The sequence below is a fragment of the Suncus etruscus genome, chromosome 13, assembly GCF_024139225.1.
Source record: "Suncus etruscus isolate mSunEtr1 chromosome 13, mSunEtr1.pri.cur, whole genome shotgun sequence".
Taxonomy (NCBI): Eukaryota; Metazoa; Chordata; class Mammalia; order Eulipotyphla; family Soricidae; genus Suncus; species Suncus etruscus.
This window is the reverse complement of record NC_064860.1, coordinates 32,518,077-32,586,923: the sequence shown is the minus strand read 5'-3', so window position 1 is coordinate 32,586,923 and position 68,847 is coordinate 32,518,077. Positions and strand designations below refer to the sequence as shown.

Genomic DNA, 68,847 nt, shown 5'->3' with positions numbered 1-68,847 from the left:
GAAAAAAAAGAAGGGGAAATAGCTCTTCCAGATGTAGAAGATGACATGGTTTCACTCAAGATCAATGTAAAAACAGCAAGGTGGGAGAAAGGTGAGATAAAAGGACACAGGGCTTCCCAAGCCCCATGAATCCCAAATCTAAGTTGTAGTGATAGGAAGAAAATAAATACGTCTTTCTAAATGAACTGAGAAATTTGTTAATGAGAATGTACAATGATGATCTTTGAAATTTGGTTAAGATGTGGTTAAAAGATGCCACCTAGCCAGAGGGAAAGAAGAGATTAGCAGAAACCAGAAACCAGAAAGCAGCTGTTGGAAAAATAAAGTAAGCACACATGTACATTGAAGAAATTTGTCATCTAGTCAATGGCAAAAAAATTAATATTTAAGCTGTCTCTTGTTTCTTATTCATGAGTTTTGTGTTTGCATGATATATTTTGAAAATATTGTATTTTCTCCTTTCATCGTCCTAATAATAGAACATAAAATGCTTAAGATATGAATTTAAATGTTCTGATTTGCTTCTGTGCTTCTCAAACATTTCTATAGTAGCAGATTTTAAGTACTTCCCTGTGTCTTTTTAAAACTGTGAAATAGATCCTTTGTAAATAAATTAACTATAAAATATAATAGATTCATGCTACACCATCCAAATAGAGCCCTGCTAATATTTTGTTTACATTCTCCCTAACTTTAATTCATATATACACATTCTATTTCATTAACTTTTAATTTCTTTTTTTTTTTTTTGGTTTTTGGGTCACACCTGGCAGTGCTCAGGGATTACTCCTGGCTGTCTGCTCAGAAATAGCTCCTGGCAGGCACGGGGAACCATATGGGACACCGGGATTTGAACCAACCACCTTTGGTCCTGGATCGGCTGCTTGAAAGGCAAATACTGCTGTGCTATCTCTCCGGGCCCCAACTTTTAATTTCTAAGTATCAAGTGGTACAAACTGTTTTGTGATCTGCTTTTTTCATATATCTTTTATTGAAACCATTGTGTTACAAGTTTTTCATAGTTGTATTTCAGCCCTATAGTAACGGTAAAAAGGGTCAGTCCCACCACCAGTGTTGACCTCCCTCCATCAAAGTTCCCAGTGTGCATCCTATACCTCCACCTTTAGCTCCCTGGCCTCCCAGTTTAACAGGAACATTTTAAGTTTAAATTGTTATAGTTTAGGTCTCTTGATTCTATTGTTCATTTTGGCTTAGGTATTCAATACTGTGTGACTATATACAACACAGACAAGGATTATATACAATACAGATTAGAGATAGAAATTTTCAGCACACACACACACACACACACACACACACACACACACACACACACACACACAGACATTGAAGATCTATCCATAGGTTGCAGTTGAAGAACTAACCCATGTGGACTAGGGCAGAGCGCTTAAAATTATGAGGCCAGCAAATCAGGAAGACAGATTTTCCCCTTCCTAGGTAAATTATCACCAGTGATGGTAAACTTTGCTGAAGAAAGGTTTTCAGGATTTGATTGGACATGGAGCCTTCTTAAAACAGTCATAATTTTCGAATCTAGATGTGAAGCAATATGGTAGTGAGCACTGTAAGAGGAGTCTACCCCATGACATATTGTCTACTGGATCTTGAGCATCCAGGTTCCTTTCCTGAAAACAAACTGTAATGGGAGTTGGAGTTTTGTGCCCCAGTTGATGAAAAAAACCCTTTTCAGATTTTTTAACCCTGAGAAGTATGCCAGGTACTTTATAAAATACAATAAATGGGCAGAGGCATGTTCTATCTGAATGTGCAAAGTCCTGGGTTTGGTCCCTCACAACACTGGTGGCTCTGGTGACCTCCAAACACTACCAGGAGATTCCCCACGATAAAAACATGTTAGTAAATGTTTGTTGAGTAAATATAGTTCCATAATATTAAATATTCCTCTGTGGCATCATTTTTTCACAATAACAAAAATTTCTGTACATTGCCAGGTAATATAGAATCAGGCTCTGGAGAATTAAGAACAAAGCATGTGATGGACACAGAGATGCCCTATGCAGGAACCTCTCAGTGAGAAACTATTGAAGCTGTCAACTCTGCCTGCCTCACTGGGATTAACTCAGATAATAGAAAGCTGCCTTCCCAGTGTGATACATTTAAGGGCAAATCAGTAGAGAGAACAAAACAGAACAGCTAAGACAGGCCATTTTGCCCAGAGTTTCTCAGTGACATTGTCCCACCAATGCATCAGCTTGACTTCTCTTTACCCATCTCTGCTCTGCCCCTCTCGCTTTCTCAGGTGCTCTCCTCAAGGTTGCTGAGACTCCAACTAAACCCCATCTGAGTTGGCTTCCTAAAGAACATAACAGTTTCAATGGTGGCCTTAAGCCACGAGAAACTTGGTCTATGGATCAAAACATTTAGCAAATTCTAACATCATGGCCTTAATCCATTTCAGCACCAGACATGTTAATGTTGGTGCTATGCATGACATAAGCTGTCTCAAAAAGAGAAAGGAAAAGGAGGAAAGGAAGGGAAAGTACAGGACACTAACAGATGATTAAGTCCTCTGAGTAAATTTGAATATTTGTTTCAGTTTCTGGACCACTTCAGTGCGAAATCTGAATGGAACGATCAATATCCCTATAAATATCGTATGTGCAAGTTATAGAAACAGAAACTAGTTATGACCCTAGGCAGGTAAACAAGTACCAGCATGACTATGAGCAGCCAATATTAAGTCTTAATAACATCCGAAAGAATCATGCATCAAATATCATTTTAAAAAAGGAACAATCAACAACCAAAAAAAATGTATTAGAGTAAAACCCAGACCTCAAAGGATGTGAGTTAAGTACTGCGGAGGTTCTTACTTCTGTCTCCTAGCAGAGAGCTTCCTCCTACTTCTGGCCTCAGGGAGGCTGGCTCAAGCAGCAAAAGACTCTGCCCATGTGAGATGCCTCCTCCCAATCACAGACCCTTGCCCTCTCTCAAGGCTGGAAGAATGCTGCACAGTAGAAAAGAACCTCAGCCAAAACTGTTTGCCTAGAGAAGTGGCACTTGGCAAGCAGAAAACCGAAGAAGAAGGCATTGTGAGTAGATGGGATCTATCTCAGCAGGCTAGTTACGAACCCAGGGGTTGGTTGGGTTGCTTTCCTGGGAGGAGAGCTCTGGGTCTGAAATGGGAATAAGTAATTTCCTCTATTTTAGGGTAGTATTAGTTTTGTTCTCTACTGTATAAATGACTTTCTCAAACAGTGCATGTGTGTGTGTGTGTGTGTGTGTGTGTGTGTGTGTGTTGAGTGGTAGGTAAAAATGAAAACAAAAAAAATAAACAGGGTAAGTTTTTTATTGAATACATTTCAGGACCTGAAACCTTGAAATTCTGCCTAATTAAAGTTTTCAACCCATACTGAGTTATAGTTCAAATTTCCTCACTGAAAGACTCATAACATTTTAGAAAAAAAAAAAAAGAAAAAGACAAAGAAAGCCCTTTATTTGGAAAAGTATCTATAGCTCAAAATTAAATCTCAGACACCCACCTTTTGTAGTCTTGCCTGTGGAGTCAGAAAAGCAAAAGAAATTAAGAAAATGGGGCATGTTCTTTCTTAACCTGTGTCTTATATAGCAGAGAGAAAGTTCCTGGTCTTGTCAGAAATTCTTTAGTTCTGACAATTCCTAACGGAATTTGAAAGATTCCTACTGACTCTACAAATATTTCTGCTAGTAAATGTGTTCATTAAAGTTAGTTAACAATTAACTCCATCAACATAAAATAACTTTATGTAAAAATAACATTGTGTAGATAGAAGTTAATTCTGTTGACTAAATTCACCAATGAATTACTTTTACTCTTCAATGAGTTGACCCATTAGGGTCACAGCTTTTAAATATTTTTCTACTCTAACATTCCTATGTGAATATAAAGCTTCAAATAATATAAATGTTATTTTATGTTCATGTCTATAGGCTTAATCCAAAAAAACTAGCTTTAATTTTTGTTTTGTTTTGTTCGGGGGCCACACCCGGTGGCGCTCAGGGGTTACTCTGGCTCTCTGCTCAGAAATCACTCCTGGCAGGCACAAGGGACCATATGGGATGCCAGGTTGGAACTACCGTTGGCCTTGGGTCAGCACTTGCAAGGCAAACGCCCTAACACTATGTTATCTCTCTGGCTCCAGCTTTAATAATTTTTAAGGTATCTTGTATTTTAAAATAAATCCTACGTGATTTTTAAAATGAAAGTAGGAGCCAGAATGATAGTACAGCAGGGAGGGCATTTGCCTTGCAAGTAGGCCACCTGGATTCTATCCTCAGCATCCCATATGGTCCCCCAAGCAACACTAGGAGTGATTACTGAGCACAGAGCCAGGAGTAATATTGTCAGACTGAATACTGTCAGGTATGGCCCAACCTCCTCCCCTCCCCCAAAAAAGAAAGGCAATGTTTATTGAACATTCTGGCTTGAATAGAGTTGCTAAACACAAAAAGAACTTTTGTTACTTTGCATGTGGCTGACCTCAGTTCAATGCATATGGTCCCTTGAGCAACAATAGAAGTGATCCCTGAGCACAAAGTCAGGAATCAACCCCAAAAACCAGCTAGATATGGCCTTATATCCTACCCCAAAATAAACTCAATTATATGGAATATATACATATATGCATATTTTGCTCTCTCTATATATATAACTTGAGTTATACACATAACTATGATACAGTTTTCAAATCTATTGAATAAATGTTTTTGTTAATCCTTCTCAATGAAGAGAAAATATGATTTTGCTTTCTAGAACAGTGGCTTAAAAATCAACTTGCAGAAGGGCTGAGAAACCCTATCTCTTAGGCCGAGGAAATTCTCTTTCTAATTTCCCACAATACTAACTGGCCTATGCAAAATAAGTAAGTAAATAAATAAATAAATAAATAAATAAATAAATAAATAAATAAAAGGGAAGAAAATAAAAAGCACAAAATCTTGCCACACCAGCCCTCCTTCCTCTTATTTTTTTGTTGTTGTTGCTGTTGTGCTTTTTGTAGTTGCTGGTTTTACTTTTTTTGTTTGTCTTTTGTTTTTGTTGTTTTTGTTTTTTTTTTGGTTAGGTTTTTTCTTTTTTTCTCTTACTTCTTTTGAATTGATATTTACAATATCTAGACAGATTCCTCCCAGGTCTTTTTCTCTTTTTTCTTTTCTCTTTTTTCCTAAACAGAACCACATAAATTGAATGATCTTGTTCTGCCTCATAAATTGAGGGGGAAATAAATGGATGGTACCAGGACCAAACATTATTATGATTATTAAGTAGAAATAAAGGGGCCAGAGAGATAGCATGGAGGTAAGGCATTTGCCTTGCATGCAGAAGGACGGTGGTTCAAATCCCGGCGTCCCATATGGTCCCCTAAGCCTGCCAGGAGCAATTTCTGAGCATAGAGCCAGGAGTAACCCCTGAGCACTGCCGGGTATGACCCCCCCCCAAAAAAAGTAGAAATAAAAAATGATCAGACTTAAACATCAAAACCAAAGTCAATGACAACAGAATTAACACCCAATCTACAACAAGCTATACACAGAGGGAACCAGTTACACTAGCAGCCCAGGGGGCAAAGGAGGGAGCTATAGGATGCATGCTGGGAACAGGGTTGGAGGGAGGACAATACTGGTGATGGGAATGCCCCTGATTCATTGTCACCATGTACCTTAAATATTACTGTGAAAGACTCCTAATTCACGTTGTTCACAATAAAAATTTTAAAAAATCAACTTGCAGAGATGGGGAGATAATACAATGGATAGGGGGCTTGCATGTGGCCAACTCAGGTTTAATCCTCAGCATGTATCCCATATCTCCCCCCACCCCCCTTTGCCCCATAGACTGTTGGTGTAACAGGTCTCCTTTGTGTATAGCTTGTTGTAGATTGGGTATTGATTCTAGTGTAGTTGAGTTTGGGTTTGGTGCTTAAGTCTGATCACTTTTTTATTTCCACTCAATGATCATACAACTGGTTGCTCTTGATACCATCCATTCCCCCCACCCTCAATTTATGAGGAAGATTTTTTTTTACCTTTTTTACTATTTAGCAAAAAAAACCATTTCCAGGCCTGGAATGTACTATACATTGATACTGGAATCTGGGCCTCACAGATAGGCTGTCTATTCTGTAATAACTATTATTCTCTACAGAAAAAAAAAAATGACAAGAGGTACCTCAGTCTCACCTCCCTCAATAATTCTCTTAGTACTTCTTCTCCAGGGTTGGGCATTCTATAAGTATTGTTCACCTTTGAAGTCCTCATTTAGAGGAACAAGCTTGGCCAGTGTTCCATCATCTCTGTGTTTGATTTAATTGGCAAATCATTCAGAATCACAGCATTTTATATTAGGATGGAAGTTTTCTGTCAAATAGCACTAGCCAGAACCTGGGAAATAGCAGAAAGGGTAAAAGCACATACTTTGCATGTGAGAACCCTGGGTTGATTCCCCTGCCACCACCTCAATTGAAACATCTACAAATGTGACCCAAAAAATAATAAATAATAAAAATAAACAAGAGCATTAATTACACTGACGATTGAGCACAACTGAGAAATAAAATTTTAATTTAATATGCATTCATTTTAATGCTTTTATTGAATTGTTTCAAGTTTAAATTGTTACATGTAGTGATCATATTGGTCAAAACAGATTGGAGCTTTATAGCAAAAAAACTACTGGTTTCTCTGAGCTATAAGGGTCATAGCTATTAGAATAAGCTCCTTTTTTTTCCTCCTCTAATTTTTTCTTATTTAGTCACCATGATTTACAAAGTTATTCATAGTTGAGTTTCGGGCATACCATTTTTCAGCACTTACTCCATCACCAGTGTTTGCCCTCCCACCCAACTTGTCTCCTTGACAGGTACATTTTTCATTTTACTATTATAGTTTGTGTGTCTTTTAGTTTCTGTTGATTTTATGATTATTCATGATTAATATACCTATGGCCCTATTATCTTCCATCAGTCTCCAATTTCTTTCTCCCCTTCTGTTTCTTTCCTTCTCTACCTTCAGTTCTATAGGCCAGGTACCAGATCTCCGCCCTTTGATACCTTGCTTTCCCTTGTCCTATTATTCTATACACCACAGATAAGTAAATTCGTCAATATTTGTCTTCTTCTGACTTACTTTGCTCAACATGCTATCTTCCATTTCATTTTGATCCTTCCTTAGGAATTCATTTTACCCTAAACTTTAGCAAACCAGCAATTGTCACAGTCTAAACACCCATCTTTATTCTCAACTCCAAGAAAACCACTTGTCACAGACTTGTCTGGTCTAGTGCTGAGTTTAGAGCTCATGGCTAAGGCAATAGTATATAGTGATTCCTATTTCTTCCTCTCCTGTTTTTCTTCTTTTTCTTCCTCTTTCTTTTGTTAACCCAAATTTCTCTGTGATGAGCTAGAGTTTAAGGTGTGATTGGTGTGGTCTCAGTTGCCATAAACATGGGTAAAGAAAAGAAGGTAACGAACTGAAGAAAATGATGTCATGTGAGGAGGGTGGGTCTCCCTTCTTTTTTTCTCCTTTGAAATTTAGTTTGTTTAGTGAACCATTACTTTCAGATCTATTCACTCCACCTGAAAACGTCAACACCATGGATAGGAACCATTTTTATAAGCAAACAAACTGAATCAAGACACAAAAAATAATTTCCAGTCTTAAAGAAATTGTACTTCTCAAAGCAAAAGAATTTCCAGGATGTTGAGCAATATGAGTAAATCCTCACTGAGCCTGGGCACCAGGCATCTCTCACATAGGGTGGGACTTACAAGGGGATGGATATTCCTTGAAGCTCTTTAAATTTGGCCATGCACATTCCATCAAGGAAAATGTTGCTTCTAAAGTAGACAGAAGCTATTCTGCTTTCTGTTCATCTCTCTTTTTTTCCTTTTTAGAGGGAAAGGAACACCAACCTGTGCTCAATATTTACTTCTCACTCTTTCCTCAGAGGTCACTCCTGGCAGTTCTAAGGCAAACATACATAGTGTCAGGAATTAAACCAAGATCAATTCTGAACAACACAAGTTCCTTAACCCTTGTGCTATCTATCAGAATTTCTCTTTGTAAAATTCATCCCATCACCATGGTGAAGGAATCAGTGTTGAAACACACATATTCCTGAAATCAAATCATAAATAATTTTGTAATTTCACAGTGAATAAATTAAAATAAATCAATAAATAAAATTTACCCCATCTTGTGGGAAGAGGTAGGGAGGAAATGAAAGGAAGACTTGAGTAAGGTAAGGAGATAAGTCAAAGGACCTGGGCCTTTGGTTGTGGTAAGGTGTGATTGCTTTGTACAACAAGACTATAAACATTAACACTGTTGTAGCCATATTACTTAGAATAATTATTATTCTAAGTATAATAAAAATAGTATAATAATATATAATATAATAATATTATAATAAGAATAATTTATTTTAATAAAAAATAAATTACAAAACAGTAAAGCCATCATAGCTTACCCTTGAACAATACATGAATTAAATTCATTTCGTCTTATGTTTCCTTTCTAATCCTACCAGGTTTGAATATAATACTTTTATATATAACATAATACATAATTATATAGAAAGTGCTGCTTTGGAATAATAAGAAAGTTTCAAAAAGCCCTCTTCTTAAAGTGGGCCATGCATGGGATGATTAAAAAGGAAGGGAGGAACATATTCTCAATAGACCAACTCTACTCAAATCCAGTCAGCTCAACATCCTCATTTTATGAATTAGGTTTGTTTTTTTAGCTCTGCATTGTTCTTAGATCTCTTTCCCTCTTGGTGTCTTCCTACTCCCTTTGGAAGTATTAAAGAATTTTATAAATCATTGTCAATAGATCATTGGCTTCAATGACTTAGGAAACTCAGTTGGCCTCTTATAAAAATTAGGATATAAACATCAGAACACAGTAGAGGGTCAGTATGGAAGACTCTATTGAACAGCTTTTAATTTTGGTGACTCTCTTTAGGATATACTTGAAAGGAAAATTGACAGAGGTTAGAATTTTGCTTAATGTTCAGAGGTGTGAGCCTTACAGACACAGAAACCTGAATTTGATTTCTGGCTCCACATGCCCCACTTACCTGCAGCAACACATGTATGACCCTTGTGGCCTCCAGCAGCACCACATCACAGAGCCAAGCACTGAAGCATCTGACTTGGCTGACCAAGTATTGCTGAGTTGGGAGAAGAGAAGAAAAGGGAGGGGGGAGGGAGGGAGGGAGGGATGAAGGGAGGGAGGGAAGGAGGAAGGAAGGAAGGAAGGAAGGAAGGAAGGAAGGAAGGAAGGAAGGAAGGAAGGAAGGAAGGAAGGAAGGAAGGAAGGAAGGAAGGGAGGGAGGGAGGGAGGGAGGGAGGGAGGGAGGGAGGGAGGGAGGGAGGGAGGGAGGGAGGGGGGGAGGGAGGGGGGAGGAAGGATTGTTTAGTGTAAAGGGAGAAAGGAAGGAGTGTGAAGAGACGGAAGAAAGAAGGAAAAAAGAAGGAAAGAAGGGAAAGAGGGAGAGAAGGAAGGAAGGAGGGGGAGGGAGGCAACATCATATAGACCTACAAAAAAGCAAATGATGAATAAGCAGGCCATTTTGAACTGGTTGGTTATTTTCTTAAATAAAAGCTAGAGAGTTTGTCTTTAGCCATTGATGTGGAACTGTGTATGCATTTAAATGTAAATCAGTTCTTTAGTCTTCCTTTATGTACAGGCATTTAATAACCTTCAAAGAACTCTGCAATTAGGTATTATCTGTCAGGCTGTTTGGCTCTAGAAAGAATAAACAGGCCTAGTGTTTTCATCTTTGTAGACTCAAGCAATAAAGTGCAGTAATCCTTCTGTAGGTTATTACGAGGAAGAAAAAGTCTTGAGGGGTGAGTGCAGGAGAAGTTCTCTTAGACTCATTTCTATTTTGGGAAGAAAGCAGTCCCAGTATAGAAGAGAACCACAGGGTCCTCTCTGCTTCAGCTAACTGTCAGGAAGGAACAGAGGCCGCAGAGTTGGCAAAACTAGAAGGATAAGACTGTGATGTGGATTAACTATACAAAAATGTTGATGGAATGCATGGTCAGCCTCTCCCACAAAGACATGCTGTGCTGCTTGGTACCTGACTCTGACCACACCCTAAACACAACTGAGAAACTTTCTTTTCCATCTTTCAAAGAGATTACTTCCCCCTGACAATCCTTCTAAGGAAAAAAATTGAAAACACGTATGGGCATGGACTCTGGCCCCTCCAGCAGAGTTGCCCCTGGACAAGGAGAAGAAAGATAGAAATGACTGCTTCATTTAAATTTTCGAACCTTTGGCCATGGACCAGTCACAGTAAAACCTTTTCTTTCTGAATTGAGAGGTGGTGGGTCACAAGGTCCAGTGAGCATACTATATATATATATGTATATATAAAGGCCTATTTGAATATTCTCATTAAATCAAACAAGGTTTATTAGTTTTTTTTAGGATTAGTTTATAAAAATATAATCCTAAATTATAAGAAAGAAAAAATTCTGCTCCTCAATCATTTATTTCTGTTTCTTTTTCAATGGGTCACAATCTCGGGATCATATTAACTGATAGGTAGACTGTAGTAACATAATTTTGGAAGGCAGCTATACTCACCACTATACCACCAACATGACCCTGTTTTGAAGGAGTGTGACATTATATCTCTAAAATAATATTCAATTCAATTCACGTACTCCTATCACATTCCAAGGGACATAGGTAAAATCATATAAATGGGGGGAGTCACAGCACAAGACTAGTGCTTAAGATTTCAAAGACCAATTTAAGGGGAGATCTCAAGAAGGAAACCAGGGGGAATGAGGCCATATGAAAAAAGGGTGAGAAACACTGCCCTAAAATACTCATAGTCTCGTAAGTCAACATTTTTATGAATGCTGAAAAATAAAACCTCCACCCTAGATTCTTAGAGTTACTAATAACAATCTAGCCTTTAATATTCTCTTGATTATTCTTCTTAATTCACATGTTAGCAATCTCAGTATTTGCCAACTACTTCTATTTGTCTTATCAAGGTTAGCACAACAACCCTATCATGCAAGTTGAATTTTTTCTATTTTACAATGAGTAAGAAAACACTGAGCAAGTGGCCCAAGGTCATAGCCTAAGCCCCTGGACTATCCTACAAACCACAGAAGCTGAGAGTTGGGCCCTAACTCCCAATACTCCTGACATGTGGCTGTTAAGGCCCATGATTTAGGTTTTCTAGATTCCAAGCTAATCTAACTACAAATAATCAAGAAGAGACTAGGAAATGTTGACTTCATCATCATATTTCCCTCACTACTCCCAAGAATTCCAATCTCCTGGGTTGAAAGAGATTGTTACAGATTATTACACAGCTAAACTTGTGTCTTCTGGGAAAATGTGTGGACACTGCATTGAGCTGGAGAAAATATGCCAATATCAGTGTGGTAATAAGGAGCTGATGACACAAAATCCCAAAGAAGTGAGCAAAGGATTTGAACTTTACAAAGGAAATAACTGACCCCTGCTCCCCAAAAGTCCACAAAGAGGTGAACCAGGTATTCTTTTATCCTACTTAAAAGTTCTACTGAGATAGCAGAACTTTATAAACTGCAACATGGTAAAATAATAACAATAATAATAATAATAATCTGAAGGCTGACAGACCTTGAAAGTTTGAGTCTTAGCTTGGTGTACTTTTTAGTAGTGTGGCCTTTAGTTGCTCCCTTTCAAAAGGGTACCTAATTGAAACTACTTGATAATGGCATTAAATGGTATTGAACTTGGTCTCTCTAGATATTTGCTCATGCCTCTCTGTAGGTGTGTTATCTGAACTTCCACCTTTCTCTGACTACTTCTTTGTGTTTCTAGTTTTGATGGTAATCCGATGGGTCAGGACTATGCATGCAAGTCTATACACACAAATGATGAACTTTACAATGTGATTCATCAGGCCCCATGAGTAAGGATCTCCTTGGGAAAGATTGTATATTATCACCTTTGAGGGTCGAGGGCTCTACTCAAGTCTAATGTGCAACGATCACTGGAAATTAATGGCATTTTGAAGTGTGAAATGACTCCTTCAATCAGAAAGGAATGAAAGGCATCTCTAGGTAGAGAAGAAAATTGGGATCTTACCACAACAGCCTTGTTTTTTCTCTTTGGGCAGAAAACATTGAAGTCATTTCCACTAATTTCCAAAAACCTAAATTTTAACTTCTTAAATTTTCAGTCATTTAAATGAATATCTAAAGTAAAATATTTAGTTATCTTTAAAATTGACTGGAAAATTGCTGATACTTAAATTAGAGTATACAATGAAGTTAAAATATAACAAATTCTAGAGCCAGACTTATTAGGGTGCTTGCCTTGTACACAGTCAGTCCAGCATCCCATATGGGCCTCTGAACACCACCAGGAGTAATTTTTAGTACATAACCAGGAGTAAGCCCAGAGCATTTTGTGTGTGACCCCAAAACCTTATACATACATATAGGTATATCTATCTCAAAGTCTAAGTCAGAGAAGTTGACCTTCCACCAATTCTGAGCCACTATGCTTTCCTACATGTGACCCCCCTCGTTTTTCATTTCTATTTATCTGTCCCTGCAATTTAATCTGCCCTACCTTCCTCCCATACCACCCTCTTATTTACTTGTAAACTATCCTTATAAACTAGATGTATTATCACAGTTTGGGAACATACTCAGCTTTCTGCTTAGGGCCTATATTTTTAGAAGGCAACAACCTTTCCTAAATAAGTTAGAACACCTCATGATGCAAGTTGTATACTCTAATGCATTTTTAATATAGAGCACAAATGCATGGGGGCTGGAGAGTGAGTGCTGAAATTAAGGCACATACCTTGCACAAGACTGACACAGCTTCATATGTATCATATGGTTCTCATATGGTCCCCTGACTAACACCAGGAGTGATTCCTGAGTTTAGAGCCAGGAGGAATCCCTGATCACCACCAGATATGGCTCCAAAAGCAAAAAAGGAAAAAAAAAAAAAAAACCACATGAAATGGTTTGTTACTTAATAAAAATTCAGAGATGTAGATCGTCTTTCTCAAGATATTTGAAGAGTCAAATTAATTAAGAATCAAATTAACTGCTCCTCAGGGAAAACCCTTAGGAAGGGAGATACTCATGGCTCTATGCCCTGTTGACAATTTCTAAGAGCAAAGTGAGTTGAGGAAGCTCACAGAGCCAGGTCTCCAACTTTATTCTGTATGTTGTAGAATTGTATCACTGCAGGAAGTAAATTAATCAGTTTAAGCTTGAGTTTTTTTTTGTCTGCCTCTCCACTTTTATTTTTTCTTTGGCTTATTTACTTTTCCTACCCAATTGGCTTATAAGAAGTTGGGGGTGTCTGTGTGTGTGTGTGAGTGTGTGAGAGTGGGGTGTGTGTGTGTATGTGTGTGTGTGTGTGTGAAATATCCACAATGTTGCACAAAAAAAATGTGAAAATGTTAACTCCTTTTTTCTACCCTGTGCTCAGTCTCTTCCTGGCTCTGTACTCAGGCATGAGAGATGCCTGACAGGGCACAAAAGACGATATGCAGTGGCAGGGAAGTGAACCATGACTGCAATGGCAAATATGGCACATGCATTACCTCTTGTACTAACTCTCCAGTTCCTCTGGTTCTTTTTGATTTGCCAGCTATGTTTGTGAAGATAAAGGCTTTGATTAAAATTGCCCGTCATCAAAATGGAAGCCAACTGTCAACTCTGCCCATAGCTTTTTCCTTTGTGTTTCACTTGCAATGACCACAAGTGCAATGACAGCGTTTTGGGGCACCTTGCTCTGCCCACTGGTGAATACCTCTCATGGGCCTGCTTGACTTGCAGGGTCTCAGTACATCATTCTACAGTTTACAAGTCCATATATTATGTAATTTGAGAACTCTTGAAAGTTACTGAAGTTACAAATTCTTACAGGCTTTTAATTTTTCCTTATAAAATTACAGTGATCATTAACTGTAGTAACCAAATTTTCTCCATTATTGAATAATTGAAAACCCTTGTTTAAGACTGTGAAACATAAGAAGGCACAACACAAGTCACAGTAGGGAATTTGGAACAGAACTCATTACCTTTTATTTTTCTTAAATCTCATAGATGAGTGAGACTGTCTGTGTCTCTCTTTCTCTGATTTTATTTTACTCAGCATAATAGTTTCCATATCCATCCATGTATAGGAAAATTTCATGACTTCATCTCTCCTGATGGCTGCATAGTATTCCATATATATCTATATCTATTCCTATATATATATATAGATATAGATATACACACACCACAGCTTCTTTAGCCATTCATCTGTTTAAGGGCATCTGGGTTGTTTCCAGATTCTGTAAATAGCACTGCAATGAATATAGAGGTGCAAAAGGCATATTTATATTGTATTTTTGTGTCCCAATGGTATATCCCTAGGAATGGTATAGTCATCAGGAAAAATGAAGTCATGAAATTTTCCTATACATGGATGGACATGGAAACTGTTATGCTGAATGAGAAATGTCAGAGGGAGAAAGATAGACACAGAATAGTCTCACTCATTTATAGGATTTAAGAAAAATTAAAGACATTGTTCTAATAATAGCCAGAGACAACAGAGATGAGGGCTGGTAGGACTGGCCCACAATATGAAACTCACCACAGATAATGGTGAGTGCAGTTTGAGAAATAACCACACTAACAACTATCATGACAATAGTAGTGAGTGAGAGAAATAGAATGCCTGTGTCGAACACAGACAGAAGTTGGGGAGGAGGAAAGTAGGGAGATAGAGGAGATTGGTGCTGGGAAGGTTGCACTCGTGAAGAGGGGGTATTCTTTTTATGACTGAAACCCAACTACAAACATGTTTGTAATCATGGTGCTTAAATAAAGATATTATTTTAAAAATTCACATAGAACTTTTCTAGTTCTATAAAATACTTTGAAAATTTGTATTGAGTCACAAAACTCCCAGAATAACTGAAATAATCCTAAATAAAAAGAAGATTGATAGCATCACATTCACAGACTTCTTAAAAATGAATCACCATGAGACACTGTTACAGAGTTGTTCATAATTGAGTTTCAGTCATACAACGTTTCAACATTCTTCCCTTGACCAGTGCATGTTCTCCCCTGTTTGCACCCCCACAATACCCATCTATAGCAGACATTTTCTTCTCTTTCTCTCCCCTCTCCTTTCTACCTTTTACGCACTGTAGTTTGTAAAACTATTACAGAAAGGTACCGTGTATATCACTTTAACTCCTTGCATTTCCAGACCTTCATCAATCTGGGTGTTGAATGTCTGCTTAACTGCTTGGGTCAGGAATGGTGGCGGGATTGGTAGGGTGTTTGCCTTGCATGCAGCTAACCTAGAATGGACTGCAGTTCAATCCCCCAGCATCCCATAAGGTCCTCCAAGTCGGGAGCGATTTCTTTTTTTTTAATTTTTTAAATTTTTTTTTTTTTGCCAAGAAATATCTTTTATTTTTTAAATAACTTTTTATTTAAACACCTTGATTACAAACATGATTGTGGTTGGGTTTCTGTCATGTAAAGAACACCTCCCATCACTAGTGCAACATTCCCATCACCAATGTCCCAAGTCTCCCTCCTCCCCACCCCACTCCCTGTCTGTACTCGAAGCAGGCTTTCTATTCCCCTCATACATTCTAATTGATAGGATAGTTCTCAATGTAGTTATTTCTCTAACTAAACTCATCACTCTTTGTGGTGGGAAGTGATTTCTGAGCACATAGCCAGGAGCGTCACTGGGTGTGATCCAAAAAAAGCAAAAATAAATAAATAAATAATATGTCCTTCTAAATGAAAAAAGAATGCTCTGTAACTGTGTATCTCATGGCAATTCAATTAACAAATTTAATACAAAAATACATGTAAATTTTATATAAGTACATATATTATAAATATATATTAAAAAAGAACTCATCACTACTTCTTTTTTTTTTTTTTTTTTTTTTGGTTTTTGGGTCACACCTGGCAGTGCTCAGGGGTTATTCCTGGCTCCAGGCTCAGAAATTGCTCCTGGCAGGCACAGGGGACCATATGGGGCGCCGGGATTCGAACCGATGACCTCCTGCATGAAAGGCAAACGCCTTACCTCCATGCTATCTCTCCGGCCCCTCATCACTACTTCTATTATGGAGCAAAGTTCTCAATTGTGTCTTCAGCTTACAGGACATTCAGAAGATGGCTAAAGACGATGCCACTGTCCATTGCTTCCAGGGCCTGCTGATATTTGGAAATGTGATTATTGGGGTAAGAGTTTTTGTTTCTTTTATGGGGTAGGGGTACACACAGAACCTTACTTGCTGTACTATCACTCCAGCCCAAGGAGTATTTTTTTCAAGAAATTCTGTTCTCACTGTAATCATGATTTTAAAGTAATCAAAAGTGAGAATTAAAGGAAAATGACACATCTCATTTTAAGAAATGTATTTGAGGGGCCAGAGAGATAGCATGGAGGTAAGGCATTTGCCTTTCATGCAGAAAGTCATCGGTTCAAATCCCAGCGTCCCATATGGTCCCCCGTGCCTGCCAGGTGCAATTTCTGAGCATGGAGCCAGGAGTAACCCCTGAGTACTGCTGGGTGTGACTCAAAAACCACCAAAAAAAAAAAAGAAAGAAAAGAAAAGAAAAGAAAAGAAAAGAAAAGAAAAGAAAAGAAAAGAAAGAAATGTATTTAAAAGTATGCTAGTTCTTACCTGACAACAACAACTGTGATGGTGAAGAATTGACCACTGAGAATGACTATGGGATTGGACAATCTAGTATTCCTGGAACCTTGAGTTGGTCTTATGCCAAAATACTTTGGGGATAAGATCTCCCTGTTTTTTAGGACAAAGGTCTTTCTTTCTAGTTCCTTCCATATTTTGCTGTGCCTATGCAAACAACCACACACACACACACACACACACACACACACACATCTTTTTATTTAGTGTATCTCCCATCTCTAAAGGAAAAAAAGGGAGAGTACTAAATCTTTGGCTATTGTATTAACGACTTTATTGGTGATACAATAATTTTCACAAATATAATTGCTAATGAACTATCTTCCTTTTTCTATCTTTTTTAAAATTCTTTATTTTCTTTCTATTTTTAATAACTTCACTTTCTGTCATTCTGAAACAGATGTATTATGATCAGTTATGTAACTATATAATACATTTTTAATAAAATAAAAATATCAAAAAAAGTATGCTAGTTCAAACTTATTTATAATCATGTAATATATCAAATTACCATAGCTTGAAGTATAGATTTTTTTCTACCTCAATTTTAAAGCATAGGTATGTAAAAACAGTTTTCCAAGCATGATCAGTGCCTAAACTTCCACTACACACACACACACACACACACATACACACACACACACACACACACACACACACACACACACACACACTCACACACACACACACTCACACACTGCTTCTTCTTGCCTTCCCTGTTTCACCAGAGTTTGATTTCCATGGGGCTCTGTTGTTCCTATTATTGGGGATAGATGTTAGCTTTGTTCTTATTATGCAATTGCCAACATATGAGTATAACTCAGAAGCCCTACTGTATGACACAACAGGGAAATCTAATGGCCCAAAGGAATATCAAATTCAATAGCTCTTTTCCCAGCTTTGTTTGTTTGTTTGTTTGTTTTTAAGTAAAAATGTATTTTATACGGAGGTACTGAGGAAGGGGAAGGGGAAAAAAGAGAAAAAGTAATGAATAGCATGCTCAAGAGAGAAAAAGGGTTTCGCCAAAAGCAGAGAGAGCCCCACTACACAACCCAGCATGAAAAGAGGAAAGTACAAATTCCAAGAGGGGAGATGTGGGTAACATGTGCTCGGGCACCATATACACAGGCAACCCAGCTCTGTTACTGACTCTAGACAAGTCATTGCCTATCTTAGCCTCTCATCTGTAAAATATGGGCACATGGGAAAGAGAACCCCCAAGTTTCCTACCACTCTAACATTCCCTGGCTCTTTAGTACTGATCAATAGAACCAGGATATGGTCAATGAGGAAGTGTAAGCCCAGAGATAGAGTGTTAAGGGGCAAAGGGGTAATGGTTTTTCTGGATGTTATTTGTGTGAAAGGTTCACACCTCAAGGACTCTAAAGAGGATCTAAACTTTGGGTGTTTTTCCTAAATAAGAGCAAAACAAAGTGACTTGAGGAAGGAAGCATTTTACCAATCAATAAGATGGAGTTTGAGTCAGTTACTCATAATCCATGCCAGTGAAAACTTACTTTCTCTTAGCAACCCCACATCTTGCCCTATTCTTCCTCACTGCATTATCTCCTGGTCACCCTACTGACAGTGTCCCTTTCTGCTCCCAGATGTGTGGCATTGCCCTCACTGCTGAATGCATCTTCTTCGTATCAGACCAACATAGCCTCTATCCACTGTTGGAAGCCACTGACAATGATGACATCTATGGAGCAGCTTGGATTGGCATGTTTGTTGGCATATGTCTCTTTTGCCTAGCAGTGATGGGAATTGTAGGCATCATGAAGTCCAGCAGGAAAATTCTTCTGGCGGTGAGCCCTTAGAACTCTTTACAATAGTTTCCTGGGTAATTCTCATAGATTGCATCTTCTTCCATTAGGCATCGGGGGACAATTCTGTTTTATTTTCTAGACCTGGCCCCTTCATTGTGTCCGCATTCACTCAATAGTTTTTGCCAATAATTATATAGGGCAAAAAATAGAGTGAAGACTGGATCATTGACAAGTCATAAAACATTTGAATATTAATCAAGTATTGATATATTAAGAATAACATATTCATAAATTTTCAAGGGAAAGCATAAGCATGAGCTTATGGTTTGAGCTTGTGGTTGATGATTCTATATGACCGCTTGTATCTCTTGTGTTATTTAGCCTCTCTTTTTCTGGGGCCTAGAAACCAAAATGGAAAACCACTGGGAAGATCAGCTGCAGCTACCATCTATCTGTGGAGGTCCTAACTCTGAGCTCCAGGTGCAGATAGCAACGTGGTGCCCTACCTTTGCAGATAGCAATGTAAAGATAGCAGAATTTGGAACCCCATGTGTAGCAGCTAGCCCCAAATCTGCCCCCAGATTCAGAATAGCGATCTCTCATAGGAAACAGGGATCCCACCCTTCGTGCCTCACCCCTGAATAAATCTGGCAAAAGGCCACAGGACCTGAGTTCCACCTTTACTGAACAAGTCCAACAGCTTGTAACTCACCTCTGAAGTGAGTTAATATTGTCCTGTACCCCTGGAATGCAGAACATTGACATATTTTGGCTCCTCTGAGTCATTACTAGGGCAAAAGCACCTGATTTGGGAGGGTATGAAAGGAATGAAAGGGAGAGGAGGAGCATTTGACCAGGGAGACAAATTTCACCTGCATCATTGTCTCCTTTGGATTTTGTGTGTGTGTGTGAGAGAGAGAGAGACAGAGAGAGAGAGAAAGAGAGAGACAGAGAGAGGCAAAGAGGCAGAGAGAGACAGAGACAGGGACAGAGAGACAGAGAGAGAGAGAAAGCTCACACATATACACACATGCCACAGCCAGAGGAATTCCACTAAAAGAAATGATCTTCATTCTTTGCAAAGAAGAGTTCCCACCCTCAAGAGACTGAAAGAGACACTCCTTTTTAGAGTGTTTCTAATGAGTTTTTCTCTTTCTGTCTCTCTTCTCTCTATTCTTATAGAGATTATCATACCCTCCTGAACTGCTCAAAGGATTGAGAGCCCTGGAGACCACTTTTATCCATATTCCCCAGCAGTGTGGGTCTAACTATTCAGAGTTCAGTCTCATGTTGCAAGTACTGGGGGCTGAGGTGGGGAGAGACGTCCACCAGGACTGCATCCAGAGGTTCTCAGGAGACCATGTAATGTCACAGATCTAACATAGGGAGGACCTAGCACATATAAAGCATGTGCTCCACCCTTTTGAACCATATTTCTAACCACTAAGGGTTTTCTTTTTAAGTGGAGCAAGCAAAGCAATCTCCCATAGAGAGCAAAGCTGAGTGAATACAGAGACTCTAATGGCACCAACATCCACCCATACACCTCAGAGGCTCACTTCCACTTTCCATCTTAAGCCTTTTTCTGGATAGTGTGATTAGGGCACCAGAGTGTCCTACTCAGAAAACCTTTCCTGACAGGTTGGGAAAAGTTTCCCTGAGCTCCCTGCAACTTGGAACAGTGGCCTTTCCCACAAGATCAACAGTCTAAAGGCTGGGGAAAGAGAGAATGCCTACAGAGTCTCCGTGCAGACTCTCAGGCTGTCCTTTGTCCAGATTATTTGCAGCCATAAAAGGGGCAACATTATATATGGGTATCATGTATATACATACACCACCACAGACAACACAAAACGAGCTGTTTCACTACCCTAACAGTTATCATTACAACGGGAGATATGTGGAGAACATAACATGAGTGAACACTGCAGACTTGTAGGTTGGGATCCTCCTTCACAAGACTGGACACTTGGTCTGGATAATATTTATTCAACATGATCCTGTTTGAAGCTGGAGTACAGTGGGTAAGGCCTTGTAGACTACTAACCCAGGTTCAATTCTCATTTCCCTGCACCTGCCAATAGTTATTCCTAAGTTCAGAGCCAGGAGTCATTCCTGAGCACCAATGAATGTGACCCAGAAACAAAAATAAAACAAAACAAGGGGCCGGAGAGATAGCATGGAGGTAAGGCGTTTGCCTCTCATGCAGGAGGTCATCGGTTCGAATCCCGGCGTCCCATATATGGTCCTCCCGTGCCTGCCAGGAGCAATTTCTGAGCCTGGAGCCAGGAATAACCCCTGAGCACTGCCGGGTGTGACCCAAAAACCACAAAAAAAAAAAAAAAACAAAAAAAAAACACATGATCCTGTTTATTTTTCCCTCATTTATGTACTGCCTAATATTTTGTAAAACCCAAGAAAACTTTCTCCAAAGAGGTATATTTCTGAGATCCTATATTGTGTCTAATATTCCAATTCTCTTGACAACCATTCACACATATTTATTCTCTTGTATTAATTATTTCCTATTTAATTCTCATAAATTCAGGATTGTGGGCTGAGAAAGCTCAGTATTGTATTCAGAGGTTGTTTGTTCCCTCCGGAGAAAAGGGGAAAGGATTTGATTAGCACTTTGAACCAAGTCTTGCTCTAAGCAGCTGATCCCTGAGGGTTTATTGAGTAATTATGCATAATGATTGGATGATTGTATTTAGATGAATGTGCTTTTAAAAATGTAACTGATATTTCTTGTGGCTATATTTTACCTCTTACCTTTTTCTTGTGTTTCTTTCCCAGTATTTTATTCTGATGTTTATTGTATATGGCTTCGAAGTGGCATCCTGTATCACAGCAGCAACACAGAGAGATTTTGTAAGTATAAACTCAAAAGAGTGAAGAATGCTTCTATCACAGCTCACCACCACCATTCTCATCATGTATAGTAGCCCTAATGCTACACCAGTCTCTCTCAGTAACCTGAGAGTTTTACTTAATTTTCCCAATAACTTCATAAAAGATTTTTTTTGTGGTTTTTGGGTCACACCGGCAGTGCTCAGGGGTTATTCCTGGCTCTGTGCTCAGAAATTGCTCCTGGCAGGCACAGGGGGCCATATGGGACGCTGGGATTCGAACCGATGACCTCCTGAATGAAAGGCAAACGCCTTACCTCCATGCTATCTCTCCGGCCCCCATAAAAAATTTTCTAATCACTGTCGTTATTTTATAGATGCAAAATGAGACATAAAAAGAGCAAGGTCACTTGTCCAAAGTTATATGGCTGGTAAGAGTTAAGAGCAGAATCCTGAGCTTGGAGCAATAGTACAGAGAACAGGATGCTTGCCAAACATATAGCTAACCCAGATTTAATACCCATATGTTCCTTCAAGCCTGTCAGTGAGCCCTGAGCACAGAACCAGGAGTAAGTCCTGAAAACAGCTAAATGTAGCCTAAAACCAACCAAACAACAAAAAGAATAGAACTCTGAGTCTATGCTATGTGATTTCCAGGATCCAAGTTTATAACCCCTCTTCATTGCTCTGCTCTGGCCACTAGTCTTCAATAAGGATCAATAATTCCATTTCCCAATGTCCATCCACATCCATTAGCCTGGGTCTCATAGCTACTTATTTTACTGACCCATTCTATTCCATCCCTCTATGATGATTCAGGGTCACACATACACATTTGGTTGTGGGGTGTGAACCTCAGGTTTTGGAGCTCCCATATCTGTTTACAGTGCTCATAATGGAAGTGGAGGGGTTACACTAATTTTGGAGAGTGGGGATGTTAGACCACACCTGGATATGATCAGAGGTTACTCCTGGTTCTGTACTCAGTAATTACTCCTGGTGAGACTTGGGGTCCGTATTGGATACAGGAAATTGAACTAAGTTGGCCATGTGCAAGACAAATGTCCTGCCTGCTGTACTATCTCTCCAACCCTTGGATCACACTCTTTTTTACTGTTGTGTTTGCTGGGGTTCTTACATTCTAGTTGCAGTACTTGCATATTCCTGGTTTCAATGTGACTGGAAATTGCTTGTGGTACCTTGGATCACAAATAGCAGAGCTGCTAGATTGGTACTCAGCACATACAGTGGGGAGTTGGAGGGAGAGGAATGGGAGAAGGCCAAACTCACACCTCATGCTCGAAGTCAGTAATCCATCTCACAAAACTTCACTGAGATTTATTTTAAAATAAAAATCTTGAAGCTGTAGATCGTACAATGATGTTACTTGAATTGAAAGCAGCTGACCCTGCTTCAATCACTGACACCCCATTTGGGATCACCAAGAGTGATCCTTGAATGCAGAGCCAGGAGTAAGCCTTGAGCATTGTTGGATGTGGCCAAAAAAAAAAAAAAAAAACATTAAAATAAAGATCTCGGGTTGGAGAAATTAAACAGCAGTTTAATCCTCTGACATAGCATGTGATCTCTTGAGCATTGCTATAGGTCACGCCTAAATGGAACACTGCTAGGTATAATCCACCCCTTGTCCAGTAGTAAATTTGAAATGAGTCTTCTCCACCCACAGAGGTTTCAATGACTCAGAGCAGAGTTACACCATTCCTACCCCTAATTGCAATATTTGAGAAAGTGCAGTTGTTCTCTAGAAGACAATGATACTCTATGTCCCAGCAGCAGACCAAGTAAATCACTTGCCTTCTTGGGGATTTGTGTACTAGCTCTTCATTTTGTGTTGCCTCTTCTCATCATAGTTTACAACCAACCTCTTCCTGAAGCAGATGCTAGTGAGGTACCAAAACAATACTCCTCCAAACAACGATGATCAGTGGAAAAACAATGGCGTCACCAAAACCTGGGACAGGCTTATGCTCCAGGTAATATCTGAAATTCGAACGAATGAATGAAAAGTTGCCTCTGACCCACAGAACTCAAGTGGCAATATCCACCTATTTTTATTTTGCTTCTTTAGTACATTTTTATACTTTCTATGAAAACCATAGACTCTGTTTTAATTTGATCATCCAGTTCTTTTCTAACTAGAAGTCAGACCTTATATCCAGAACTCAAATATCTACAAAATTCCATTATCAGTCCTAAATTGTTTAATGAATGTAAATTTTTACTCAGTGTCATGTCATTCTTACTCTTGGCTTCCTTTCTATTCTCTTTCTTCATTTCTTCCTCAAATATGCCAGCAGTCTAAATTACACAGTAGCTGGTGCTCCTATCTGTGACTATCAACTACACTCAACTATCAACTACACTGAAGATTATCCTGCTTCCTTAAGGATTTCTTGTTCATGCTCTGCTTCTTCACTCATTATGTTCTTTTCTACATTCACATTAGTGTCTCTACCAGCAACTTACCTCGCACTTTCTTGACCTACTTCATTTCGAAAATCTTTCTTTTGTTTCACCTATGCCACCAAGTTCCATGGCAATAGTTGGCATATCATCATCAATATCTACAACCCTTAAGGGATTTTGACTTGAAACATCTTATTTTCTAACCTCATCTTCTATAATTTCCTTCAGTTTATATAATATATCTTCATTCCAGGCATGTTCATCACATTATAAGTTCAAATTCACTTGGAAACTTCTTCATTTTCTATTAATTCTTTCCATGTTCTCTCTTCCTTGCCTCACTAAGATTTCATGATCCTGCCTTAGAGTCACTCCTGCATCTGTCTACTTTATTTCCTATCTTAATTTTTTTATTTACTAATAAACGTCTATGACTATGATTGATACAATCTCCTGTCCACTTCTCTCACACCACAAAAGCTGAACAATGCTGGAGAAATTCAAACAAGCACAGTAAACACAAAGTTCAAATTTGGCACTGACTGAATATTGCTTAGCATATTCTAGAAAATGTATAATCTTTTATTTTGCATCTTTACTCTTTTCATGCCTATGACACATGGCCTCACCTCCAGTCTTAACTGGTGACCTCACCTCATATTTTTAAAACAACAAGAACCACCTCATCATTTACTTTCAAATCTTCCCATCTACCATGCCTAATTCATGGGAGTTTTACCTTCTCTTCTACTATAATAAATGTTCCATTGTCAAACTTTTGTGCTTCTGTTCTACTTTTTCTCATTTTTGCTACAACCTTCTCTGTCTGGTCTACTCATAAGTTTCTCTCCACATCACCTTACACAAACATTTTAAACTGTCCATTTTTTCAAAAGCTTAATGGTGTTCAACATTCGCCGACTATTCTGTTATACTGCTATCCTACTACTACTTCTAATCATTCACCCACTTTTCTATTATATTGCATGAACATGTTAAAATTTACAGCCTTTCAAAAGGTTGCTCAACATTTACCTACTATTCCGATGTTCAGCAATCACCCACTCTCTATTACTGGTGCTCTCTTTTATTTTTCAGAAAATCTCCACAGAGATCCCATCCCATTAGCTATCTCAGTTTTCACACCTTTTCTCAGCTTTCTTCTAACTCCAATTTACTTCTGACCCCACTGTTCCATTAAATACAGTATTATCTGTTACTAATTACCTGCATTCTGCCAGATTCAATAATTACATTTCTATCCTTAACTTATTTGCCATTTCATCATCATTAGTCACACAGGCCACTTATTCTTTCTTTGCTAGTTTTTCATCCTCTCACAACTCCAATCCTGGAGTATTACCAAGTCACAAAGCTCAAGATTAGATGCTAAATTACTTTCTGTCAATTATCATATTCAACCCTAAAGTATTACATACCGCATACATGTTGCGATCAATTTTAAATTTTTATTTATAAAAAAATAAATATTTTTGGATACTTATTTCTTAGCATTTCCCTTTAGGTTTTTAATAAGCATATTAAATATAATTCTATTTAATAAATATATGCAATTAAATTCAAAGGTCTTTCCTTTTTCCTTTTTTTGACTTGAAGATGATCTAATTTCCAAGAACCTCACATATTAGTATTAGAAAAGTTATTCTAATTCTTTTACAACTTTCTTTCCTTACTGCCCTCTACTTAAGCTTGCTCTACATATTCTTTAGAATTTTACACTGATGTCTCTAATCTATCATGCTGTCCAGAAATCAAGCCTACTTTCTTTTCATCCCCTTCCATTTATTTATTCTGTCCTGCTGGCCTTATTTTGAAAGTGTCTCGTAGCATTATCTGTCAGACACTGGCATAATCAAGTGAAAAGTCACAGACAAATCACTCCAAACTATGGTCATTTATACAGCCTGCTGTTGCTATACTTTCTACCTGTTTTTATTGGCCAAGTTCAAATCAAAATTGCTTAATTTAATGTTGCATTACTACATTGTGAACTCAGCAGAGAGGGTCACAGTCAACATCATTTTATGTGTTTTTTAAAATAGGGGGTGCAGCCCCTATTGGGTTGCTGTTACTACTCCAACCAACCCAGTGGTGCTTGAGAGTTCATGGAATTCAGGGCTTCCTACATGCTAGCGATGTGCTCCAACAATCAAGCTATTTGTGATCTCCCCTTATTCAGCAAATCTTTAAATAAATAAGAATAAAATAGCTAATGTCTATTTGTGTCCCACAGCATAAACTAAGTTTCATGAAAGCTTTTTCTCAATTTTTATGCAGGTACAGCATGATGATATAAAATGGATTATAGGGGGAGGGAATTTTTTTATGGAACTACATGTGTAAGTTTTGTCCTTTCATACATCCAGGCTTTGGGGTTAAAAGTTTGATACTTAACTTTTAGATTTCTCCAGGTTTATTCTTTCTAGTGAAATTTTCTCCTCTTTTGAAAACCAATGCCAAAATTGTATCGCTATCTTCTTAAAAAGACTACTTTATTCCTCCTCTCTCTGGGGAAATTCATTTTAATGGGGAAAATGTAGAAGTCAAAAGAATTACCTAAAAAGTAAAATTTTGTCCAGCAAAATACTTTTGGTAAACTGAATGTTTCATTTCAAACATGCTATATTGAACCTGAAACTTTCTGAATGTTTCTTTTTGTTTATACTTTGTGTGAGATAGTGCCATCTATTGGCTCATTGTTATATTGCAGTTCATTCCTTATATTTTATACGCATATATATAACTGGGATGAAGGGTTGCAGGGCCAGTTATACCTGTTCTTTGTGTTTGTTGGAAAAATAATTTAAATATAGACGATAGTCCTAGAGATGAAGTAAAGATGAAGTAAAGGTTATGGATGCTGGCGCTCTCAGAAGAGAAAATCATACTAGAATAGGTATAAGGGTTTAGACTTAAGTAGCATAACTGAGGTGATGCCAAAGTTGAATGTACATATAAAGACTACATGCCTACTCATATACTTAAAGTATGATTAGCATCTAATTATCCAAGGGGGGAAACATGTAAATTAATATGTGTTTTTTAAAATGAGGAGAAATGTGAAATAAGATCAGGGATCTATTTGCTGAATATGTTGTCAATAAGCTAAAACTGGTTGTCCAATGTCCTCTCTTTATCAGGAATTTGGCAACCACAAGCTATCTGAGTTAAAGAGTTGGTTGGTTGGTTTATTCCTGGGCTTCCCCTACCCTCGCACCTTGTTCTATGCTCAGGGATCACTCCGAGAGGGACTCAGGGAAATCTATGGAGTGCCAAGAATCAAATCCAAATTTCTTGTGTGCAAGGCAAGAGCCATACCCACATTACTATCTCTCCAGACTCATAATTTTAAGGCTTGTTTATTTCAAGATCTTTCTTATCTTCATGAGTTACCTTTTTTTCATTCTGTTTTGTTTTGTTTTGGGGCCACACCCAGCTGCACTCAGGGGTTATTCCTGGTTCTCTGCTCAGAAATCACTCCTGGCAGGCACGGGAACCATATGGGATGCTGGGATTCGAACCACGGTTGGTCCTGGGTTGGCCGCTTGCAATGCAAACGCCCTACCGCTATGCTCTCTCTCCAGCCCCTTCATGAGGTACTTGAGAGAGAATAATTTACTTCTCATAGTAATTTTACCATATTGTCTCTCCTTTTCTCTTTCTCCCATTCCTTCAATGCACCCATCTAACTACTTAACATATATAGTTTACCTTTATTAACAATATAGTTAATAAAATTGTTTTATATTTTATTTTAATTGTTTTAATTTTAATATTTCCTAGATTTATTGATGTATAATTGTGTAAATTAAAAATATTCCATATGATTTGATACACTTATTTAAAAACTGATTAGTTAACATATCTTCTCACTAATGTCATCTCATCTTGTGATGAAAATATTTAATATCTTACTTTCAGTAATTATCTAGTATAGGATACAAATTGCTACCTATAAACATGATAACATAGATTCCAAGAACTTGATCATATTACATCTGGAACTTAGTACTCTTTGATAAACTCTGCCTCCTGCATGAGTAGGAGACAAATGTAAGTAGTTTTACTCAAAAGATAAAGTAATTTAAGCACACAGTGGCAAAACCAGGATTCAAATGGACTTCTGAGTACAGGTGAAGTGTTATTTTCTGTGTGATTGAAATATAAAGCTCTTCCTAAAAAACAATGTAAATGCTAACACACTGAAAAAGTCTACTTACCATTCTGAAGTAAGTCTGGCTCAAAGAGTGATTTTTATTTTTCTCTAAAATGCTTGGCTCAAAAATGTAAAGTTATTCTTTTCTACTGTCACATGTTTTCCATACTCCAGAAGCAAAGCAGAAAATTCTTCTAAGGTATTTGATTTCTGATCAGGTTTGTTGGGGTATATTTATTCTCAAAGTTTGAAATATCCTAGAGTTTTAATTTCTCCCCTCAAATTACATTAACATAATTCATTAAAAAGAAAGCAAATACGTGAACTGTGTTTAGCCTTTCTCCTAATTTTTATCCATGGGATAAGAATGTGATTACAATCTTTCTTTTCTATGTGATGGTATAAAAGTGTACACTAAGCCTGAACTATTTTTTTCACTTGGTTTTCTCCTGTTGTAAGTGTAATACATAACTCCTCTAGAAAATTTTATTTTAGGATATAAAATTAAAATAAATCTTGATATTTTCATCACTAATTTTTAATTTTCTGATTCTCATGCAGTTCATTATAATAGGAGAATAATACCTCTCTTATATTGTTTTATCAAGGTATTATCTTTCATAATAATTAAAATTTATGTGGGGTCAGGTATTGTATTCCCGGTACATCTTCATAGTTCTTTATCTATAAATTCTTAGTGACAATCAATACATAGCGAAGACCATGAAGAAAATTTTATATTTTTCATCTGCTGACAGGACAATTGCTGTGGTGTAAATGGCCCTTCGGACTGGCAGAAATACACCTCTGCTTTCCGGGCTCAGTATAATGATGCTGACTATCCCTGGCCTCGTCAGTGCTGTGTTATGAACAATCTTAAAGAACCTCTCAACCTGGATGCCTGCAAACTAGGAGTCCCTGGTTATTATCACAGTCAAGTGAGTTTTCACTCCTCTCAATACTTTCCAAAGACTCCTGCTCTTCATATGTAAATACTGGTTAACTATAGGTAATAACCTACCAGTGAGGAATTTTACATCCTTTCCCCTAATTTTAGTAAATAGAAACTCTTTCCTTCTCTATTAGTAAAATGGGAATGATAATCCAGACCTGAACTTGGAAATTTTACATTTAAAAAAATTACAAGAACATGAGAATAGAATTAATAAACTTTTTAATTTAAGCATCGTGGTTACAGAATTTTCATACTAGGGTTTTAATATAGAATGTACACCACCCTTCACCAGTGCAACTTTCCCACCACTAGTGTCCCCCATTTTTCTCCCAGTCCCCCCATGCCTACATGTCTCTGGGACAGGCATTTTGCCTCTGTCTGTCTGTCTGTCTCTCTCTCTCTCTCTCTCTCTCTCTCTCTCTCTCTCTCTCTCTCTCTCTCTCTCTCTCTCTCTTTTCACATCACTGGGGTTTGCACTATTGTTGATGAAAGGGTGCCTGCCATGCATATCAATTTATCCCCAATCAGCACCCATTTCTTGTCCAGAGTGATCAGTTCCAACTATATTTGTCATAGTGGATCCTTTTCTACTCCAACTGCACTCACTGCTCTTTTGGCAAGCTTCCTACCATGAACTGGTCCTACTGACATTCTATATTGTCTTTGGGCATTATTACCATACTGTCTTTTAATTTTCTTTATCCCACAGATGAGTGAGATTGTTCTATGTTTTTTTCTTGTTAAGTTCTGTCATTGCCTTGTATATCTTAGATATTACCTCCTTATCAGATGGGGATTGGGTGAATAGTTTCTCCCATTTTGTTGATTCGTTTTTGTATCCTACTCACTGTTTCCTTTAAAGGGCACACGTTTCTCAGTTTCTCAGTTTAATGTAGTCTCATTTGTTTATCTTTGCTTCTACTAACTTGGCCAGTGGTGTTTCCTCCTTGAAAATGTCTTCAGTCTCAATGTCATGGAGTGTTTAACCTAAATTTTCCTCTATGTACCTTAGGTATCAGGTCTGATATTAAGGTCTTTAATCCACTTTTTTAGTTCACTTTTTTTGCAGGTGGTTGACCAGTTATCCAAACATCACTTATTGAAGATGCTTCACCCCCCCCCCACTTTGTATTTATTGCCCCTTTATCAAAGACTAATTAATTGTATGTCCGTGCGCCAGTCTCTAAATACCAAGTCTATTCCATTGATCTGAGGGTCTACCTTTATTCCATTATCATGCTATTTTAATGACTATTGTTTTATAATTCAATTTAAAGTTGGGGGAAAATGATGCTTCCCATCTTCTTTCTAAGAATAGCTTTAGCTATTCATGCGTGTTTTTTATTCTGAATGATTTTCAAGAGTGTTTGATCTACTTCTTTGAAAAATGTCATGGGTAGTCTTAGAGAGATTACATTAAATTTTTACAATGTTTTTGGGAAGTGCTGTCATTTTAATGGTTAATCCTCCCAATACATGTGCAAGCTGTATGTCTATATTTTCTTGTGTCCTCTTTGTAGTTTTCTTTTTTGTTTTTTGGGGTTTTTTGTTTGCTTTAATTTTTTATTGAAACCATTGTGAATTACAAGTCATTCACAGTTGTATATCAGGCATATAATAACAGTGAATTAGGCCATTCCCACCACCAATGTTGACCTCTCTCCACCAACGTTTCCAGCAGCCATCCTGTACCTCCACCCTTAGCCCACGTCTACCAGTGTAACAGGTCCATTTTGTGTTTAGCTTTTTAAAGTTTGGATCTCTTGATTTTATTGTCATTGACTTTGGCATGGGTATTTAGTTCTGACTTTTTTTTTTTTTTTACTAACTGCATCTGAGAGGGGCTGGAGCGATAGCACAGCGGTAGGGTGTTTGCCTTGCACATGGCTGAGCCAGGATGGACCTCGGTTGGCCCCCCAAGCCAGGAGCAATTTCTGAGCACATAGCCAGGAGTAACCCCTGAGCATCACCAGGTGTGGCCCAATGCCAATAAATAAATAAATAATAAAGACTCCTCAAAAAAATGTACCTGAGACCACTTGGCCCCTGGGTCCCACTTTTTTTTTCTTTTCTTTTCTCATTTTGTAGAGACATAGAAAAATTAGGGCCCGGAAAGATAGCACAGGGCATTTGCCTTGCAAGCAGCCGATCCAGGACCAAAGGTGGTTGGTTTGAATCCCGGTGTCCCATATGGTTTCCCGTGCCTGCCAGGAGCTATTTCTGAGCAGACAGCCAGGAGTAACCCCTGAGCACCACCAGGTGTGGCCCCCCCCCAAAAAAAATTAGGCGAAACAAAGTGATTCATGTTCCAAGGTTCTATGAAAAATAAATAGAAATAAAATTTCTAAAAATTCTGTCACATCTGCCCCCTTTTTTAAATTTCATTTATATCTTCTAGATAGGGGCTCCTGCCTTTTTTTTTTTTTTTTTTTTTTTTTTTTGGTTTTTGGGTCACAAACGCTCAGGGGTTACTCCTGGCTCTATGCTCTTAAATTGCTCCTGGCAGGCTCGGGAGACATATGGGATGCTGGGATTCAAACCACCATCCTTCTGCATGTAAGGCAAACGCCCTACCTCTATGCTATCTCTCCGGCCCTGGCTCCTGCCATATTTTTTTTTGTTTTTTGGGAGGACACACCCGGCAGTGCTCAGGGGTTACTCCTGGCTATCTGCTCAGAAATAGCTCCTGGTAGGCACTGGCGACCTTATGGGATGTCAGGATTCGAACCAACCATCTTAGGTCCTGGATCGGCTGCTTGCAAGGCAAACACGACTGTGCTATCTCTCTGGCCCTTGGTTCCTGCCTTTTTAATAGAACCTTGGAACATGCAGGGTTTTTTTGTATAGGGCTTTCACCTCTTTAAGTTGACTCCAAGGTACTTGATTTTTTTTTCATTTTTTTTTTCTCTCTCTTTTTATTTCCACATCTGGTGGCACTTTAGGTCACTCATGGCTCTGCAATCAGAAATTGCTCCTGGCAGGCTTGGGGGACCATATGGGATGCCAGGGATCGAATCCAGGTCATCTGAGGCAGAATTGTGAATGGGATTTTTTGGGGGGGAGTGGGCTATACCCAGTGATGCTTAGGGATAACTCCTGGCTATACACTAAGAAATCGCTCATGGTTTGGGGGACCATATGGGACATTGGGTATCTAACTGTGGTCCATCATAGGCTAGTACTGGCAAGGCAGATGCCTTACCACTGTGCCATTGCTCTGGCCTCGAATGGGATTTTTTTAATGTCTCTTTTTTTATATACAAGTAATGCCCCTGTCTCTTTTTCTGGTTCCTTTACCTTTATGGAATCACCTCCTTCTCCAGGGTTGCTATGAACTGATTTCTGGCCCACTGGACCGACATGCTTGGGGAGTTGCCTGGTTTGGATTTGCCATTCTCTGCTGGACTGTGAGTATTTCAGAGAATTTTTATTTCTGAGTGGAGGATTATAAGACAAAACTTTGAGATTGGAGTAACAACCACACTAGACTGGAAAACAAACAAACAAACAAACTAGGCCTTGGGATCCCTTTGGAATCTTCTAGACTCTGAGGAAGGAGCTATTAACTTCACAGTCAGGGAGAGAGAACAGGCCCATCTTTCCAGACTCTTCTTAAGGCTAAGCCCATTTCTTTAGGTCTTCTAATATGGTTCATTTATGGTAACATAAGATAAAAAGCTATCAGCTAGTTTATTAACTATCAGCTAGACTAGAGTCGCTCCACCTGTCTCTCCTTCCTTCTACCTTACTGCCCTCTTCATCTGAGTTGCAAGCTTCCAGCATGGAGCCTTGGCTACTCACTAAAGTCTCCTAGGGAAGCTTGAAGGGAAGATTGGAGCCCAACCTTGAGATTCTGACTCAGTTTCAGTTGCTCCAGGGACCAAATTCCATTCTCCTATCAATGTATCTAACTAGATATCTGAACTAAAAGCCATTGCTTTGAGAAAGTAATCCCAAAGTATTGATTTCAGAACTTCTTTACACTATCAAAAATTATTAAAGATGTTATGAGATTACTATGAGAGTTATATCTAATGATATTACCCTCTTGGAAATTAACATGAAAAAATAATACTGAATAATTCACTTAAATAATAAATCAATAGCATATTAACATTAAATTTTGTGTAACTTGTTTTCATAGTAAATAAGTTTCCAACTAAATGATAAAGAGAAAAGAAACAATCTTTTATATTTTATAAATCTTCAATTGTCTGGCTTAGTAGAATACAGATGGATTTTCACATTTGCTGCTTCATAAAATCATATATTCCTTAGGCTTAAAGATTTGAAGAAACTCCATCTTAACAGAAAAAGGTAGCTGGAAAAAAATACTTTAGTAGCTTATATAAATATACTTGTGAGAATTCTTCCTAGATACTACACAAAACTAGACAGGTATTATTCTTAATGTTAGTTACAAAGTGAAATATGATACTTTGTCCACAAACTTTTAAGATTGTAATATCGAGTACATAATATGTAACGTTGAATTATCTAGTATTTTGCATAAATTTTCTACTGATGCATATATAACATCATGCAGTAATTACATAGGGAAATGTAAGTACACTGATATACTGATCTGGCATGCAATTATAAAAAATGTGTTAATTGATATTGCCACATTGAAAAGAACTTAAGCATCTGGATGCTGTTAAGCTCACAGAGACAAATATGTGTTTTCTGATATTTGCTTCAAAGACAAATTTATCACTGGTGATAAATATTGTCATTTATTTGCTTAGAAGTGACAGATTGTGGACTTTTGAGAAAATGTCTGCCAAAATACCCAATTCTGAACATCATAGCTTGTATGTTAGTTTTTTATTTCCAAGTAAAAATGATGTATTATGTGTAGTTCAGTGTAAGACTCAATCACAAATGTTTTTCCTTTAGACATACATATTTTTACATATTTCCATATGTTACAAAATTGCTTAATACAGAACTTCCTCTTTGTCATACAAATTAAAAAGCTATGTAAGGAGTCAGAACAGTAGTACAGTGGACAGAGTGCCTTGAATAACAACAACAGGGTATTATCCTTGAGCACCACCCAGATTGATCTCTAAGCACAAAACCAGGAGTAAACCCTGAGGACAGTTAGGCATAGCTCAAAACCCACCCCCACCCCCAAATTAAAAGTAATAAAAGGTGAATATTTGATAAAACAGGAATTCAAAATATTTCATCAAAGACAACTCATGTAAAAGAAGTTTGGTTTGGTTTAATTACATGTGCATAGCCTCAGTGAATACAGAAATTTTCATGCTTCTTTTTTGATACTTGCACAGATGCCAACAGTTTTATCTTCCACTTCTTTTGCACCATCAGTCCAAAGGTGGAAACAATGAAAAGGGAAAATAATCTCTCATTACCTCTATGCAAATACTCTTGAAGTCTAGGTTCTCTCTCTCTCATAAAAGTCCAACTTTCAGAAAGTTGGGTTAGGTGCAATAGTACAGCCAGTAGGGCAGTTGTCTTCTACTCACCCAGGTTGGATCCCCAGCATCAGATATGATTCCCCAAGCACCACCAGAAGTAATTCCTGAGTGTAGAGCATGTATTAAACCCTGAGTACCACTGAGTGCTCTACCCCCCCCCCAAAAAAAACACCCCTGGGTTATAAGTATCATAAACCACTGTGTAAAAACATTTTTTAAAAGTGCCTCATGGGGGCCCCGAAGAGATAGCACAGCAGTGTTTGCCTTGAAAGCAGCCAATCCAGGACCTAAGGTGGTTGGTTCGAATCCCGGTGTCCCATATGGTCCCCCCTGCCTGCCAGGAGCTATTTCTGAGCAGACAGCCAGGAGTAACCCCTGAGCACCGCAGGGTGTGGCCCAAAAACCAAAAAAAAAAAAAAAAGAAAAGAAAAGAAATTAGCTCAAGGGCCCGGAGAGATAGCACAGCGGCCTTTGCCTTGCAAGCAGCACCAAAGGTGGTTGGTTCAAATCCAGGTGTCCCATATGGTCCCCCGTGCCTGCCTGGAGCTATTTCTGAGCAGACAGCCAGGAGTAACCCCTGAGCACCGCCGGGTGTGGCCCAAAAACCAAACAAAAAAAAAAGTGCCTCATGGAAGCAGACTGGCAGGTTGGAGGCAAAAGGGGGGGCATGGGTGAAGGGAAGTAGACACTACTGAAGGAATAGGTGTTGAAATATTGTATGCCTGAAGTCTCATTACTATTAACTTTGTGATTCCAAGGCAACTGCATTGAAATGAAAGCAAGCTGTGTTGGGCTTAGAGAGAAAGTACAGATGTTAAGATCTTGCCTTGAAAACAGCCAAACTAAATGTGATCCCTGGTACTGCATATGGTTATACCAAACCCTGCCAGGAGTAAACCCTGGTCAGTCATGGCCCTCCAAAAAAAATTATATTAGGGAAATAGAAAGATTATATTGGGATAAGAAACAGTGCAGCAAGTGAGAGAAAATGGGCTCTTTCAAAGGCCGATATGACCTCTCCATGTTTTGAGTAATTCTCCTGAAACCCTGCAGTCTTCTACTGTGGTCATGCCTTTGTAATATTTGTCTTGGAGATGGGGGTAGAAAACCTAGAACCAACTGATGCTACTACGCTCCCACTGCCTAGCACATAGTTAAGTGTTTAATAACTTGCTGAATAATGGGGGGGGGGAAGGATAGTGAAGTTCCTGTTTATACCACTTTAACAGGAACCATGAAGTCATGTTTCAAGGCTTTTTTGGCCTTGGTGTGGCCCAAAACAAAAACCAAACTAACAACAACAACAAAAAAAAAAAAAAAAAAAAGGAACTGTTCTTTAAACAGCAACCAAGGCATGTCCCACCCATGGATGCTTGTAGAGGGCTTTCCCAGGATGACTGATCAAACTCTGCTTGAATCTCCTCTATGCCTCTGTTTGTATTGATTTTTAGAATCATTAAAATGAGGGACATATGTAGAACTTGGAACAGTACCTCATTATCAGTGAGCATTATTATTTTTTGGAAGAGGACAATATTATCATTTTATAGATATGGCTATTCTGCTCTATGGCTGTTCTGACACAGAGCTATTAGATATTCCAACCCCTTTTCTTAGTCAAATATCTTGAGTTCTGTGGCATATCTTCAGACCATTTCAATTGAGTGCTAATGTTCCCTCTGTCCCTAAGATAAAGCTTAAGATGTATTTAAAAATCCACTACCCCCTATATCCACAAGAATTTAACATAATTTTACCTCAAGTGTGAGATGTTTCTATAAATTATTCTTTATTTATTGTTTTGTTTTTTTCTCCCCATTACATTCTAGTTTTGGGTTCTGCTGGGTGCCATGTTCTACTGGAGCAGAATTGAATACTAAAATGAAGATCACCATCCTATCGCCTCTGCCAATAACTCCAAATTAAGGTGCTGGAACTGAGCTCTCCTAATATTCTGCATCTGTTCATCATCCCAGGAATGTCTACATTATCACCAAAATATCCAAACCTATTGGAATAAAGTTCTTAGAGGTGTTCATGGCCTTGAAATTCTCATTACTCATATTTTCCCAAAAAGTCAGCAACATTTGTGTAGATTATAAGAAAGGGGAGAAAGGAAAATGAAGAGTGGCCATTCCTGTTTACTTTTGAGTATTAAAGACATTTTAAAGGCATTATCACAGGGCCCGGAGAGATAGCACAGCGGTGTTTGCCTTGCAAGCAGCCGATCCAGGGAAAAGGTGGTTGGTTCAAATCCTGGTGTCCCATATGGTCCCCCGTGCCTGCCAGGAGCTATTTCTGAGCAGACAGCCAGGAGTAACCCCTGAGCACCGCTGGGTGTGACCCAAAAACCAAAAAAAAAAAAAAAAAAAAAAAAAAAAAGGCATTATCACAGCAAATTAAGTTTAAGTTTGGAGAACAACCCTGCTTGCATTTCTATTATTTTCTAAAAATAAGCTGTCAACGTTTTTTATTTATCTCATGATTCATTGATTGTCTGGTGAAACAACTAACAAATATGCTATTGAAACATACCTTTTGCCTTTTGATCTATGAAGACCTATACCTATGGAGACTCAGATGATCTCTTAATGCCACCGTGAGATTTTATTCTCCCAAAACAATGCCTGATCCTGGGTTAACAGTGGATGAAATTTCCTCTCAAACATGGTAGATGTTCAGTAATTTCAACCCTTCCTTTAATTATGCTATGAGGAGTATATGAAGATGGCTCAAAGAGTTGGAGTGCCTGCTTTGCTTCTGGAGCTCTCTGGGTTTGTTGGGCTCAGAGATATGGCTGCCCAAATATTGAACCTGAGCACCACCAGAAATGGCTCAAAAACAAAAATAATTTTTAAAAGGTATGTGAACTTTAAGGGACAAAATATTTTCATTTTTCTTATTAACCAGTCTCAATTAGGGGAGAAGCAAACTACCCAGAAATGGGTGTGGTTGCTTTCCAGTGAGTTTGGTGCATTGTCAAATTGGTGTAGTTCTGTTCTGAACTCGTCCCATTTGTGACCCTGAAGGAGGTTCATAGAATTCAACATTTGCCCAAAAATGATAAATAAAGCAGATTTTTAAAATATATTCATCTTTTTTCGCCCAATGGTGCCATGACATGAATCTTACAAAATGAGTTTCCAATAGAAGAATTTACGAGATTTGTGGGAATTAGAGATTGGGAGGTGGAAATTACCATGGAATGGGATGTGATTTCCAAGCCAATGTCAGAAAACCCTGATTTATAATTACTTGGTTGGACTTTTCTCTTTACTTCTGTTTTTTCATCCTGCTACACTTAGCCCATGTGTGTTGATGCAGCCATAGCTGCTCAATTTGTTTTCCTTTGTGCTTGGAAGCAATGGAAGTGTCTAACTCGAACTACCAAGCTGTGCCTTCTATGAAAAAAATGTTCCTTTCCCTTCAGGATCATATCCCCATCTCACACTTCTGGCCTGATTCCTGTGAGTTAGAGTGATTAGGTCGAGAAGTTGGGTGAGAGGCAAAACGTGGTAGTACCTTTTACTTTTAGGTAAAGCACCTATGCCATATATGGTGGTAAAGTCTGGGCAGGAGCCTGTAGATGGGGATCTGTTGTATATGAAAACATTTCCATAAGATTATTCTTTGCGGGGCCGGGCGGTGGCGCTAAAGGTAAGGTGCCTGCCTTGCCTGCGCTATCCTTGGATGGACCGCGGTTCGATCCCCCGGTGTCCCATATGGTCCCCCAAGCCAGGAGCAACTTCTGAGCGCATAGCCAGGAGTAACCCCTGAGCGTCACCGGGTGTGGCCCAAAAACCAAAAAAAAAAAAAAAAAAAAAAAAGATTATTCTTTGCCTGTTGACCCACCTTGACCTTCCAGGTGGGTGCGCTGTCTGTGTGGATTATTTGCTGCGGATAAATATTACCAAGATCTCCCCCCCCCCCCGGAAGGGAACAAGGGGATGGGGATCAATTTCTCATTCTGGAAGCTCTTTGAGGATACACAAATAATAAATCAAGGAGTAAGCGGGACCCCAGAGGGATCCTCATTTTGTCACTCCAGCACAGTGCTTGTGGCTGATAAATGATATCTTGTGGCAAGATAAACGACAGCTGCACTGGCTGAGAGGTACTTACTATGGTCTTAGGAGAGTGTAAGGGAGTAAAGGAGCTCACCCTGAGCAAAGCTTTGAAGTATCTTTCCTACCTCCTTCACTATGACTTCTCATGTTTTGTTATCTTTCTCTTCCACTGCTAATCTAGTTGGTGGGTACCTTCAAATTCTCTGTAGCTAAGCAAATCCTGACTCACACCCAACCCTGTCTTCTTCAAGTCTTTATGTTTTGCAATTCTCTCTACCTATAACAATCCATTATCCTTGTGACTTCTTTTATTGTTGTTGGGTGTTTTCCAGGCCACACCCAATTGGTGGTCTTGACAGACTCTGGCTCTGAGCTCAGGGATCTCTTGAAAATGCTCAAGGTACCATATGGAATGCTGGGAATTGAACCTGGTATTATTACTCAGGCCCTAATCGTTGTAATTTGAGCTTGGCTAGGTTAAAGAAAATCAATTTACAATTACTTTATTTTGAAAACTCATTCACACAAAAGTTGTTTAAATAACAACTAGCCTCCTTATTCTTCCCTACAGATTGTTCCCTACATCTCAACTCAGGCTGAGATGGCCAAACCCCATCTTCTCCTTAAAAGAAAAGCTCTAGCAGGCTGTGCTAAGGACTCAGAGGAAGATCATCTCAGAGGAAGATCATCAAGAGTTTCTAACTCTTCTTGAAAATACCATAACAATAGATTCTTACCTAGATAGAAAACAACATTATGGGGCAGTTTGGACAAAGTATATATAAACTAACTTGGACAAAGGAAAAGTTCAAGCTGCCTGTGCACATGATACTTGCATGCATGTGCTGCCCACATCTCCCCTCTTAAGATGTGCATTCTCATCTTTTTCCATTATATGCTATTGGCACTTCTGTTCAACTTCAGAGCAGCTTCTGTTCAGTCCTCATTCTGTCTCTATCTGTCTTCCTTGCAAGCCTCTTCCTTCTAGTTTCTGGAACCAGAACTGCAGCTCCTGTTGAGACCACAGATACTGTTCAGACTGAGTTCCAAGCCCAGCTTCACTAAAGTTGCACAGAAGGGGAAGAGAGGTTGGGAGAGCTGAGCTCTCTGACTATTCAACAAGGCCCTTTCATGGTACAACCCTCTCTCCAACAATTATTTGGTCTCCTTTTCAGGTGGGCCAAGAACACTGATCACTTGATACCCAAAAATGTCCCAGATTCACTCTGGGAAAGGCCTCACTTAGAGTACACACCAGATTAGTCATCACACTCTCTTGGTTATTGGTTTCCTTCCAGGATTAACTCCTAGCAAGAAATGAAAGGTTGAAGAAGCCACCTTTGGTCATTTTTCAGTCTTGTGATATTTCATTTTTTTCACCATCAGCAGAAATACATAGGTATTGTTCCTTTTCAAAGTAGAAGTATACTGGTTATTATTTATAAAACAAAAAAGGAAGTCATTTATATCAAGTGAAAATACCTAATCTCCCCTCAACATTCAACCAATCTGTCAGGAAGACTGGACAATGAATAAAGTATTAAAAACTGGAGTTCTATTGACTGAACAATCTTGTTTCTCCTGCTGTAGCTATCTTGCATTCATTTTTCTTCACTGCTTCATTTCACACAGATATGTATTACAGAATCAAAAAAGAAAACCAAAAGGCATTTATCAGATACTAACATGAATTTTTATTTTATTTTTTTTTTGTTTTGGGTCACACCCGGCAGCACTCAGGGGTTACTCCTGACTCTGCTCTCAGAAATTGCTTCTGGGAGGCTCATGGGACCATATGGGATGCCAGGATATGAACTGGGGTCTGTCCTGTGTTGGCTGCATGCAAGGCAACAGTCCTTGTATTCATAAGGCTGTGCTGTGGCTCTGGCCCCAGATACTAACGTGGTTTTTATGAGACACATTTTGTATCATAAAGCTTGAGTGGTCACTTCCAATGAAGTGATTCAAAAACATTATAGAAAAGGTAAACATTGCTGAGAAAATACATTGCACCCAGACCCTTCTCCAACAAAGATTATCTCAGGGCCAGAACAGTATCATACAGGGATTAAGGCACTTGTCTTAAAATGTAGTGGATACCAGACTCATTCCAGATACTGTACTGGTCTCTGAGCACAGCTAGGGGTCACTATTAAGCAAAGCCAGGAATAGTCCCTTAGGACTGAAGCTAATGGGAGTTCCTGGGTGACAAGTGAAGTGGGGAGAAAAGCAGCAGCCACAAGGAGAAAATCTACCTTTCTGTCTATCCACTTCTGCTGTGTAATGGCTGGGGATATCTAAGACTGTGAGTCTTGTTCTTTACAGGAAAAGAAAATCAGCCCTAAATCTTACCTAGGTCTTTTAAATCATGAACTTTCTCTCAGAAAATAATTTCAGGAGAAGAATGCAAGAAAAAACAGGTTTTAATTGAAGGCTCTGAGGAAGGGGACAGTGGTGGAGGGAGAGTAAAGCACTGGCAGAGTGTGGGCTTCTCCAAAGGTGGAGAGTGCCTCTGTACATATCCCAGCACTAAAGTATGAAAGTACACATCTCAAGAGAGATGCGGGTGATACATGCTCAGGCAGCATGTACACAGGCATCACCTTGTGCATCTCCTTTGTTCCAAGTTGGCTTTTATAGGGTTTTCCCAAACTGATCCACATGGGACTTTTGACCTAAAGCAAGAGTACTTTGCTAGGATTGTTGCTAAGGTTGATGGTTGTTGCTGACAGTTGGTCTTCTTTGATATTCCTTTCTTGGTCTGTTGCTTGTGGAGGTTCTCTCAGTAGGGGTTCAGCCTTCTCTGGGCCTGTAGTGTTGCCAGGGGAAGCTCTTAACAGGCTTATATTCATAAGATGGATCCTGGCAGCCTTGGGGATAGTGGCATAGTAACTTCTTCATCTCTTGATTTTAGTACACACCAAAAACTTTTATTACAACCAAAGAACTCATTACTGTGGGTTGGGGCAGCACTTCATCTATCTGCCTGCTTCAGTACACCCAGTGTGCCCTCCTCAAAGTCACCCCAACATACACATACTACATATGTGTGCACACACACAAATACCCACATATACACACACATTTGAAGAAATAAAAGAGCCAAATTCTAGATTGATGAGAACCAGTTAGGTCTTATTTTCTCTTAGCCTTTGCTCTGAATTCCTCTTGAAAAAGAAATAGCTCCCTGTACCTTTCAGAAATTGGACTAGCACTCACAAGTAGGCCATTGCCATGCAAATCCCTTATCAGGTGTAAGCAATCTCATACAATATCAACCTCAGATAAGGACACTCTGAGGTCATAATATACTGAGGCATGAGCACAAAAAGATCACTGTATACTCACAAATAAAAAGCCCATCCTCCCTTGGCTGGTGAAAGATGTGTCTTTACCAACTGTTCCTGTTTTATCATAGTCCTTCCTAGTGGTTAAAATGTACCAAAGAGGAAAAAAAGTACAGTGGATAAGGTACTTGCCTTGCACACATTTGACCCACATTCAATCTTCATCACCACAGATGGTCCCTGAACCCTACCAGGAGTGATCCCTGAGTAGAGAGAGGAGTGAAACCTGAACACTGCCAGGTATGGACCAAAACAAAAACAAAATAAGATGCATCTCAGGATATATAACCATTGAATTTTCCACGTTTTCTAAGTGTCCATTGTAGAATACATTTTCCCAAATGACCCAAACCCAAACTATGACAGGTTCTTTCTGAAATGTCCTGAGACACCTCATAGTTCCCACAGTGTAGTATGACTCATAGTTTGCAATGAATCATAATCTTCATTTATTTGTTTGCAGGTTTGTTTCTGGGAGTCTTTGGTTGACTAGCTTTTGGAGAATTTCAAATTATTCTGCCCTCCTTATTTCCCCTCTTTCTGTATTATTTGGTTTATTTCTTTGTTATCATAAAATGGTTAAGAACTCAAGTTTGGGAATCAAATGCCTGGCTCCAAATCTTAGCTCTATATAATTCTGGTGAATCAATCAGTTTTTTGGAACTTGTTTCCAGTCTCTTCACATGAGACTGGAAAAATTCAGTAAGATAAGTAAAGTGTATGTTTGCAATGACTAAAAGCCTGGAAGAGATGCCTAAAGAAGGTATACCATAAATCTTGTCTGAAGATTTCTTCTTGGACCGAGTATGCCAATTTATGTCATATTGTTTCAATTTACTGTAATACGATCACTGATCAAATATACTGACTCAAATTGGCCCTTAAACAATAGCTCTGAGTAATAGCTTTTCAACAAACCTACTTAATAATGGAGGAATGTACTAGGTGCATCAAGCTAAGGTATGTTCATGGATACAGATCAAGTTCTATGTGTTGTTTCTAGAATCCAAAATACAAATGAGATCTCTATTTTCAAAGACAGATCTCATAATCTCCTGGTGATATGGTATTTGGGAAAAGGTAGTGGGGGATAGCCCAAGATACTGGAGTCAATATCTTGAATTCAACCTGTGTTTGAATCTTATCTCTTACAAATTTGGGAGACTAAAACTGTTTTCTCTTTGCAGTATATCTATACTTATTGGGCTATTAGAAAATAAAATTTAGGGCCCGGAGAGATAGCACAGCGGCGTTTGCCTTGCAAGCAGCTGATCCAGGACCAAAGGTGGTTGGTTCGAATCCCGGTGTCCCATATGGTCCCCCATGCCTGCCAGGAGCTATTTCTGAGCAGACAGCCAGGAGTAACCCCTGAGCAACACCAGGTGTGGCCCAAAAACCACACAAAAAAAAATAATAAAATAAAATTTAAACATAAAGAAATTATCTAATACAGATCAAGAATGTATCTATTATTATAGCCCATCCTTTACCAATCTCCCTTCCAAAGCTCAAAATATGTCCCACATACCCACATACAAAAATCACTTCTGAACATAAGGTTCCATTTTTATCTAAGTTTTTAACATCAACAGATGTCACTGCAACAATGGAAGTCTCTCGTGTATGTGTGTGTGTGTGTGTGTGTGTGTGTATGTATACATAAAAATTTGGGTGAGGGGAGGAGGGAAGGGAAAGGGCAGGTAACATATTTGCCTTGTACATAGCCCACCCAGGTTCAATCCTCAGCACTGTAAAAAGTCCCTCAGCAGTTTCAGGAAGGAAAAAAAACTGTTTTAGAATGTGATTAGCAAAACAAAATACACAAGACAAGAACAACAGTATAGAGTAGGACACTTGCCTTGCACTCTGCAGACTCAGGTTCAATCCCCTGCACCTGTATCTCCTTCAGAGCACTGCCAAGAGGAATTCCCGAGAGCAAAGGGCAGTGCTGGGTATGGTGCCTCAAAAAAAAAAAAAAAAAAGAATATACAAAGCATGCATAAATGTACTTTTGTGGGGCATGTAGCTTTGTGGCTTTTAACAGGACCACAAGTACAGAACTTGGAGAAAGTGGAGATTTTAAGTCTGACTAAAATCTTTTATCTCTTCCAAAAGGCTATTTTCAGAGCAATGTGGGGCTTTTGGGAAACCAGCAGAATAGAAGCATGAGGAGCAACAGACAGTAAAAACAGGAAGGGATTCTTGGTAAAAGTTCAAAAAATACCTGGAGCCAGAGCTATTGCTCAGAGGGCTAAACACTTGCTTTGAAGGCAGATGGTCTGATCTGATCTCTTAGGACATGGTCTTACAGACACAACTGAGTGATACTCAAGAATAAAGCAGGAATAATCTCAGCACTGCTGGCTGTGGTACAAAGACTAAAACAAAACAAACAGAAGTTTCAAGAGACCAAATGAGACTGGAACATATGCCTCAGGGTTCACAAAATTCCAAACTAGTCTGATAGGAGCTATCATAAGAGCTATGATAAAAACTCGGGTTCATGAACACTACCTCAAAAAATGGAAGCAACACAGATAAGGACATAAGGTATGGAGCAATGGCCTTGGGAGTCAAAAAATGTGAGTCTGTGTTTTGCATTGACCATCTACTTAGCTCAGTCCCTGAGCTGATCTAAATCTCCACTCCATCTAACCCTTTATCTCCAGTCAACTGGATCAATAATTATATGTAAAGATATTACAAACCATAAAGTGCTATGAAAATGAGTGACCATGTGAGATAAGAAATCAATTTAAGAAGTTATAATAGTACATGTTTCTAGTTAAGCATTTGCAGTGTCCAAACAGACGGAACCCTAGAATCTCTGCAATTATAGTATAATGGGTATGAAATGACTTCCAGCACAGGGCAGTAGTATTATGGGTAAATGAGAGTCACCTCTACTGCAAGAGATTTTCTAGTGAATCACTGAAATGACTATGTTTGGGGGGGCTGAAAGAATTTGCTGAAGAATAGCATCAGGCATGGCAGCCTGGTTTCCAGTGTAAATACATACAAATACCTTGTTAACAGTTAAAAGTGTGAAAGGCATATGGCCACATGGCTAAAGCTGTATTTCATATTCACTGAATGACAAACCGAGTTCTCAATTACAGATCTTTTCATCTCTCCCATATATCAACCCTTTAGCATCCGAACCATAACCAGAGACACAGATTCTAAACTGGTCACCTTTGACACTGGCACTATTGGCAGTTATAGCAACTGAATTATATATGATTATAACTAATAAAAGTAGAAATACTAGAAATAGAGTCTGTAAGAAAAAAAAGGAAAGGGTAAGTATAAAAGTATCATTATTTTCTTAAAAATACAATGTTTAACTGTCCCTGTATAAAAAGTGAATCAGACAAACCTAAGGGAGACATTAGGTCTATTAAATGACTTTTCATTTCAAATATATGGTTGGTATATTTCACATTCAGGGAGTGACTGCTGTCTTTGAGACCCTATGCTTCCTGGCCCTCCAGGAAGGAGGGCTAGGTTATGCTATTTGGGAGAATGAACGAAAAGACTGTATTTGTAGACATCAAACAACAGGGAAAAAAATTAAGCACCAAGACTTTGTTCATCTTTTTTACTAGAGGTAATTTTGCTGTATTATTAATGTCATTTGTAAACTGATAATTCATATACTACATATACAAAATCATTTTACAAAAATGCTTAAAAAATGAATTGAGGACATTTCCTCTGCCAGGATAGTACAGAAAGGAGTTATCTGGTGGGACATGCCCCTCAGAAAGGCAGCGGTGGGGCCCATCCCTCAGACACTGACCTCCGGCTCTTCATTCTCAAGTTCACAGCTTCTTCATTTGTCCCTCTCCTTCCTCTTCTGTGGTCTTCTCACCTGAGATCTATTTCTTTACAGGCAATGGTGCACAGGCCAATGAGTAATAGAACTACAGCTCCGTACCTTTCTTTCTCAGTGGAATACATTCTAGGTTGTCTATAACATTCAGCAATTTAATTGCCCTTGACCTTAGCCCAAGATTAAATTTCCCATTTAATTTTCTTCCATCCAAGTACTCAAGTAGCCCTCATTATATTCTCTGAGTAGCCCTTTTAACCTTAGTCTTTCAAGTATCTCTATTACAATCTCTATTAACCCCCATGATCAAAACAATAAAAAAAAAATTGCCTTGTCACATTCCATGTCAACAGTAGCTCTGTTAAAAAAAAAGGTGAGGGAAACAACTCAGTTCAATAACTGAGTGCAACAAGTTCATAGTGTGGTCTCCTAAGAAAAGTCGCTGGACCAAAAGTATTGCAATCAAACATTCAGTTCTTCCAAGTTTCAGTAGAATGTTCAGGGTCATGGGTCAGACCAGAAATCCACTGTGATATTGATATATAAAGGGTTGTAAATCACTGAGAGTAATTTATAGGAACAACTACTCAGTCCATCTTTCCTCCAGACTCGCGACACCTGATGTAAGAGCTTCATCCTACAGACAGAAAAGAAGGAATGCGAATGATAAATGAGACAAAAATTTCATGTGTATTTCCAGTGCTTACAATTCCTTTGCAACAAAACTTGGGTAAAATAAAAAAATAAACACTGGAAAGATTGAGTTTCCTGGTGTGAAGAGAACTGATCGTCCTTATCATTTCAATATAGACTAGACCAAATAAGGCCAAGTTATTCAGAATGCCTTATCATCCAATCTACTGAAGGACATAAAAGTAACACAGAGAGCATGCGATTTGTGTCAGCCACTGTTCACTGATCTTTGGATGAGCTTCAGGAGAACTATGAATCCTCCCATCTGTTTGTAGGCAAGAGTGGAAAGGTGCAAAATTTTCCTACATCTCTCCAAGTTAGAATGTGCATGAAGATGAGAGAAAGGGATCTAGTTTTATGAGACTGTCTGTGGAGGGGTCATAGAAATAGTAAGCTAGAGACTTAAAATAGGAGAAATTCACCTCACTCCTTAAAATAGGAGTAAAGACAATAATGAAAAGACATCCAACACAGAGACCTCCCTTCCCAATGGAGATATTGGAAAGCAAGGATGTTATCAGAGTGGTTGCTGCCAGGCACGGGCCATGCAGAGGTAGGTAGGTAATGGTGACTGAGTGATATCCAGAGCTCCATAGTGAAAAGAAACACATTTTGGTTATGGTAATAGTGCATATTAATTAATCAAAAATACAATATATAGGGGCCAGCGAGGTGGCACTAGAGGTAAGTTGTCTGCCTTGCCAGCGCTAGCCTAGGACAGACTGCGGTTTGATCCCCCGGCCTCCCATATGGTCCCCCAAGCCAGGAGCAACTTCTGAGCACATAGCCAGGAGTAACCCCTGAGCGTCACCAGGTGTGGCCCAAAAACCAAAAAAAAAAAAAAAATACAATATATAACTTAAAAGTGTCAGAAAAACTTTATTTCTATAAAATTGGAAAATATAACAAACCAATCTATCAATAAAATATGTGGAAAACAGGAACTGGCATGGATAAAGATAGAAAAGGATGCTCATTCACTGTTGGTGGGAATGCTGGCAGGTCCTGCCTTTCTGGAAAACAATATAGAAACTCCTAAAAAAAAATCTACTTCTTGGAATATACTCCAAGGGCCCATAAACAAAATGGAGAAAAGACATTTGCAATCCTATGTTCCTTGTAGCCCTATCCATAACAACCAAACTCTAGAAACAACCCAAGTACCCAAGAATAGATGACTGGATAATGCATATACACCATGGATTATTCCTTGACCATAAGAAAAAATAAAGTAATGCAATTTGTTGCTACATGGAGGGAATCTTGAGAGTATCATCTGGTGTGAAGCTATTCAGAGAGATGGACACAGTATCTCATATACAGGAAATAAAGAGACATAATGATTTAATAATAAAAACAGAGAACATGAGAACTGGTCTTTAATTGGAAAATGCCACTTGAGGGGTCTGAGAGATAGGACAAGAAGATGCAAAGAGGAGGATGAGGTGTTGCTGAAAGGTAGTAGTGTTCTGTATGAAACCCCTTCAGCAACACTTCTGTAACTGTAACCAAAAAAATCACTGGATAAAGTCAAAATAATTAAAATAAGACAAACTGAATTCAGCGTAATTCTCATCTAGAGAAGAGAAAAGGTGGACACTGATTGGACAAATGAGTCCAGACTCACCGTCCTCTGTTCACCTCGTTGCCTCGGTCTCTAGTGTGGAAGATCATTGTGTATTTACCTACGTAAGGCAATGGACGGATTATTTTCATTCTCTGAAGCTCAACCCTAGGAAAAGGACAGATTTTTTTCTTTTAAAAAAATCTTGTTCCAATTATCTACCACTGAACATTGAAAAAGAATCAGTTGCAAACCTTTACATGCATGTTTATACAGTCATTCAAGTTACTACTAACTAGGATATTAAAAAATATTATTAAGATAACTTTACTTCAAGAAAAATTATGTATAAAAATAGAAAATCAATGACTCACATTTAACATTCACTTCTAGAGTACAAAGGAGATGGTCAAGCTCTAGTTTGTCATTTTTCACAAAACAACATAAGTAAATACTCCTTAATTCAGGATAGAGAGCCAAAGAGCTAGCGAGCTCTAAGGGCTGGAGCACAGGCCTTGCCTGTGTGTGCAATGCCCTGAGCTCAGTCTCCACTATCGCCCACCTGCCTAGACCCAGCACCAGTGAGTATGGCCCTAGAGGCCCACAAAACTTCTGGGCAGAGGAGCACATTTCTTGGCCTGAACACTATCAAGCCCACAAAGCCAGATAAGTATTTCCTGCAAGGCCCTCGGACCTTCTGATCATTGCTGGGGAGTTACATCACCACCAAAGCAGCATAAGGAATAGGAAAGTCAAGTAAGTGTTCTAGATCTCAATTTAGTGTCATTCTCCTACCAAAAAAAAACATACTGTTCATTTAAGGCCACCCACAAACGTAGGTTTAAATGTAGACTTTGTTACCGCATGTCACCACACAATCGTCACAGGCTTTAAACAAGATTTTTTTTTTTGGCGAAAGAGAAGTGCCACATTATGAGAATTTTATTTCAACTAAGACTAGTATTATTTTAAAAATCGAATGCAATTATTATACCATGACATGTGGTATTTACAATCCTGAAAAGTATGGTGTACTATTTCAGGCCTGTTTGGCAATGGTGCTATAAAGCTTATCTAACAAAATGTAGTGAGACGACATGGAATATGTTTTGATATCTTAACAGGAGAAGATCTGCAAAGAAAGGTGGAACCTGCTTACAGGTGAGTAAACAGTAATTAAATCTCAGTCAACATTATATTCACATCACTTGGTTGATCCACAGCATTAGTAAAAAACCAGTTGGAGACTAGCATGATCTTATCAAGTAAAATCAAACCTTTTACCTTAAAGATAAGGAGGAATGGGAAAGGCAGGTAAGATACAAAATGCTTTTTTTTTTTCCAGTTTTTTTTTCTTTTTTTTATTTTTTAGGAAGGAAGGATTGAAAGAAGAGAGGGAGGAAGGGTGGGAGGGGAAAGGAAGGGAGAAAAAGAGAGAAGAAACAGAAGAGGAAGGAAGGGAGGGAGGGAGGGAGGAAGGAAGGGAAGAAGGGAGGAAGGGAAGAAGGGAGGAAGGAAGGGAGGAAAGGAGGAAAGAAGGAAGGAAGGAAGGGAAGGAGGGAGGGAGGGAAGGAGGGAGGGAGGGAGGGTGGGTGGGAGGGAGGGAGGGAGGGAGAGGGAAGGAGGAAGGAAGCAAGATACAAAATTCTATGAACCTAAATCTGCATCAGAGACACAAGAATGATCTAGGGAAGCTATTGACTGCCTCTACTCCTTGATGCTCTTGCTCTGAAATCTTATACAGACCCTCTCTCTGTTCCCAAGCCCTGGCCACCCAGGTTGCCAAAGATCTGGGTTATAATGCGTCACTGGCCAACCTTATGGCTACTCTTCAGACCCTTTGGTCAGGGAAGATTATTCCTGCCTGAAACATCCCAGATACCCTCCATCTAAATAGGGAGATCTGCATAGTATCCTAGCTACTTGACACTGTGCAATAAAAAATTCTTGGCAGCCATGCATGAATGATTTCAGAAACCCAGCTGAAAATTTCTTTTCCAAGAGGCAACAGCAGGAAGAAAGGGAGGATAAGAAAGATTGTCTCTTTGGAACATAAAAAGTCTTGTTATTATAAGCCTAAGGATTCTAACATTATATTCTTGAATAACAACTTTTCTGGGAACCAAAATATCCAGAACTCTTTAACCAGAAACTCTGGGTTCAGGGAAGGAAGCTGAGAAAATCTAAAGATTTTAACATTAGATCCTTAAATAATCACTTCTTTCAGGAAATCAAGATGTCCGGAAATGTCTAGCCAGAAACTCTGGGTTTAGGGAAGACAGTCATCTTCCCTTTGAGCCCACATAATTAAAAGTAGTCCCAGAAAAGTGGTCAGGCCAGCAGCTGCAGCCTTTAAGTGGGCAGCTGATCTAGGGCAGGATTTCCAGCCTGCTTCAGCATGTGCCACTTTCCACTCATCATTGGCACCCCATGTTCTGGACACAGAAAATCATGTAAACACCCAAAATAATGTAAACATCTAAAATCCAAGCGAAAGCATAAGGCACCTGATAGGGACACTGTCCTCAAGTTGCCATTTGGGACTTGTTATTCACTGGCGGTCTCCATGCTACTAAGGTATATCCCATTGACCAGCTCACAGGAGCTACTTTCTATATATTGAAGGCCTAAATTTTCACGAATCAGCGAGAGACACCCCCCATTATTTCTACACTGCCATGGCCCAGAAAAGTTTGTCCCCCTACTCTCCTTCCACTCATGCCAGCTGCCTGGCCCAATTCTGAGGCCTCATGTGCAGTCACAGGGCTCCTAGAGCTACTCTTGGCAGAGCCCTTTGTAGGGAACCCGTCTCTTTTTGTTCACCTGAGTCTGAGGTCATCGTCTTCGCCTCCCCATCCCCAGTAGTTGTTAGAGAATCCATTCACCTTGAAAAACTGTTCTCTGCTTAAAGCAGTAACACCCCCAAAATATCCTCTGTAACGTAACCTGGAACAAAAGAGAAAAGTTAGGAACATTAGCACAAAGATTGTCATCCACATCCACACTGCAGAAGTCACTGAGTTTGAAACTAGCATGCTAAGGATACTGGGGCCTGCACCGTTCCCCCTTGTGCTTCTCCTTGGCCACCTCAACCCAGCTTGCAGGCCTTATCCCTGCCTAGACTTGAGGTTATGTCTGTTCAGTAAGTAAGGTGTCACCCACTGGATACTGTTGTGTGTGTGTGTGTGTGTGTGTGTGTGTGTGTGTGCACCAAGCTCTCTTGAGGCAATTGAGATGAGCAAGTTTCCTTCAAATCAGAACAACAAACCACACTTTATCCACCACTCAATGACCAGCTATGGCTGCTAAAGTCACTTAGTTAAAGATTCTGAAGCTACTTCCAATTGAGCAGGAACAGATATCAGAATGATGATATCATCTTTATTTCTAGTTATACTTTAGTTTATATTTTTCAATAATGTTAATGCTGTGCTCTTTGGGAGGGACTAGTCTATATCTGGCAATGCTCAGAGATTATTCCTGGCAAATCTTAGGGGACGATATGAGGTGCAGAAGATCAATCCTGGGCCAGTTACATGCCAGGCAAGCACCTTATCCACAGTATAATCTCCAAAGCACCAACTTTTATTGTCTTAATAAACAATTATCTCACTTTATCACCACCAAAATGTTCAATACTCTCCCCTAATGTTCTTTTATTCATTTTAAAGTTTCTTTTGAGGGGATGGAGAAATAGTACAGTCACGCTCAATCCTGGTACTGTGCTCAGGGTTTATTCCTGGAGGAACTCAGTAGATGATGTGCAATATTGGGGATTTAACCAGGCCCAGATGAATGCAAAGCAAGCACCTTAATCTCTGTGATATCTTTCCAGATCTTTTTTGAAGGGAAGGGTACTTTAAAAATAATTTTTAGGAGCTGGAGCGATACCAAAATGGTTAGGACATTCGTCTTGCATACAGCCAACCAGGGTTCCAACTCCAGCATCCCATATGGTCCTCTGAGCTTGCCAGAAGTGATTTCTGAGTGCAAAGACAGGAATAACACCTGAGCACCACCAGGTGTGGCCCAGAAATCAAAAAAAAATTTTAATTACAGTTTAGGAACTGGAATTTATCATGTTAGGCAAAATAAGTCAAATGGAGAACAAATACCAGATGATCTCATTCTTCTCTGGAATATAGAGATAATACAACAGAATAGACAGTATCAAACTATGACAAATCTTTAACCTTGGATTAAAATTTTTAATTTTGGTTTTTGGGGTCACATTCAGTTGTGCTCAGAACTTATTTCAGGCTCTCTGCTAAGGGATTTCCTGGTCTAAAATAATTACTAGTTCTACTCATATTTCAGGAAACTGTATGACTTCATCTTTTCTTATATAGTATAGTATTCCATTGTTCATATATAACACATAACTTTTTACCCATTTACCTGTCATTAGCCATAAGGGTTGTTTTAACATCCTGACTACTGTACTATGTAGAAGATGCCAATGCTGTCAGATCTCGAGCACGTTCTCGAGCGACTTTGCCCAGGTCAGCTTAGGATGGGGTGGAAAATGGCAGGTGGGAATGAACTGAATCAAACATCTTGAAGCAGCTGCAGTGAGATGACTCTTTATTACCAAGGGAGGAGTATTTAAACAGATATACAGCCAACAGGATTTACCTGCGTGCAGGATAGTTAAACAAAGGAAAAGGAAGTTTCTTTCTGGTCAGGTATGCACGTAGCATATCAGATCTGTGGACATATGTGATTAAGGGGAATGTGACCTAGGTGATTGGGGAAAGCACAGGAGATAGACAGTGAGCTCCACTGTAACATGCAAGGTGTTTGCTCTAACAGGTGCTCATCTCCATCTCTCCCAGCAAGGGAGATTCATTTGGCAGGCATGAGAGTCCACCCTGGTAGAGTGGCAATGTTAATGGGGTCCAAACCTGTCTCTTAAGGACCCTGGCTACAGTACTAAACACTGCAATAAACAGTGTGTGCATAAATTTCTTATTTGTGTTTTGAAGATAGATATCAAAATGTGAAATAACTGGTCATATGGTAGCTCTATTTTTAGCTTTTTGAGACATCTCACACTGTTTCCCATAAAGTCTAAGCAGATAATATTCCCAACTGTGAATGAAAATTCTTTTTCACTACATCCCTGCTAACTCTAGTTGTCTCCGATTTTTTTGATATGTGCCATCTTCATTGTTGTGAGATGGTATCTCATTTCCTTGACAATAAGTGATAATAAACATTTTTCTACACACATACTGGCCATCCTTCCTTCTTAGAAGTGTTGGCTCATCTCCTCTTCCCATTTCTTTTTTTTTTTGACTGATATTTTTTTTTATTTAAACACCGTAATTACAAACATGATTATAGTTGTATGATTACAGTCATGTAAAGAGCACCCCCCTTCACCGGTGCAACATTCCCACCACCAATTTCCCAGATCTCCCTCCTCCCCACCCCCCTACACCTGTACTCGAGACAGGCTTTCTACAGGCTCTTCCCATTTCTTGACAGACTGTTCTTTATCTGATGCATTATGTGCAAATTTTCTCCCCAAATATACCGCTTTTTAACTCTCCTCTTTTTTAGGTGTGAGACAAGAGACAGTGCACATAGATACTATTTGCAAATTTCCACTTATATGCAAGAAAACTTACACCTGAAATTTACTTTCATTGAAAAGCCCACTTTAACAATGCTGAGGTTTTTGGAATGGGTATCTGGGTAAGATGGCAGTGCCTTTTATATAAACTAATGATACAGAGCAAGAAGCACTTTAAGAGAAAAGCAGTCAAGTCTGTTTTGTATTGTTGCAGACTCAGATACCCTTAAACTTCTACCAATAGGTAATGTTTTGGGTGAGAAGAGTACAGAATGTGGGGATGGATGTGGAGATCCTGACAGCCTGTCAATATGTACCAGTCCAAGAGCAGTTTTTAGTTATGCAAAATTAGTGAGGAATATAGTACACTTGAGAACTAAGAAATCCCCTGACCTATTACCATTCAGAAATGCAAATGAAGGCAGGATAATGGTAAGTGGTCCTAAATAAATAAATTAGAATATGTGGAGGGTTTCCAACTTTAATTTATTTCAATGTAAAATATTACAGGGACAACTAAATATTTCTCCTTTTCCAAATATTTACCACTTAACAGAGAAAATACTCAAAGCTAACTTTTAGTTCAGCAGTTTCCCTATTCTGAGACTGGGCGGCAGAGCAGAAGACCTTTTTGAATTTCCTTTATGAAAAAAAATTTCCTTATATATATACCCATCTAAAATCCTATAAGTTACATTTATTACTACAAAAGAAAATAAATTTATCAGAAGGCAGTTATTAGTAATCAAGATTACAGTAATTTGTTGCCATAGATATGGATTCTGACTGGGAAAGCAGCCTAACTGCCTGAATATGAGCAGCTTCATCAGAATAATGAGAATTACTTGCCAGGTACAGTCTGCCAAGAACCAGTGAAAAATAGCACTGATGACTTGATAGTGGTTTATGACGTAAGCACACACAATTGTGTGTAAGGATTCTGCCCTCTAATGTTTATATTTGCAACCTAACTTCTTCAACTGTGCCAGATAACATAGTTAGGGGATCAGATAACCTAATGTGGGAGAGGTGCGTCAAAAACTGTTCAAAATTTTGTTTTGAAATAATTTTCTCTATTATTTATTATCAGCAAATGTTTGACATGCATACCTAGTTTATATTTTTATATGCCTTGATTCAGGGAAAAACTTTTTAAATGTCTAGAAGACACTACAACACTTATCTTGCAAGCAACGAACCTGTGTTTACTCCCCAATACTCTATATGGCTCCCTGAGACTCCCTAGAAGTGAGTCCCAAACTCAGGGTCAGGAGTTTGCCTTGAGAACCACCCAGGTGTGCCCCCTCCCCCCTAAAAAATGATTTCTTAAGTAAAAAGGGTACAGTTGAAAAACATTAATATAGCCTTGGTCTCTGAGACAATGGTGAAATGTTGTGGACCCTCTGGTGTGAAAACAATGAAATATTTATGCATGAAACCCTATTATGAAAAGTATTATAAATCATAGTACTCTATGGAAAAACAGTATGAACTCTTCTCAAAACTTTAAAAACAGAACTATTGTGTGTTCTAACAGTTACACTACTTAGCATCTATCAAAGAAGACTCATTAAAAAATAAATGTGGGCCCGGAGAGATAGCACAGTGGCGTTTGCCTTGCAAGCAGCCGATCCAGGACCAAAGATGGTTGGTTCGAATCCTGGTGTCCCATATGGTCCCTCGTGCCTGCCAGGAGCTATTTCTGAGCAGACATCCAGGAGTAACCCCTGAGCAACGCTGGGTGGGGCCCAAAACCAAAAAATAAAAATAAATAAATAAATAAATAAATAAATAAATGCAAATCTGTAGACATCTGTATTTGACTCCCTGTTTTTTCTTTCTCCTTCACACCCTTTGGGGGGGTTGGGGTCACACCTGGCAGCGCTCAGGGGTTACTCCTGGCTCTAGGCTCAGAAATCGCTCCTGGCAGGCTCAGGAGATCATATGGGATGCTGAGATTCGAACCACCATCCTTCTGCATGCAAGGCAAATGCCTTACCTCCATGCTATCTCTCCGGCCCCTCTCACACCCTTTTTAAGTACAGAAACTCACCCAGACTTGATTAGGGACTCACCTAGGTTTAATTAACATAAATCCCCTTGACTAATACTCTCAATCCAGCCCCTCAAGTGAATACCTTTGTTCTGTTAACTCTGGCTAATAAAAGTGGCAGGAAAAGCAGCTCAGCCTAATCTGGCTGACTCATTAAGATCCAAGAAGCTGCTCAAGCCCCCCGCCCCGCCCCCCGGCCTTCTGCACCTTCTCCTGTGATTCCATCATTTCTTGTGCAGTGTCCCTGCTGCCGACCCCAGTCCATCCCAGGGTCAAACCAAGTATAACTACAAAGACAAATTACCGGGAAGCTGGCAGCCAGCCAGTGTGTGTTGACACACACCTATGTTAATCGCAGAGGTATTTATAACAGCCAAGATGTGAAAATAATTCAAATGTCCAACAACAAATGAGTGGATACAGAATTGATATTTACACACAATGGGTTATTATTCAGATATAAAAACTAATGAAAATTTGCATTTTTCCACAACATGGCTGGAAATAGCGGGAGTCATGTTAAGTGAAATAAGGAGAAAGACAAACGTTGGATAATCTCAATTGTATTAATGATCTATAATGAAACAAAACAAGAGAACAGACAATGTCAAATGAAAACAAACTTTTAGGTGCTAATGACAGAACTCAAATAAAAACAAACTTTTAGGTGCTGATGACAGAACTGAGTTTGCCATGTTGAAGTGGATGGGCATGGGGGAATAAGGATTGAGGTCGGACTTAAAGGCAATGGTGGAAAGACAGTGGTACTTTGGTGGAATGGTGTGGAAACTCTCTGCCTAAATGATATAATGGTCTCAATATTGGTAAACAATGATAAGCATTATAATAGTGGATGTTAATACTCATTCTAATATTAATATTAACATGAATGTTAATAATAAGATCAATAGTAATATAAGATAAAATTATAGTGCCAGGCACTTCCCACAGAGGCCAAGAGTAGAAGGAATTCATCCTAGACATTCTCAGTGTTCTAAGGAAGGAGGGAGGGATATATGGCAGGACATTAAAGGGACTGTTTAAACTATGTGCTCTTTTCTCTCTCCGCACCTTGTCTCCTTTACAGCAAAGAACTCTAGATAAATATCAGTATCACAACACAGGCTTGAAAGATGACCTGAGTCTCCTGAGCTATCTTTTGTTGCTTCCTAGAGTGGAAAGACAGCAGCATACAGACTGGTTTTCTACTTGCTGTTACCCACTAAGTAAGGGTTGCAGACTAGCATGGTTTAATGACCTTCCCTCTCCTGCTCTTTTTTTTTTTTTTTTTTTTTTTTTTTTTTTTTTTTTAGTCCTCTGCTAAGGCTGTGGGAGGAACTAGGGACATTTGGCAGAGAAAGTTAGAAGTGTCTCTGATCAACTGTTCTGAGTCAGGGACGTGGGTCATTTTTCCTTGCTTATGCCATTAGACATGATGGACACTCCATCCCACACAATCCTGATAACCACAGAACAGATCTCTAGACCTGTCACCAGCAGACCCGCCTTACCTGTACCCAGTGCTGTTCCTGCCAACCACCAGATGCTTAGGCTGCTTCTCACACTTGTAAAGATTCAAGTCATTCTCTGGCACCAGGTCAACATCATGGAATATGAAGCAGTCCCAATTTTCATCCTTGAGAGCTTCTATATAACCCACATTTAAGAGTTTGGCTCGATTAAACATTTTACTTCCAGCCTATAGAGATAAAAATTGCAACTTGAAAAGATCTCTACACTGACAAGGTTTCATACAGTTCATATGCAGCAGGTGGCTGAGTTCTCACCACACTACAGGACAATACAGGGACATGAAAATCTGACAGAGATGGCTTTCCTTATGTTTCATACCTACTGACTTTTCACAACTTAAAAAACGGACTTTAAAATAGGGCACTAGGGGCCGGCGTGGTGGCACTAGAGGTAAGGTATCTGCCTTGCCAGCGCTAGCCTAGGACGGACCACGGTTCTATCCTCCGGCATCCCATATGGTTCCCCAAGCCAGGAGTGACTTCTGAGTGCATAGCCAGGAGTAACCCCTGAGCGTCACCGCTCAAAAACAAAAACAAAAAAAAACAAAACAAAAAATAAATAAATAAAATAGGGTGCTAGTGAGGCTGGAGAAATAGCAAAATAATAGAGTGTTTGCCTTGCATGCAGAAGGATGGTGGGTCAAATCCCAGTGTCCCATATGGTCCCCTGAGCCTGCCAGGAGTGATTTCTGAGCATAGAGCCAGGCGTAACCCCTGAGTGCTGCCAGGTGTGACCCAAAAAACAAAAAAAAAGGTGCTAGTATTTAATGGGTACAGGGTTTAACTTTGCAAGATGAAAAGTTTAGAAACTGGTTTCACAGTAATATGAATATACTTAACTGCACATTTTAAAATTACTTTTAAAAAAAGTTCTGGGCGCCAAGGCAAAGCACAGTGGTAGGGCATTCGCCTTTCATGTGGCCAACCTGGGACAGACCTGGGTTTGATTCCCATTTGGTCCCCCAAGCCTGCCAGGAGCAATGTCTGAGCGCAGAGCCAGGAGTGGCTCCTGAGTGCCACTGGGTGTGGCAAAAAAAATTAAAATTTCTGGGTCATCAAGATAGTAAGGTGCTTGCCTTGCACACTGCTGATACAAATTCAAGTTCTTATGTCAAATATGCTTTGTTACCCAATCACCACCAGGAGTGATCCCTCAGCACATAGCCATGAGTAATGCCTGAGCATTGGCAGGTGTGGGCACAAAAACAATACAGATATATGTAATTTTGTTTGTTTGTTTTTTGGGTCACACCCGGCAGCGCTCAGGGGTTATTCCTGGGGCTCTATGCTCAGAAATCACTCCTGGCAGGCTCAGGGGACCATATGGGATGTCGGGATTCAAAACACCATCCTTCTGCATGCAAGGCAAATGCCCTACCTCCATGCTATCTCTTTGGCCCCAGATATATGTAATTTTTAAATACAAACAGATTGTAACCATAGTGTTTAAATACATTATTATAAAAATAAATTAAATAAAAATTTTATTGAAAATTAAAATAACTGACAAGAATATCTCTATTCCATATAAAACTACAAAATTTGGGGCCAGAACTACAACATCAGTGGGTAGGGCATTTGCCTTGCATGCTGCTGACCCTAGTTTGATTCCAGGCATCCCAGATGGTCTTCCAAGCCTTCTAGGAGTACTTTCTGAATGCAGAGTCAGGAGTAACCCCTGAGTGTTGTAAGGTATGACCTCCCCACAAAAACAATTAAAGAAAACTAAATTATGAAACATGGAGCCAGAGAGATAATAATAGCAAGCAGGGTACTTGCTTTGTATGTGGCTGGCCTAGGTTTGATTCTCTGGCAACCTATATGGTACCCTGGAGCACCACCACAAATGACACCTGAGTCCAGAATCAGGAGTAACCTTTTAGCACTGCCAGATGGCCAAACAAACTAACTAACTAAAAGCCCCTACAAAATATGGACTTGAGGAATAGTACAAAGGGCTACTATGTATATTGTGCATACTAGAAGCCCAAATTTAGTCTGCTGTACCAGATTATTAGAGCATCATCAGGGATAACATCCAAGTATGATAAAACAAAACTATATTCTATTGCTTGGGGGGGTGGGTACAGGCTACCAAGAAATTTTTAGGGGCCTCCAAAGCCAAAAGACGGTATCTGGTAGTGATCAAGGTCATTTGGTGCCAGGATTCAAACCTGGATGGCAGCACAAGCAAAGTAAACACTCCTGTCTGCTGAGTTATCTTCCTAACACCTGAAAACTTATACACTAATAATACCAATTATTATCATCACTGCTAACTCTGTCATATCCAAAGAGGGTCAGCTGCCAGAAAAGATCACTACATCTTGACCTATAAACACAGATTACTGCCAATGTTTCTAAGCTACATAACAGTTTTTTTGAAATCTTACAAAAGAATCTTGTTATAACACTGAATTTTGGAAGCTAATCTCAAGGTGATCTTATGGGAGCCCTGAAAGTGTTCAGGGGACCTTATGCAGTTTGGGGGATTTAATTGGAGTCAATCAGTAGTTCATCACTGGGTAAAACACACACACAATTTGACATGTAATATGACTAAAGATTTTGCAGTACTTTATTTTTTAAACCAATTTGAACCAAATTCTTTAAGAATGAATTTAAGTTTGAAAATATAGTTTCTCATAACAAAAATACAGGGAGTTCTCAAAAGTTATCACAGTACTTTCTTAAGAATAAGACAAACTGTGGGGACGGAGCAATAGCACAGCAGCAGAGCAGACCTTGCAGGTGGCAGACCCTGGACGGACTCAAGTTCAATCCCCAGCACCCTCTATGGTCCCAAGCCTGCTAGGAACGATTTCTGAGCATAGAGCCACGAGTAACCCCTGAGTGCTGCTGTGTGGCACAAAAACCAAAAAAGATAAGTAGGCTTTGTGTGTGTGTGTGTGTGTGTGTGTGTGTGTGTGTGTTTGTTTTTGTTTTGGGGTCACACCTGGCAGTGCTCAGGGGTTACTCCTGGCTCTACACTCAGAAATCGCTCCTGACAGGCTCGGGGGACCATATGGGATGCCGAACCACCATCCTTCTTCATGCAAGGCAAACGCCTTACCTCCATGCTATCTCTCTGGCCCCATAAGTAGGCATTTTTAATTCATAAATATATGATGCATTGTGAGTTGCTGCACTAAGTACTCACAATTACTAACAATATTTAAAACCTTTTACAGGGCAGGAGAGATAGTTCAGGAGTTTAAGGTGCTTGGCTGTAGCAATTGATCCCAGTTCAATTCCCCAAACTATATAAGGTTTCCTGAGCAACATCAGGGCTCAGTCCTAAGCAGTGACAGTAAATTCTAAGTGCTACCAGGCATGGCCTCAGAACACCACAAGATGATTATAACCCAAAAGTAAATTTTTTTTCAGCTTTTAACAACAGATATAAGTCTTTTAAAATGGGCAATCCCAACATCTCATTTGTAATCAATAGCAAATTTAGAGGGAAACTAAATAATTCTCAGGAAAAAAAACTGGGCAGTTGATAGCCAACAAAGGAGTTAAAAAAAAAAAAAACAGGATTCCCACAAGGATCCTTAAAGAGCCAATAAAAATTCCCATAATTAACACTCTGGGGTGAATTACTCCCTCTAGAATAAATGCTTTTACTCAAGATAAACCATCAGCCAAGTCCCTTAGAGAGTGGAGGATTTGGAGAATGGAGATGGGCTCCACCCTCATTCCTTACCTGGTGGATGACATAAATACCATAATCCAGCTGCTGCCTCTGCAAGAAGGGATGAAGGTGCTTCAGCAGGTACATCAGGTGTTTCTCTCGATTACGGTGTGGAATAAGGATGGCAACCCGCTGGGCAGCCTTACACTCTTCAGGGTGATACCGGCCTCTGTGCACATTGGGGTTTTCTGCTTGCACTTCCTCCAGAGTGAGATTGGATTCAAAACTGAGTTTGCTCTGGCCTTCTGCAAAAGAAACAGAGCCAACTAACAAGAGTTGATTTTGCAGCAAACATGGATAGGCTCACGTGACCTCATACACATAAACCACCTGGCGCCCCTGAGTACTTTATTGTGTCAACTGTTGCTGTAGCTCTGTAAAGCCTCATTTTAATTATCACCACAAATTCATGTAACACAGGTTAGTGGCTCTAAAATCAAGTACAGAACATGCATTCCCTAGTGGCTGCAGAAATCAACTCTGCCTCTAAGGTTCACATGTGAATGAGAGATGAGTTCTTTCCTGGTGACTCTGAGGAAGTGTAAGAATTGGGGCTAGTGGGCCTGGAGAGATAGCACAGCAGCATTTGCCTTGCAAGCAGCCGATCCAGGACCAAAGCTGGTTGGTTCAAATCCCGGTGTCCCATATGGTCCCCCGTGCCTGCCAGGAGCTATTTCTGAGCAGAAAGCCAGGAGTAACCCCTGAGCACCACCGGGTGTGACCCAAAAACAAAAAACAAACAAACAAACAAAAAAAGAATTGGGGCTAGTTTGAGCAACTGTTCAAATCCACTTTATCTTCTTTTCCTTCCCAAAGCTCAAAAACAAAATGTACTCTCTTAAAAATCAACAACATCTAAGGGCTAGCTAGTACAGAGGTCAAGGCATGTACAAGGGATTGACCTGTGAGCAATCTCTAGCACCCCCATATGGTCTTCCAAGAACTGCTAGGAAGTGATCCCTGAGCACATAGAAAGGAGTAAGCCCTGAGTACAGATCGATGACCCAATAAACAAAATTAGAATTAGTAAAAATCAAGAAAATGCTAAGAGACAGCATAGGGGTTAAGGTGCTTGACTTACATGTGGCTAACACTAGTTCAATCCCCTGTACCACATAACCACCCAAGCCAGAGCTGGATATATGGTATATCTCAATACCCCTTCTATCCGCAATAATGAACATTACAAGAACTCAAACTCATGACAAGACGCCTTTGCTATGGCTCCCCTAAGCCTCTAGAGATTATCCAAGTTCCCTTAAGTTCAACCAGTTATAAGAAGTATAAATAAAACACTCATTCACTAACACTATCAAGTTTGTACCACACTTCAAAAAATTACTCCTGGGGCCAGAAAGATAGTACAGTGGGTAGGGTTTTTGTCTTGCACATGGCTGATCCAGGTTCAGTCCCCAGCAACACATACATATGGTTCTCCAGGTGTACCAATAGTGATCCCTAAGCCAGGAGTAATCCCTGAGCACATCAGAAGTGGACCAAAAACAAAGTAAAGGAAAAAAAAAAGACTGTGCTCCTGTGCATGTCAGAAGGCACCATAATAAGCATTTTTCCCAGTAAAGCTATCTGCATCCAAATCAGATGAAAGCTGAGAGGCATCCCTAATAACTCACACACAAGGCTGACTGACACACCTCATTTAAAGGAAATTAATGGGAACACATACTTGAAAAAGGGGGCAGAGGTCTGGCTGAGGACCTGAGCTTTTATGAAACATCAAATAAACTGCTAGAGCTACAAAAGTGCAAGAAGCTTGCAACCCACGCTCTGAAAAATGCAGTCACAGGCCCTTCCTAAATACTAGTCAGAATGCCTCACTCCCTGTGTGCATAGATAACCTAGCCATAGCTGCTTAGACAGGCTCCAAATCTTTGAATTTACAGAAATGTCCAAAGGAACCAAAGGCAAATAAAATAGATGGCAGTCAGCTAGAGAGTAATTAATCTAGAGAAAATAGAGCTTTCTAAGTGAATGAAAGAGAGCTGCAATGTCCTAATAATTAGTAAGGCCCTAATTAATAATGGACTAATAAAAATGGGCCAAAGGGGGGCCCTAGAAAAATCTACAGCTGTCTACAGGTAGGCAGCGGAGAAATACTGAGAAAATATTGCACTGCTACCAAGAAGGCTCCCTCTGTAGCATATGGATAAAAACAGCCTTCAAGGGCCAGAGCAATAGTAAAAGCTGGTAAGGCATTTGCCTTGCACTAGGCTAACCAGAGTTTGATCCCAGGTATCCCATATGGTCTGAGCCTACAAGCATAATTCTTGAGTGCAGAGCCAGGAATAACCTATGAGCATCACTGAGTGTGGCCCAAAACAAGAAAACTTTCCAATTGTTCACATTTCTCTGTTCCCAGGCCTGGCTGATCCTCCTGCAATAGGTTTGACATCAGTGGTTCTCTGTATTCTCTTTCACTAGCATTATTTTCTAGAAATCCTGCAGTATCTGCTTCCATCCCTTCCCTCAGACTCCCCTTAGCCTGAGCTCCTCAATACTTTCTTTCTCTTAGGATGCTCAATGGTCCATCTTCATTACTACTTTCATGCCCTATTAATCTAAGTGCTTATTCTTGCAGCCCATCAAGTTTTATTTTTTTTATGTTGTGATGTATATTTTTTTATTTAAACACCTTGATTACATACATGATTGTGTTTGGGTTTCAGTCATGTAAAGAACATCCCCCCATCAAGTTTTATAAATGCATTAACTCACATGTGATGGGAGGACTGTGCACAAGGGGTTCATGGTCACATCTGCAATTTCAGTAATTTATGATTTCTCTCCACATCAGAAAAAAAAATATTTTTCAATGACTCAATGGAGATGCAACGGAACATTCTGAATGGAAGACAAATCTGTGACTAAATTTGGAAAAGGGTCTGTTGGAGTTAGGAGTAGGGGTGTTCACTCTTGAAAGTGGAAGATTTTGAGCATATTTGATGATGCTAGGAAAATACTCTCAGATTTATGCTTGGGGGTCACTCCCAGTAGTGCTGGTGGACCATTAGCACTGTGAATTGTACCAGATATGGCAACAGGCAGTGCCTTATCCCCTCTACTAGCCCTCTGGCCCTTGATTTTATAATATTAAAGTCAAAGCAGTGATTGAAAAGACCAAGAGAATTTTTTAGAAATTAGGAAGATTCGGGCCCGGAGAGATAGCACAATGGCGTTTGCCTTGCAATCAGCCAATCCAGGACCTAAGGTGGTTGGTTCGAATCCCGGTGTCCCATATGGTCCCCTGTGCTTGCCAGGAATAACCCCTGAGCACCACCGGATGTGGCCCAAAAACCAAAAAAAAAAAAGAAATTAGGAAGATTGGGGGGAGGGGGGGCAACAACTGGCTGTACTCAGGATTTATTCCTGGCTCTGCAGCCAATGATCATTCTCTTGATGTGGTTCAAGGTTCTGAGAGCTTAAATCTGGGTCAGCTGCATACAAGGGAAACATCTTAGCAACTGTCCTCTCTCTCTAGCCCCAATACATCATTTCTTAATTTATAGTTCTACACAGGTTATGATCATTTTGTAAAACCTAACAGAGCTATACTGATGGATTAAATGCTTTTCTTAAATACAAAGTACATGTTATATTTAAATAAAAAGTTGACTGAAAAATGGAAAAAGACAAAAAAGTAGCACTTACTAAGGTATGGAGATTCGGCAGGGCAGCCGCTGAGTTCTTTCTTCATAGATGTTTCATTGATCAGAGTTTCTTCTTCCTTCCCCCAAATCTTGTTGAAATTAGTTATGAAACTCTTTGCACTAGGAATCTCTTGTAGAGAACCCACAAAGTAATTACTGGTGGCCCAACCAACCACTGAGAGACATAAGGTAAACAGTAATAGTAATCGGTATTTATAGGAAAGGGAGAAAGTCATTTTGAAGCCCATGTTTTTCCTTTGGTGGGCACAATCTTTCTCCTCAGAGGACGCTGTGAGTTAAACTTATCCCATCTAACAGAAGGTTTGATGACAACTGAAGCAGCAATAACTGTGCTTGTGTCTGGCCCCAGCAAGATCTGAAAGGCAATCACAAAGACATTTTGTTTCAAATGGAAATCCAATCCTGAAATTATTTTTCTGAGCTCAAACTGAAAATCTGGCCACCGTGGATCTTGACTAACAAGTATGGGAGTTCTCCAACTAGAGTTTTCAGCAGTTTCAAGATGAGAGACTCAGAAAAAGTTAGAGGAAAAAGATTCCTACCATCTACAGACATCATGGAACTTCTCTCTGGGTTATCACCCAAGCTGTCTATCTAGTTATTTCAGAAGTAAAGTTATTTTCAGAAGTACAATGGAAGAAGGCAAAGAAGAGAGACAGTTCATGCTTCCTTGTTCTGAGCTGAACACAGCCTTAAATACAGTTCAAATGGACCTCATCCTTAGTTTCCGCACTGGAGTCACCAAGCAGTGGTAGGGGCCTCCAGTGCCAGGGGGAGACAGGGCTAAGAGACATGTGGTGCCTAACCTCTATACTATCTTCAGTCCCTTTTCTTCCCTCTTTCTTGCTACTGTGATGGCTGAAAGTCATACATAATTGACTGTGGTGCTCACACATGTGTTCACTAGGGACATTCTTCTGGCATGGTCCTCATTCACATTTTGTGTTGTAATTCTCATGGAGAGCAGGGGAGGGGGCTACACACTTGATTGTAGTGCTCCTATGCACTTGGTTACAGTAAATCAATATCACATGCTATATGGTAGACAGATAGAAAGAAAAACAAACCTGCAGGGCCAGAGCAATAGCACAACAGTAGGGCATTTACCTTTCACACAGGTTCAATCCCTAGCATTCCATATGGTCCCCCATGCTTGCCAGGAGCGATTTCTGAGCACAGAGCCATGAGTAACCCCTGAGTGCCGCAAAAGGAAGGAAGGGAGGGAGGGAAGGAGGGAGGAAGGGATAAAGGGAAGGAGGAAGGGAGGGAGAAAGAGAAAAAGAGAAAGAAAAAAGGAAGGAAGAAGAAAGAAAGAAAGAGAAAGAAAGAAAGAAAGAAAGAAAGAAAGAAAGAAAGAAAGAAAGAAAGAAAGAAAGAAAGAAAGAAAGAAAGAAAGAAAGAAAGAAAGAAAGAAAGAAAGAAAGAAAGAAAGAAAGAAAGAAAGAAAGAGAAAGAAAGGAAGGAAGGAAGGAAGGAAGGAAGGAAGGAAGGAAGAAAGAAAGAAAGAAAGAAAGAAAGAAAGAAAGAAAGAAAGAAAGAAAGAAAGAAAGAAAGAAAGAAAGAAAGAAAGAAAGAAAGAGAACAAATACTGAGGGGAAAACACACACACCCCTCCCATGTCTTCTCTGCACACTCAAATCCACATTTATTTTTGAAATCTACATTTTTCTAATTCACCTTGAGAGACACAGTTCCAAAGTTATGATAGTCATATGATGTTATGACGCCCATCCCTTCACCAGTGTACACTTCCTGCTACCAATGCCCTCAGTTTCCTTCCTGTGCCCTACCCCACACCACATCCCCACTGCCTGGCAGACTCCTCTCCTCTCCTCTCCTCTTTTCTTCTCTCTCATTTTTCTTTTTAAGCACTGTAGTTTGCAATACTGTTATTGAAACAGTATCATGCTTTAAATCTTTTTTCCTAACAATAAATATCAATTCAGTCTATTTTCAAAGGAATACTTTCATGGTGACAATACAAATCTACATTTTAAGCCAAGTCCTTATTCATGTGCTGTCAGAAAAGCTTAGAAAACACAAAACCAGGACACTGATCACTTTTACAGCCACGTATAACCTCAAGCAGACAGAGAGACTGGAGACTGAAAAGAAAATCAGTTCTATAACTAGTGATGACATAAAAACACCTATGACCAAGATACTTAGTAAGAAAAAGGCATAAAACTGGGGGCCGGGAAGGTGGCGCTAGAGGTAAGGTGTCTGCCTTACAAGCGCTAGCGTAGGACGGACCACGGTTCGATCCCCCGGCATCCCATATGGTCCCCCCAAGCCAGGGGCGATTTCTGAGCTCATAGCCAGGAGTAACCCCTGAGCGTCAAACGGGTGTGGCCCAAAAACCAAAAAAAAAAAAAAAGAAAGAAAAAGGCATAAAATAAACTATGTGTGGATTACCTATAAAGGTAAAGAAATAAGAAAGAAACATATACAAAATCAAAACAATAATTGTTTTAGGAGAACTGATTACTAGCAGTATTTTTCTTCTTTCAAATATTTTGACACAGTTGTTTTGTTGTTGGTTTTTTTTACAATAGAAACAAAGCCTTTTTCTTTTTTTTCCAATTAAAGATAAGGATACAAAAATTTGATGTTTAAAAAAAACCAACAGAGGACTGGACGGATAGTACAGTAGGTTAGGGTTTGATCATCAGCACTTATATGGTTCCTGAGCACTGCTGACAATGTGGTCCCAAAACATACCAAAAGTAAGAAAAAAATAAAAAAATAACCGTAGCAACCTTCAAGGTAGCCTTATAGTTACTTAAGAATAGTATTCCGATGCCAGAGGCCTTCTTAACCAGGCCTGGGGGGGGGGGGGGAGCGGTGCGGGACTTGACCCCAGCACTCCTCTACCGCCTTGCTCCAGATTTCCAGGGCTTTCCTGGGCCACATGCCTTGGTAAACCAGCGAGGTGGGTCCTTTGGCAGAGCTTGAAGGTACCCTAGGCTTTCCTCCATTCCCCACTTGGCTCCTTAGGGAGGGGCTGGGTGGGGGCCCTGAACTTCCGGCCTCTAAGGTTCTTGTAGCAGTCACTGATAATCTCTTACCAGTCTATATTTTCTATATATAGCCCCCACACACAGAAGATCCATTAATAGTACTCACTATCACTGAATTGTTTTTATGTATGCAGAATGTCCATTTTGTACTCTGCCCTTTAGCACACACCTACAAAAATCATTTTTCTCTTTAATTCTCTCACCCCCTATCATCATTAGTTCACATTTACCCTTTTTAACTTAAGTACTGTAGAGTTCTAAGTCACAGACCAAGTGGTGCCCTGGATTTAACCCCCCCCCCAACTATTCCAAAAGGTATAAAAAGGGCATATATGTCTTTTCAGCATTTTATGTGTTTTCTTTGACGGCTATTACTCTTGCTGAATATTTTCTTATACAGTGATAATTTCACGCACACCCCTTTTTTTTTATCTTTTCTTCTCTTTGTGAACTCTTTAATAAGAAATTTGGTGAAAGAGTCCCTCAATTTAATGCTTATATTTGAACCAAGTCATGGGTATTGTTGGACGTGTTCTTACGCCCCCATATACTCTGATATGCCACGTGGCTTTATTTCTTGTTTGCATAGGCACATTAAAATGGGAAAATACTATACATACAAATAAGTTCTTATCTAATAGAGATGGGAACACACAAATCTTGTAGTGCAATGGAACCTTACACCCTAAACACTGACATAAAGACCTGGCACAGGACTCAGAAGAATGTGCATTCTCCATCCACAACTGATCTAGGGAAGACGTCTACAAAACATCCAAGGTTGTCTATAACATCACCTGGAGGTAATCCTCTACCACGGAAGACCCTACCGCTGCTAAGAGACTTCCCTTAACATTGAGAAGATTTAACAACAATGACCTGCTTACGGGACAGGTCTTTCTGTTTTGCCCCTTAATTGAGGTGAAACTAGAGGATACTCCACACCAGCCTGACTTCAATGTAGGATGTGCAGATTCCAGGATCTTTAATACAGAAACCTGATGCCAACAATAAAGACTGCATGAAAAATAACACTGTATTGGCACTACAGACAATGACTTGGATTGAATAAACTAGTTTGCCTGGAGCCTAGAATTGGTCTTATGCCAGGAAACTTCAGGGTAGGGACTCCTTGTATTTAGACCAAGACTTTTCCTTTCCATGTCTCCCATATTTTGGCGGGCCTATGCAAACAATATTTGCCACTCTAACATCGTTTTTACTATGTTATTTTGACTCTAACCCTTAAAAATAACCGTAAACTTTCGATGTTAACTTAAACTAATATGATTGTGCATGAAAATATAAAAAATACTATGCCTTCAATGTTTAAGGAGTCACATAAATCTCATGACTTTAGATTGCTTTGTGTACTGCTAAGAAATGTTATAATATACTACA

General features: G+C 39.4%; 2 protein-coding genes across 2 annotated transcripts; one reads left to right on the top strand and one right to left on the bottom strand.

The window, feature by feature from the left end:
• The first annotated feature begins 16,208 nt into the window (after positions 1-16,208).
• UPK1B (uroplakin 1B) lies at positions 16,209-36,257 on the top strand. Its single transcript, XM_049785933.1, has 7 exons — positions 16,209-16,277; positions 18,361-18,561; positions 21,319-21,393; positions 23,243-23,365; positions 28,734-28,913; positions 32,254-32,337; positions 36,207-36,257. The coding sequence occupies exons 1-7, from the start codon at positions 16,209-16,211 to the stop codon at positions 36,255-36,257; spliced, it is 783 nt and encodes a 260-aa protein (XP_049641890.1).
• A 9,126-nt stretch (positions 36,258-45,383) lies between these two features.
• B4GALT4 (beta-1,4-galactosyltransferase 4) lies at positions 45,384-64,776 on the bottom strand. The gene is made up of 6 exons (XM_049785926.1): positions 64,407-64,776; positions 60,753-60,985; positions 57,026-57,213; positions 50,707-50,829; positions 47,947-48,051; positions 45,384-46,263 (listed from the first exon to the last, which is right to left on the bottom strand). Exons 1-6 carry the CDS (start codon positions 64,651-64,653, stop codon positions 46,131-46,133), a joined length of 1,029 nt encoding a protein of 342 aa, XP_049641883.1. The 5' UTR covers positions 64,654-64,776; the 3' UTR covers positions 45,384-46,130.
• Positions 64,777-68,847: the final 4,071 nt, after the last annotated feature.

Excerpts from the sequence above, each read along its gene's own strand:
- UPK1B (XM_049785933.1), top strand. The coding sequence starts at position 16,209 with ATGGCTAAAGACGATGCCACTGTCCATTGCTTCCAGGGCCTGCTGATA. Across the intron at positions 16,278-18,360 it reads TTGGAAATGTGATTATTGGG|ATGTGTGGCATTGCCCTCAC; the intron begins GTAAGAGTTTTT and ends TTCTGCTCCCAG. Across the intron at positions 18,562-21,318 it reads GCAGGAAAATTCTTCTGGCG|TATTTTATTCTGATGTTTAT; the intron begins GTGAGCCCTTAG and ends TTTCTTTCCCAG.
- B4GALT4 (XM_049785926.1), bottom strand. The coding sequence starts at position 64,653 with ATGGGCTTCAAAATGACTTTCTCCCTTTCCTATAAATACCGATTACTA. Across the intron at positions 50,830-57,025 it reads AGGAACAGCACTGGGTACAG|GTTACGTTACAGAGGATATT; the intron begins GTAAGGCGGGTC and ends CTTTTGTTCCAG. Across the intron at positions 48,052-50,706 it reads GACGATGACCTCAGACTCAG|GGTTGAGCTTCAGAGAATGA; the intron begins GTGAACAAAAAG and ends TCCTTTTCCTAG.